Consider the following 72089-nt stretch of genomic DNA (forward strand, 5'->3'; position numbering starts at 1 on the left):
TTTTAAATTATTGTAATTATATTACAGAAAAGCATTATTTATCACCTTATTGACGACCATGTAACAAGGAGAGCTTTTAGAGAGCGAACATCTGCCGAAGCCAAATTCCTTATAAATGTAATTTTACTTGGCCAATAAATCTGAATCTGGAAGGGTAGGAGCGCAACATAGTTTGTTCAATATAAAACATCTTCAAGCTGCCACCAGGGGGCGGAAGAGTGTTAAAAACGTGAAAACGCGATGCTTCTGTTCTCTCCTCTTTGATCTTTAATGATCTCAATGCATACGCAGTAATTTTTCATAAATTTTTTCATACATTTTCATAAATAAAAACGGTTTTAATATTTTTTCCTTGAATTTTTAACAAATAATCAGTTTTCACACACTAACATCCTTTTTTTTTTACTGACGGAAATGAAAAGGCAGAGCCCCTCCCCTTTATGCGCGCGCGCTGCTTTCCTGGCAGCTCAGCCGAGTTCGGTTCTAATGATACCAAAATGATCCATTGATCCGATCACAACCGATCTCAGATCAGCCGGTGCGAGAGTGTGGTGGCTCCTCCATAGATCCTTCCTTCCCTGCCTTTCTACCTCCGACCCGGGGAGGCGACGCCGCTATAAGAACGCCGTTCGCCGCTAAGATGAGACGGATAACGGCGAAAGCGAAAGAAGAAACTTTGATCGAGCTGCAGAGCGCCTCAGATTCTCAGTTTACAGGTGATCCCTCTCATATGAACGCGTTTTCCCTCCCAGCATCCTGGAAGTTTAGGTCTGGAATGATGCAGCGTTGTCTGCATGGCTGCATATGCTACAGACACCCTCCTGACAGCAGCATCAGGATACTAGCCTGTAGTCACACAACTGAATGAAGTCTATAGAAAATAACTATTAAGGGCAACATTGTTTGTTAGAGTTTAGTCTTGATTAGTATTATTTAGGCTTCGCGGAGGTTTGTCAGATTTTTCTTTACACGTTTTAAATTCATTTTCAGTCCAATAATTTACTATTTTTAGATGAATGAGTTTAATTTTTGTTTTATGTGAGAAAACCCTCTAAATTCTGAGCTAAATCCCTAAAGGCTGCTAAACTTATTTTGTCACACAGCAAACAAATAAATAAATAAATAAATAAAACAATTATTGATTTGTTACACTGTAAGAAACAACGTGTTGAATTAATCAGGCTAAGTGGTTGAACTAAAACACCTACATCTACTCTTAACATAACGATGCATGCCTCATACTTTTTACATTTAACCTCCTAGGGCCTTGTGTCCACATATGTGAACATTGGCTCCTTGCACTTAAAAATTATCTTCTACTTAGACCTTTTATTATTATTATTATTTACAGACACTTTATATTGACTTAAATTTTAAAATATTTTTTTCTGTCTTTCTTTTTTTAGGATATTTGACAACATTTGCATTTAATACATTTTTATTTAAAAAATTTTTGTAACTTTGTGTCTGTTAATTACAGTCGACTACTCTGTAACAGCTAGATATGTTTTTTTTTATTTTAAATAAAACCAAATACAAGTTTGGGTCCCCGGAGGTTAAGCGGATTTGGTGGAACCTGTTGACACACCTGTAACTGAATTTGTTCCATGTTTTCAGTTAAATAAAAAAAAGTATAAACACAGTTTGTTCTAAAATAGTAAATTAGCTCCAACGTGGATATTTCCAAAGATTAATACGATGATCAACTGAAGGCAGATTCTTCTTGTTTCTGTTTCAGAAGTACTCGTGTTGAGTTTCCTAGACAGATTTAGTAAACTACCTTGTCCTAATTGAGGATTAAAATGTAAAATAAACATCATCCACAGACCTGCCCTAAATTTAAATATGTAAAGGTGTGGATTACAGAATTTTTTTTTTATGATTATTTATGATTATATTTGATTACTCTGAGTTTTTAATGCAGGCTAAACATGAAAATAGTCTCCTACACCTATCTCCTGCTTTAGCTTCCAATGGAAAATAGACGGTGAAATTCTAGGATTTGAAAACATCTACGTCAAACTTTCACTTAACATGGACTCACCCATCTTGATTCATGACGGGGGAGCTGTTGTTGTTTTAGCATCTAAGAAACTTCAGAGAACGTCTCGGTTGGTAGAAGCTAACCATTAGTGTTAACAATGCCACCAGATGACAGAAGCTCCTCCAGACTTGGGTTATTTGTGAAGATAAAACATTAACGTTGCAAGACATTGGTAGTGTTGTGTTTACGTTATCCAGTCTCAGGCGAGAAGCCCCAAATATCAGGAAATAAGGGTGTTTCTCAATGCCAAGGAACCTTGCCGTGATGTCTTGGTCCCGCCCCGGTTGCCTAGATACGTCTTCAAGAACCGCCAAGGCGTGTTCCAATGTTCATGTTCTATCAAAGCGTCTGTTCTCCGTTTGTTAGCTGTTTAGCTAGCTGAGCAAGGATGCACGGGAGGTGTCTTGTAGTCTAGCCTTGGTCAAAAATTACGCAGAATACACCGCAGTATTTTCAACAGGATGGCTAGGATCAGAAACCAGCAGCTACTTCGGGGGCAAATTTCAAGTTTAAATGTAAGTCAACTGTAGCTATCGGGCTGATATCTAAAATGATTTTTTTATGGTCCGTTAGTTTCTTAGTTGCAGTTTTGGTGGCTAGCAGGTGCTAACTCACTTAAATATTGAATTAAAAAATATATCTACAATTTAAAAAATAAAAGGCTCGTTATACGTATACTATTACGTTATCTACCGTGTCAGGCAGCGTTACGTGATCACCGCAGAAGCCGGTGTTTTTCTTTCTCGGAGGACAACTTACAAGGCTTTCATTCCCACTAGACCACTGCAAATGTATTGAGTGTTCACCACCTTTAAGTCAATGGCCCCTGATAGACACGTTTTACACTGACTATTAAGCACTACACCAGTTACTAAAAGCACTGCGACCCCCACAGCAGCAATAATCTCATAGTATTTATTTATAATAGTATTTTAGTATATAGTATTTTAACCTTTTTCGCTTCAGAAGGACTGAGTATTTAGAGCATTCACTACTTTAGAAATCAAGTGTGCTAAACTTAGTTCATTTAATTAAATGAAATTTTAAATTATTGTCCTCTAATATGTGTCATGTTGATTTACTTTCATTTCCATCAGTAAATCAAATTACTAATGTCCACCAATCTATTTGCTTTAATGTTTTTTCTCCTTTTAAAAGTTCTTCTTGCTGAAACACTAAAAGTTGAGCATTTTTGTCATCTTATCCCCAATTTTTTGTATTCTTACCTATTAAAATAACATTTAAATACAGAATTATTCTTTGAGGTTTTATAAAGTAAATATTATTGGATAAACACCATCAATGTTTCTCACCATTTTTTTAATCGATCAACGTTAGCGTGTGCTTAATCTGGCTGTTTCCTTGGAGTAACTGCTGACCTCTAAACTGATTTCAGGTCAGTTAGTGGTTTCTGGCTGCAGTCTCGTCAGCATTCACTCGATCGAATGCTTTAGGCTGTTTACACTCTGTTTTAAACTAGAATGAAGTATTTTCTCGCTGTAATAATTTATATTTATGATGGTGAAGTTAGGTGATTCTGTGAGAGGTAATTCTATTTAACGATGAGGAATGTGCCGAATTTTTAATGAGATCACACGTCGGCAGTTAAATAGAAATAAACAGATGATGGACAAATGGAAAAAATACATCATTTGGTCAGATCCTTAACAAAAATGTAATTAATAATGTAGGAACTAAAGACCTTTTCATCCTCGTTTCCAGAGTAACTGATTACTTTGAGGAAGTGGGGACTGAATGAGGTAACACTCCAACTGGGCGGTTATTGGTATTCCTGTTGGAAAATGAAACCCTCACTCGTTTCAGATCTTTATTTGTTTATCTGAACCAGATTCCTTCTGTTGCTGTAATTCTGACCTCCATATGTTGTTGCCATCTAACACATACAGAGATCTAACTTCTTTTCTTTTTAGGTCATTTTCAGCAAAAAATAAATTGTGTATTTTAATAGGTTCACTGCGTCCTTCCAGCCATTGGAGTTAATTAAATTATGTAACCATCTGGACATGTTGTTCACACTAAAAGGATCAATCAGGATCCCAGGATGGCTCTTTTGTCTTGAAAAAGCACCTGAGCTATTGAAATAAACAACAACGACAGGACTTTCATTTCTGTGGCTGATACTGATACTGATACCATAATATGACCAGCAGCTCATGATAAACATCAATGATTTCCTATATTATTTTTATATTTTCTTAATTATTTACTTGGACATTGTAAATTACATTGTAAGAAAAAGTTTACTAGAAAAACAAACAAAATTAAAAAACAGATTTAAATGAATCTGAACACTGATTTTATTTCAAACCCGTTAAAACTGATGGAAAGGGTCAGGGCTAGGGTCCATCCCACAGCGCTCCATCCTGAGAGCGGGGGTGGGGGTGGGGGGGTTGCACACATTCCGCTGCTGTTTCTCACCAGTATCTGCTGATGGAGGGCTCTAGTTTCGTTGCGCCGTTCGTGTCAGCAGACACGGTAGGGTCGGGGAGGGGGGCAGGGCAGGGCATGGCGCTTAGCCTGGCGGGTGGCCAAGCAAAGCCTGGAGGGCCGCCAGGGTGTTTCTCAGTGTCAAGGAACTTTGCCTTGATGTCTTGGTCCTGCCGCGGTTGCCTAGGAGATATGTCATGAGGAACTGCCAAGGCATGTTCCATTGTTCATCTGCTACCAAGGCGTCTGTCCTTCATTTGTCCATCCATACATCCATTTTCATCCGCTTATCCGGAGTCGGGTCGCGGGGGCAGTAGCCTAAGGCAAGAGGCCCAGACTTCCCTTTCCCCAGCCACTTGGGCCAGCTCCTCCGGGGGAATCCCAAGGCGTTCTTTGGCCAGGTGAGAGACATAGTCCCTCCACCGTGTCCTGGGTCTACCTTTAGGTCTCCTCCCGGTTGGATGTGCCCGGAAAACCTCACCAGGGAGGCATCCAGGAGGCATTCTGACCAGATGCCCGAGCCACCTCAACTGGCTCCTCTCAATGTGGAGGAGCAGGGGGTCTACTCCGAGCCCCTCCCGTATGACCGAGCTTCTCACCCTATCTCTAAGGGAGAGCCCAGCCACTCTTTGGAGAAAACTCATTTCGGCCGCTTCTATCCGTGATCTCGTTCTTTCGGTCACTACCCAAAGCTCATGAGCATAGGTGAGGGTAGGAACGTAGATCGACAGGTAAATCGAGAGCTTCGCCTTCTGACTCAGCTCTCTCTTCATCACGACAGACCGGTACAACGCCCGCATCACTGCAGATGCAGCACTTATTCGCCTATCGATCTCACGCTCCAGTTTTCCCTCACTTGTGAAAAAGACCCCGAGATATTTAAACTCCTCCACTTGGGGCAGGACCTCATCCCTGACCGGAGAAGGCATTCAACCCTTTTCCGAATCAAGACCATGGTCTCAGATTTAGAGGAGCTGATTCTCATCCCAGCTGCTTCACACTCGGCTGCGAACCGCTCCAGCGAAAGCTGAAGATCACGTTCTGATGAAACCAACAGGACCACATCATCTGCAAAAAGCAGAGACCTGATCCTCAGGCCACCAAAATGGATGCCCTCCACACCTTGGCTGTACCTAGAAATCCTGTCCATAAAGGTTATGAACAGAATTGGTGACAAAGGGCAGCCTTGGGGGAGTCCAACTCTCACTGGGAACGAGCCCGAATTACTGCCGGCAATGCGGACCAAGCTCTGACACCAGTCATACAGGGACCTAACAGCCCGTATCAACACAGCCCCGCAACATCCAGAGCCTTAAGAAACTCCGGGTGGATCTCATCCACCCCTGGAGCCTTGCCACAGAGGAGCTTTTTAACCACCTCAGTGTCCTCAGCACCATAGATTTGAGAGGCCAACCCAAAGTCCCCAGACTCTGCTTCCTCACTGGAAGACGTGTCTGTGGGTTTGAGGAGGTCTTCGAAGTATTCTACCCACCGATCCACAACATCCTGAGTAGAGGTCAGCAGCACACCGTCCCCAATATAGATAGTTTTGGTAGCACACTGCTTTCTCTACCTGAAGCACCAGATGGTGGACCAGAATCTCCTCGAAGCTGTATGGTCCATGTCCATGGTCTCACCGAACTCCTCCCATGCCCGGGTTTTTGCCTTGGCGACCACCTGAGCAGCGTTACGCTTGGACTGCCGGTACCCGTCAGCTGCCTCTGGAGTCCCACAGATCAAAAAGACCTGATAGGACTCTTTCTTCAGCTTGACAGCATCCCTAACCACCGGTGTCCACCAGCGGGTTCGGGGGTTGCCACTACGACAGGCTCTGACAATCCTGCGACCACAGCTCCGGTCGGCCGCCTCAACAATGCAGGCACGGAACAGGGTCCATTCAGACTCAATGTCCCCCGCCTCCCCTGGAACATTTTGGAAGTTCTGTCAGAGGTGGGAATTGAAGCTCCTTCTGACAGGAGACTCTGCCAGACGTTCCCAGCAGACCTTCGCAATACGTGGGTGTGTTTGGAGGACTTGGTCAGAAGCCGAGCACAGTTATTCTGAACCACCTGTAGACGGTTAAGGGAGGTACTGCTCAGACACGTGAAATGAGAGTTACAGTAGTCTAAGCGTGAGGAGATGAAGGTGTGGAGAACTGTCTCAAGTTCAGAGCGAGACAGAATGGGACTCAGCTTAGTAATGATCCTGAGATGGAAGAAGGAAGAGTGAACAAGAGAACTGACATGAGAATCCAGGGTGAGAGCTGGGTCAAATGTCACGCCAAGATTCCTGACAGAGAGTTTGGTGTGAGAAGCAAGCTGACCAAGAGAGCCTCTGACTTTGGGAACCAGCTTGTCTGGGGCACAGATGAGGATCTCAGTCTTATCTTCATTCAGCTGAAGAAAGCTCCCAGCCATCCAGGTTTTGATAGAGTCTAAGCAGGTGTGTAACAGCTGCAGCTTAGACATCTCATGGGGCTTAAAGGAGATGTACAGTTGTATGTCATCTGCATAAAGATGGTAGGAGATTCGCTTGAAGGAGCTCAGGATGTGCTGCAGAGGAAGCAGATAGAGGAGGAAGAGCAGAGGGCCCAGCACAAAACCTTGTGGGACACCATGGGTAAGAGAGGTGGTGGAGGACCTGAACTTGGAGACGGCCACAGAAAAGGAGCACTCAGAGAGTTAAGAGGAGAACCACTCCAGAGCAGATCCTGATAGGCCTACCCAGTCTCAGCCTCTCCAGTAGCAGGTGATGGTCAACAGTGTCAAAGGCTGCAGTCAGATCCAACAGGACCAGAACGAACAGTCCCCTGCATCACTGTGAGTCAGAAGGTCATTAGAGACCCTAAGAAGAGCTGTTTCAGTAGAATGAGCTCTACGAAAACCTGACTGGAAGCTATCATAGATGTTATGTTCATCAAGAGCAGCTGTGAGTTGTTTAGCCACAACCTTTTCCAAGATCTTGGAGATGGACGGAAGTTTAGAGATGGGGTTAAAGCTGCTATGGAGAGAGGGGTCGAGACTCGGTTTTTAAGAAGCGGGTGGATTACAGCGTTCTTAAAGTAAGCAGGGACCTGACCAGAAACCATCGAAGCTTTAATTACACGCTGGGACCGATGGACTGAAAAGCACTTTCAAACAAAGATGAGGGTAAGATGTCGAGGGGGCATGCAGAGGTCTTCATAGAGTTAACTAGTTTGGTTAACTCAGTCAAAGAAACAGGAGCAAAGCTATCTAGGGCGAAGTGCCTGGTTGGAGTCGGGAGAGGCAGCAATAAGGCTGAAGGAGAGCTGCTAGATCTAACCTTATTGACTTTGTCCACAAAGAAAGACAGAAAGTTCTCACAGTCTGTAACAGAGTGGACGGAGGCTGTTGGAGTGGCAGGAGAGACGATGCTGCTGATGGTGTTAAACATCACCTTGGGGTTCCCGTTGCTCTGGGACACCAGGTTGGAGAAATAGGAAACCCTTGCATCTCTGACTGCAGAGTTAAAGGATGTCAGAAGATCCTTTAGGTGCAACAGATGGACGTGGAGATGGGTTTTCTTCCACAAACGCTCAATTTTTCTGCATTGGCTCTTCAGGCTGTGAAGGCTGTCATTAAACCAGGGAGTAGGGTTCACTGCAGGAACTGATCTGGTTCTGACAGGACAGATGTTGTCCAGAATGGAGAGGCAGTGCTCGTTAAACTGAGAAGTTAAGGAATCTGGGTCGTTATCAGAAGAACAGGGTGGATCAAATGCAGCAGAAACATTGCTAGCTGTGCTCTCATTAAGAAAACCGTTTGGTGTATAAGCACAGATCACAGTCATAACCCGTCCCCCCACACGTAGGCGGAGGGAGGCTACCCTCTTATTCACCCGTGTAAACCCAAATGCACAGGCACCAAGATGGGGGGCAACTAGTATGCCCACCCCTGCTCGGCGCCTCTCAGTGGGAGCAACTCCAGAGTGGTAGAAGGTCCAACCCCTCTCAAGGAAACTGGTTCCAGAGCCAGAGCTATGCGTTGAGGTGAGTCCGACTATATCTAGTCGGAACCTCTCAACGTCACACACAAACTCAGGCTCCTTCCCCACCAGAGAGGTGACATTCCATGTGCCAAGAGCCAGCTTCTGTAGCCGAGGATCAGACCGCCAAGGTCCCCGCCCTCGACTGCCACTCATCACACACTGCACCCGACCCCTTTGGCCCCTCCCACGAGTGGTGAGCCCATGTGAAGGGGGACCCACGTTTCCTCTTCGGGCTGTGCCCGGCCGGGCTCCATGGTTGAAAGCCCGACCACCAGGCGCTCACCAACGTGCCCGACCTCCAGGCCTGGCTCCTGAGGGGGGCCCTGGTGACCCACGTCCGGGCAAGGGAACACGGTTTCCATTAATATAATTCATCATAAGAGGTCTTCGGGCTGCTCTTTGTCTGATCCCTCACCTAGGACCTGTTTGCCATGTTATTTGTTAGCCATTTATCTAACTAAACAAGAATGCATGCGAGGTGCCATGTTTCCCAGAATACAATGCGATATTTTCAAAAGGATGGTGGGTCAGGAGCCAGCAGCTACTTCAAGGGCAAATTTAATCCATCTAGTTGTAATTATTGGGCTGCTATCTAAAATGTTTTTTTTTAGATCCAAAGCAGTTTTCCATGCTTGGTTAGTTGCTTATTAGTTGCATCTTTGGTGGCTAGCAGGTACTAACTTGCTTACATATTTAATTTAACCATTACATACACCATTAAAAAAGTTAAAACCTCATTATACATTTATAATGAAACTTATACGTATGAAATATAACTTTAAGCCAGGCAAGGCGAGGTTCGTTGACATTGAGAAACACCCTAAGTCTTTGGCCCAATCTCAATACTCGCACTGCACCCTGTTGTCTTCAGCAAAGTGCACTTGGAAAAAGTGCGCAGTAGGGTTCGAGTGTGAAGTACACAAGTGTGCAAATAATTGCCGAATTGAGACAGGGAGCATTGCATCATCAATCGCAACGCATGCCGTGATGCTGGTCGCTGTCACACTTTTTTTCAAAAACCTTTATTAACAACTTTCAAACAAACACTAAAGCAATTATTTGAAATAAATTTACATTTATTGCTGCTTTGTCTAAAACATTCAGAGCATCGAATAATCATCCTAAAATGAACAAATTTCATTAGAAAATACATATTTTCAGAAAAGGAACTTGAGCCTTTTCTCCTGAAGCAATGGCTTGTGGGTAATACCCTTGCCCAAGGTCCACATTGTTGCGGACTTGGGTGACGTACAGATTAAGGGTGCAATGGGGGAGTGGTCAACTTGCACACTTGAGAATCGGGACACCCTACGCACTCGCACCCCTGGCCGGTAACACACAAATGAAGGGCAAAAAGGTGCCAATGCGAGTATTGAGATTGGGCCTTTGAGCAAAGCCATGTTAGATGCCATGTTTCCTTCTACGGGAGCCCATGAGGACAAATTGCATTTACTGATTTGCAACAAACAGTAACAAAACTTTCCCCATTCATAGACATTGTTGTTTTACACATTAATGTTTTCACTCATTGCCAGTGATGAAAGGAATTGTGACGCACTTGCTGTTTTCTTGGAACTTGACCGATCCGACAAAGTACTTGTTTGAAAATTGTGCTCTAAGGGATTTTTGACCCTAATGTCCATCCTTTGTAAGGTTTTTCTCTAATACAAAAATACTGCTGGCTTGCTAATGAATCTAGGTATGTACTGCCTCTTATCGCCAGGGAAAATACACACCGTCACTTTAATGCATGATATACCAATGTAATAACCCGAGAAGAGAAAAAAATAACATAAACTATGCTAAAAGTTCAAAGTAATTGAAAACCTACAATGTTGTCCCACATGTAAACAATGACTGTCTCAGTCCTGGGAAAACTATTCTCTGCCCCCAGGATGAATCACTGTGGGTTGTCATCATGACTAAATCCTGATTCATCCTTTGATGTTTATATTTCCTTGTTGTTTATCGTGTAATTAGTGAGCTTCAAAAGAAGGTGTGATCCTCTCCATCATGGCCGACCCGTATAGTGATGAACTGGATTATCTGGGGCTTTGCTCTCATCAGAACTAACCTGAAAGAGGAAACAGGCGAGGAAACGGTCCGTCTTCACCTTTATATTTAAGCATCCCCTGGTTCACAGCTGTCCAAACACTGACTGAGTCACCTTCTACAGCAAGATGAACACGAACATTAATCTGGTGCAGTCGGGTCATCCTCGTGTTCATTTTCCTTGACTGAAAACAAATTTCTTGACTAAACGAGGCGCCGTTTGAAACTAAATCTCTTTAAATGGCTTTTTGTTAACATTTCCCTAATTGATAAGTTGTTATTGTAGAGGCTGGTGTTCTTCTGAGGTGATTTCACAGTCAGTGATGTCATCTTACTGTCAGAAAGGAATCAGAGCGAACTGGTCGCCATGGCAACATGCGTTGTAATTTTATTACCCTATTTGATATAGAGGCACAGCATAACCCAATAAGATGCAGAAACCTACGGTGATTTCCCTTCAATGAGCTAGGAGATAGAACTGTCTGGTTTAGTTGTAGATTTTGTGTTTTTATTTACTTGTTTTTTATAAAAAGATCATTTATTCCTGTTTAGATTTTAGTCAGTGCTGCTCTCCTCTGACAGTTTTAGGAGGAGTTGTCTGTTTTATTAGTTCACAGCTGAGCCTGATGGACAAATATTTGCTGCTGTTAATAAACGTTATTGGTCATCTTTGAGCTCTGGGAATGGGCGATAATGTTTTTGCCTGTGTGTGTGTGTTGTGGTGTTAACACAAAGCTGCATCAACCACTTCACTGATTTTTAATAAAACTCTCAGGCATTAATCATTGGACATAGCCTGGCAAGCTATAAATAAATATATCATTATAAATATATGAAATATGTTATTTAGTTGGTGAACACTCCATTGATGACTCTCGGTCGTGGGGCGGGTTCTACCGTTGTCTTTGAAATGATCTACGCATGGACAACAATCAACGTGACGTACTCACCGCAACGGATATCGATCAATGAGGCAGTCCGCTGTTGAAGAAGGCGAAACTACATCCTTTTTCTAAACAAAGAACTTAAATACATCTATCTGCTCCTGATTCTAATAAAGCCCAAGTCCAAATAGTCCACAACTGATGCAAAAGCTGTTTCAAACCAGCTGTCGCTACCTTGTTCCACTCCAGCGCATCATCCCACCCACCAAACCAATAGAGCACCTTGATTGGCCCACAAAGCTGACAGTGCTCAATTGGTTTGAAACCCAGATAGAGAGCTGTGATTGGCCCGCCAGAATGGTGCTAGGGGCCGCGGAGGGTCCAAATGGAGCGTTCCTAGACCAAAGATTGCAAAGCAAGAATTGGGTCTAGTTCACTAGGCTACATTGCGTGCAACAGATTTTCCTTTGGAGTCAACCAAATTCAAGATGGCCACCACAGCTGGTCAACACCAGTAAAGACAAAAATGGAAATAACTTTCTAATTATAGATAGTGAGCAAAATGTCTTTGGTGGTAGCTTTGAGTCATCCTCATCAGACGGTCCCAAGTGATTACAGATTGCACAAGACCGTGTCCACATATGTAAGACTGTTTTAATGTTTTAATCAAGATTAGACAAAACTGGCTCGTCATTGTTCAGTTGGATGAAAGGTGGCAGGCACAATGCATTCGTACAAGGAGGTCATGTATTCTGGTCTTCATCAGGAACAGCTGAGCTTGAAGGAAACTTCTGGTACTCAGCAGTAACTGAACAGATCACGCCACAGCTTTTTAGCGACATACTCTTAAATTCATCCAGCACACTTTTGAATACAAGGTACATTTTTTCGAGAGGAGCCAGTTGAGGTGGCTCGGGCATCTGATTAGAATGCCTTCTGGACACCTCCATGGTGAGGTCCTCCCGGCACGTCCAACCAGGAGGAGACCCAAGGGAAGACCCAGGACACACTGGAGGGACTATGTCTCACAGCTGGCCAGGGAACGACCGATTGGCTGGCGAGAGGGAAGTCTGGGCCTCCCTGCTTAAGCCGCTGCCCCCACGACCTGAACCCGCATAAGTGGCTGAAAAAAGATGGATGGGTTCATTTTGTTCTTGAAGATGCAACTTCATCCCATAAGTTCAAACATCTGACCTCTGCTGTTTCGGAAGAGTTCTGGGCGTTTTCTCTGTGGATCACAAACATCTTTTACAAGTCTGGTGCTAACATATAAACACAACTATTCATGAGTGAAATCTAACAGCTTTATGGGTAGAACTGATCATTTGACTCTATCATTGTTTGAAAGTGTTATTTTATGTGGCAGCTGGAACAGGAAATGTGGGGTGTGTGATAGGGGTTGTGTCGGCCTGAGCTCAGGATGTTGTGGCTCCACTGTAGCACGATGCACAACGTGATTGCTGCACTATCAGAACACTGGCTGTTTGGACGCACGTTTCAGCTCAGGGTGTCGCCCTTTTGGGCTAACCGATGAATCCATCTTTGAGCTCCTTTAACCCCGTCTGTTTCAGTGTTTAGGTCCTGATAAGCTCCTGTTTACAGGGTATCTGCAGGTTTAAGGGAGCCAAATTTAAGACTTTTTAAGACCTTTTTAAGGCCACTTTGACCAAATTTAAGCTATTTTTTTAAATTAAATTTAAACTATAATTTCCAGCTATTGCCTGGAACCGGTGCAAACCACGTTGCGAACGTGGGATTAGCCATCCAGTTACCATAAAAGTTGCACGTCCCCATGGTGCAATCTCCCACCAGCTTAAACAGCTAATGTGCTCATCTAAAAAAGCCCCCTTTCATAACCAACTGAATGTGTATGGTTCCGCTTACGCCAACATTGTACACAAAAAATGCTGAACACTAACTAGAAATTCATGATTAATTGAAATAAAATAATCTTGTTTATTGGGTCTTTGATAATTTAAGACCTTTGGAAACTGTATTTAAGGATTATTAGTAATTTTTAAGGATTTTTAAGGCCTTAAATTTGGAAAAGCAAATTTAAGACTTTTTAAGACTTTTTAAGGATCCGCGGATACCCTGTGTTTATGTTTATTCAGTCAGTATTCAGTCTTGTTTGCTGCTGGTCTGCTGTCATTCCAGCACATCCAAACGATTCTTCAGTTACAAGAATAGAATAGTTCGTTAGGCTGAGGTAAGGGGGGAAGTGTAACTGGTTACAATCATGTGAAAAGCTGCTAAAACCAGACACCCACCTGTTTAAGTCATAGTGAAAGTGGTTGATTATGAAGCAAACCTACACCTGATAAAAGCTTTTAATCTGATGCTCTCATGAGATGTTTTTATTTTATTTCCCCATTTCAATAAGTTCTCTAGATGTGAACCTAGTACTTAAGTTAAATCTGTACTTTATTATTGAAACATTTGTATTCCTACACTATAAACCAAGCTCCTAACCATTTTGTGTGTGTCTGTCATTTAAAGAAGGTCCTGCTGTGTTGACTGCATTCAGGATTAACATAAACTCAGGTACGGATTAACTAAATTAGAAGCTCCTTGTCTTAACTGTTTGTTGCCGTCCTGCATTGCAATGTAAATGCTACGCTTTTTGTCCGGTCGGTCAGAAAAATACATCTGTGTGTGTGTGTGTGTGTGTGTGTGTGTGTGTGTGTGTGCGCGCTCCACATCAGCACCATATCTTTTCTGATTCTAGCTGCTCATCTGTCCTCGTTCTTTGTGTTGATTTGAGTGTAAAATGGCTGCAAACACCAACACCAGTCTGCTGCAGCGAGGTGTTCACGCACCTCCAGAGGGTTTATTAACTATTTATAGCACGAGCAATTATAGATTTGCTGACCATAAACAGAGAGGGTTGTTCCCTTAATAATCAAGGTTGAGTTGCACATTTCCAAGAGTGTACAATCTGTGTATGGCGTTTGCAGTAGTGTTATGATCTCTGACTAACACATTTCACAGCTAATTTTAAACAAAAGGCAATTTAGTGCATCTTCTACTAAATGGCCTCATAAATCTAAAATGTGTCATTGTGACTCATGAAATGAAGGAACTATAAAAATTGTGACTAATTAATAAATATCCCAATTGACAGTTATAAATCATTTGCTGTCGTCTGAACAAATTACCAGCGAGCATAAATATTTTTGTATTTTCATCATTCTATCACAGAGTTTAACCACTTCGTGGCCCTTTTACACTATGGTCAGCTCAGCCTGGCCCAGGTGGGCACAGCCCGCCCCCACAGGAACTGGTTGTGTTTACATTGCCCTCTCAGGAGCACAGATGTGGGCTTAGCAAAGTGGCACCACAGTTAAAAACAATGGAGGACATGGAGGTGCTTTCAAACTCGAAATGTGGCTCTTTTTTCCAGGAAGAACCTCGGTTCCCAACATGCAAAGAAAAACAGTAAAAACGTGCCACGGTGGCCGGTTATTTATTTGGGTTTGGTCAGGTGCTTATCTGTTACCTCGCTACTCATGTACACCGCCAGGCCATTCAGAGGCATCAGAGTGTGGCATCACTTCACCTGGTCAATCAGTCCATAGTTGAGTATACGGTCCGTTCAGCACGAAACAAACAGCAGAGAAGTAGGGCTGAAGAAAAGTGGTCGGCTCCGCATGAACAATACCAACTGGGTCAAATTCCATGCTGTCGTTCTTTTTAAAACACAGAAACAGTTTTGTTACCTGTTTTGTCGCTACGTTTCTTCTGCGGCTGCAGACTTCCTCAGGCTGACGCTGATGGTGGTGTCACTTCCTTCTCCGTTTATCTCGGAGAGTCACTAGTCAGCTAGTGGCCAGCCTAAGCACGCTAATGGCTAGCCTCTCCGATGCTAATGCCAGCCTATCTATGCTAATGGTCCTTCAAGGGGCTAGGAAATCCAGCTAGTGGCCAGCCTAGGCACGCTAATGGCTAGCCTCTCCGATGCTAATGCCAGCCTATCTATGCTAATGGCCCTTCAAGGGGCTAGGAAATCCAGCTAGTGGCCAGCCTAGGCACGCTAATGGCTAGCATCTCCAATGCTAACACCAGCCCGTCCAGGCTAACGCTAGCCTATCCATGCTAATAGACAGCAGGGGGAGTGTATGAACCAGTCAATGACCAGCCGAGGGCTGCTAGTCCCTAGCATATCTATTAGTAACGCTGGTAAAGGTGCTATTTCTCAGTAAGCAGCGCCAGCCTCTCAGTTACCGGCGCCAGCTTATCATTAATCAGGTCGGTAGTTTGCTTCAGAATGTATTTAGCCTCCTGCTGCTGGGCAGTAGTCTTAATTTTGGCCCCCATACTGCGCCATACCTATGTACCCACACGCACGTTGAGGTCGGCTGACCTCCTGCTACTGCGCATGCCCCGGATGCAATACAAATCGCGGGGTGAACTCGTTGCCCATTGGAGTTTGGCAGGTTCCATCATTGGCGGTTTTTAAATCTCGTTTAAAGACCCACTTTTACGATGTGGCTTTTAGACAGTGACTCGTTTCAGTGTTTTATTGTGTTATTGTTTTAATGTGTTCTTAGTATTCCGCATGCTTTATCTGCCAATTGATCTGTTGTTTTTGATTAAGTCAACTTTTGGGACACACACACAAAAAAGAAAGAAACGCGTGTCTTTGTCGCGATTAGAGCATCTGCAGCAACTGTAGACAGCATAGAATTTGGGCTTTTTGATACCGAGTCAACAGACAACTCACAACGTTTGGTGACATGGACGCTACGTCATGGGAAACCTAGAAATTGAGCTGCAGTTATAAAAACAGTTTAAAGTTAAGTTTTGTGCTAATTTTGGTCAAATCCACTGCAGAGGGATCAAAGGCTTCTAATCTCTGCTTTTTAAACAAGTAATAACTTAATCTAGATTAAACAGCAGTTGCTTTATGTACCTATAACTCACACAACCGCAGCTGCAGTGAACATTTGAGGCAGTGTACACATTTACACCTCAAATGAAAAATATAAACAAACAAACAAACAACTTTTCCAACTCCATCTTTGTTCTTTATTTCCACATCATCAGGAGATGTCTTACAGCAAAACAGATGATGAGTACTTTGATGATTTTCCAGGTCGGTTATATTCGATGTGCTTGTTGGTGAGTGACTTGTTGACACATGGCAAAAAAATGGACCACATTAAGAAATGCTGCAGTCTTTCCTAACATTAGTTCAAGTGACTCAGTCGGGGCCACGCAGACCGGATCTGATTAATCTGCTGAGCTTTGAGTATCTCCTGAAGGTGGATTTCACTCTGCTGCAGTGATTCATAAATTGTTGAGAATAATCGCTGCAGTGTATTTTATCATCTCTCAAGGATCAGCAGCTCCTTCTTGTGATTTACGTTTTGGCACAAGTAGGATGGTCCAAGCCCTGCAGGTTTCTCCCTTTGATCGTTTTAATTATTCATAAAGGGGGAGACTGCCTGACCCTGGTACTCCTCTCTTAGTCTTCAGTGCTCCTCTTAGAGGAGGTGAAGAAGCAACACCAAACACAAATATGATCCACAGGACTCTGTGTTTTATTGCTTTAACTCTGGCAAAATTCCCAGTTTTCTTTTAAAAGGAAGAGAAAATTAAAGTAGAGCTTGGATGAAGCACTTGGTGGGATGTAATGTGTGTGCAGCGTGCCCAGAATCCTTTTGGGCAGTTGGTGTTTATGTTTATGTTTATTTATTTGGCAGACACTTTTATCCAAAGCGACTTACAATTTATAACCTATAGGGCATGTTGTGATCTGTGGTGGAAACTGGAGAACCCGGAGGAAACCCACGCATGCATGGGGAGAACACGCAACTCCACGCAGAAAGGCTGCAGCCGAGTTTCAAACCTGCAACCTTCGTGCTGCGAGGCAACAGTGCTAACAACTGCGCCACATGCAGCGTGTTTAAAGTATTAGGGGTTAAAGGGGAATGTTTAAAGAGCAAGTCACCCCAAATCATCATTTTTTTCTGATAAACAATATAAATGTGTGTCTAATCGCGCTGCAGACACGTGTAGTCAATAGTTTTGCACTTAAGTGCATTTTAGTTAAAATTTAAATTTTCTGCCTAAAACTGTCAGTGTTGTGCCGTTGTCAGGTAAAAACTCTGCACTGCATTTGAATTTAAACCTGCCATCGCTATTGGCTAAGACGTACCCATGAACGTTAGCTGGTACCATATGATGTCACAATGCCGTTGTGAGCCTGTGTGTGTGTGTGTGTGTGTGTGTGTGTGTGTGTGTGTGTGTGTGTGTGTGTGTGTGTGTGTGTGTGTGTGTGTGTGTCTGTTTGTTTGTTAGTGGCTCCGCCCTCTTGGTCTGCTAGGCAACAGCATTTGTTGCGTTTTTCAAACAGGAAGTGGGAGTTGAGGAAGAATCTGGTAGGGGGTGACTTGTTCTTTAAGGAAGGTTGGCGATATTCGGAGGGTTTATTCATTTCAATTCAATTTCAAGTTTATTTATATAGCACCCAAGGCACTTCACATAATAAACATTCCAGTACAGGTCAATTCATTAAGCCAATCAGAAAAAAAGTTTCCTATATTAGGAACCCAGCAAATTGCATCGAGTCGCTGACTTTACAGTAATCCTCATACTAAGCAAGCATGCAGCGACAGTGGAGAGAAAAACACCCTTTTAACAGGAAGAAACCTCCAGAGGATCCTGGCTCAGTATCAGCAGCAATCCTCCACGACTCACTGGAGATCAAGAAGACAGAGCAGACACACACACACACACACACACACACACACACACACACACACACACACACCAAGTAGTGTTTCTATGGTTACATTGTGATTTCTTAGTAAATATTCTATTTGGTGAGAGATAAACTTTATTGTATTTATCCTAGTGAATCTATAATTAAACGGGTAAACTAGTAGTAGCACATTCAATGTCAAGGAAAGTAACGTGTTGTTATCAGGAGAGGGAGAATGTTTAAGTGGTTAGCAACAGTGTTCAAGATGATGGCCCCCTCCACGAGGCCACCACAGCTCAGCAGAACATCATTGTAGCTTCTTCTGGGGAGAAAAACTAAAGTTAACAGCTGAAATTGCCTGAAATAATACAGTTAAAGAGCAGATTGTAGAAAAAAATAGTTGAGTGTGGAAAGTGGTCAGTGTGTCCTCCAGCAGTCTAAGCCAATAGCAGCATAACTTATTGGACTTATCAGCTGCATTTGACACTGTCAACCATGGCTTCCTTTTGTCCACACTCTCTAGCATGGACATCACAGAGAAAGCACAAGCCTGGTTTGAATTGTACCTCACAGGACGATCATTCAGTGTATCTTGGCTTGGACAATCCTCTACTGTGCACCATCTTGCCACAGGAGTCCCCCAGGGCTCTGTACTAGGACCTCTTCTCTTTGCCATATACACCACCTCACTGGGTGAAATCATTCGATCACATGGCTTCTCCTACCACTGCTATGCAGACGACACCCAGCTCTATCTGTCATTTCCACTGGACGACCACACTGTCTCTGCACGAATATCAAACTGTCTCTCTGACATGTCAAAATGGATGAAATCCCACCATCTCCAACTCAACCTCTCTAAAACTGAACTACTTGTCATCCCAGCAAAACCATCCATACAGCACAATATCTCAATCCAAAATGATTTCCTATCTCTGGCTCCTTCAAAGGCAGTTCGAAATCTGGGTGTTGTGATTGATGAACACCTGACCTTTAAAGATCATGTTGCCTCTGTTGCTCATTCATGCCGCTTTGCGCTGTATAACATACGAAAGATCAGACCATACCTAACACAACATGCCACCCAGCTCCTGGTGCAATCTACTGTCATCTCCCGCCTTGTTTACTGCAATGCCCTTCTAACTGGTCTTCCAGGCTGTACTGTGAGAGCTCTTCAAATGGTCCAGAACGCAGCAGCGCATCTGGACTTCAATCAGCCAAAAAGAGCACACGTCACCCCTCTGTTCATTGAGCTCCACTGGCTATCGCTAGCAGCAAGCATCAAATTCAAATTGCTAACACTAGCATACAAAGTCCGAGATGGTACGGCTCCCATCTACCTGAATCCTCTTGCAAAGGCTTTCGTCTCGGCTCGGCCACTCCGGTCATCACAGGATTGTCGGCTAGCAGTGCCTACACCACGCTCAGGACAATCCAGACTCTTCTCATGCATCGTCCCACAAATGTGGAATGACCCTCCAAGCACTACCAGAACTGCGGCTTCCTTTTCAATTTTCAAGAAACTCCTGAAGACCCTGCTCTTCAGAGAGCATCTTCTTAACTAGCACCTTCCCTGCACCCGTCCCCCCCTCTACTGTCCACTCCTTGTTCCCTCCTCTCCATGATTGATGTCAAGTTGTTGTTATGTTGTTGTTAGCCTCAAGGGCAATGTGCCGATTATCACTTGTAAGTCGCTTTGGACAAAAGTGTCTGCTAAATACATAAACATAAACATAAACATAACTACAGAGATTACGCTGTAATTATGCTAAACTCTTCGGTTTTCTTTTATTATGACCAAAGTAACACCATGATTGTTCCTTAGACTGCATCCACCTATACAACCAAACTTTAATCATAAAGGAAAAGAAAGATAACGGCAGTAAAAGCAAACCAAGATAATCTCAACCACAGAAAAACGTAAAACTACAGCAAAACATTTGTTTGAAAATAATAAAAAAAAAATTCTGTGATGGTCTCAGTTTTATAACTGGAGCTGTTTCATCTGGTCTCTCCAGCTCTGCAGTGAAATGCTAAAATGAGGGAAATGTTTAAAATACAAACAAACCACCAGCAACTGATGAAGCAGAACGCACGTGTTGCCATGGTAACTCATAGTCAATAAACCTGAGTATTTGTGGGTGGACTGCTGTGGTTGGTGCAGTTGTTTACATTGTAATTTACATTTAATGAAGCTTTATCTTAATTTTATAACAAAATCTGACTTAATTTGCTTTGTTTAGAAGAGAAAGGCAGTATTTATAATATCACCTCCTTACAAATTGAAATGTTTAAATTTAAATATTTACCAGAAAGATATTCTGATGCAGTCTTGCTCAGTGAAAGAAGAGACGTTCATGTTTTTACAGCCTTCTGTCTCTGGGGGCAAAATTTGGTCTAAATCCTTAACAAATGATCAATAATCAGCAGGAGTTCTGACTGCGGTCTGGAGTTTTATCAAAAGCTTCGTCACCGTTTCAAATCCCCTTTCCGTTTTTCTTTTATTTCAGGAATAAAATGTTGACTAATGTTGAGAACATCTGAATATTCCTTAGTGAAACTGGAAAAAAAAAACTAAAGATAAATAAGTGTTTTACGAATGGCATTAAAGTTGTAGAGCTGATTTAGATTTTGAGTCTGATTAAATGTGCCTCTGCTCTTGTTGGAAGGGTTTTGAAAGATCTGTTGGTCTGATGGAGGGCGGTCTCACCAGAGAACGGCTCGGTGTCTGTAAAAAGAAACTTAACCAGGCAACTGGGTTGGAAAAGTTTAAGTCAACAATTTACAGTACTTAGTTACTCAGCTGCATCTCGTATTAACCGTGTCCAGATAAGAATGCAGCTACTTAGTGGGATTTTAGTTTCTCTGTAGTTCTGGCGTAATCTGCTGGCCCTTTGCTCCTATTTGCTCAAACCTCTGATAGCCCGCTGTGTGACGTTGGAGGAAAGCCAAAGAGAGACCTAAAAAGGAAAGCGGAGGAACTGAAAGAAAGATCATTTCAACCATGTTGCCAGCTGTCGTTTGTCATCTTTATGCATTGTTCCTCCCCCTGTAGCTGATTCAGTAATAGTTCTGTACTTCGTCCTCAGTCTGAAGACCTCAAAGAGAACTTCCAGGACTGTCTGGCTCTGATTGGCTCAGACTGCTGTCAGTCAGGCGGTTTCTGATGAAAGCTGCAGCCGCCTGAAGGCCGTTCTGTTCCTTTCTTTTGGTTTTCTTCAGTAGGATGTTGTGGGTACAGAAAGCCGGAGCAGCCCCCATCTTGTAGCTCCGCCCACTTTTTTTGCATGACCTCACGCAGCCCCCTCCCTCCTCCTTCCAAAGGAAGTGCTGCTCTCCCACTGTTCAGGATTCCTGGGAAAGCGGGCAGTGAGCAGAGCATGAGCTCATTGCCTTTGCCACAGTCGGCAGTCTGCTGGAATGTTGTGTCATCCTGTTAAATGTGTGTTTCTCCTCTCTCAGCTGCCCCATAATCGGAGGATTTTTAAAAGTTGCACTCTCTGAGGCTGTCTGAGACACCTGCAGTCACATTGATTTTTACTCAGTTAGTTAATCTGCACGAGACAAAGAGGTTTTAAGTGCTTTTTTCCCTCCAGTACACCACACATCTAACATGAGAGAGTTTACACCGGCTCAGCTAAATGACCGCGTCTGTCTCTGGGATCACTGGAGAAGATTGTTGGGTTTTTACCTCTCAGTGGAGGCGAAACAGGAAAAAAGGTTCTGCGTCTTTCTCCTTAGAGTTTGTTCCCTACTAGGTTTTTCAAACAAATGGACACACTCAGTTCATGCAGCTTCCTCAATGACGGCAAGACACAAAACCAGATAAGCAGAAGGCATCCAGCTGCATCGGTCAGCTCCCAAATTAGCTACAAACTTCCTGATCCACTCCTCAGTGAGACGCAAACATCACTCAAGAGGATGTTGATTAACATGGTTTGGTTTTAAAAAAAGGACCCCACACTCTTCTTTCAAGACTTTTAGTTTGATAACTTTGAGAAGAGAAAATTCTGACAGTAGACACTGTTTTACCCCAAATTACAATAACATGAAAAGCTTTTTCAGTAGAACCGCTGCTCCTCCGGATCGAAAGGAGTCAGTTGAGGTGGTTTGGGCATCTGGTCAGGATGCCTCCTGGACGCCTCCCTGGGGAGGTGTTTCGGGCATGTCCTCTCCGAGTTGGAGATGTTACATCTCCAATCTGGTCCGGGAACGCCTTGGGGTCCTGCCGGAGGAGCTGGGGGAGGTAGCCGGGAAGAGGACGGTCTGGAGATCCCTACTTGGGATGCTGCCCCCGCGACCCGGACCCGAATAACCGGAGGAAGACTACGATGGCGGCTTTTTCAGAAAATAAAGTTCCATAAGTCATGAAATCAAGAAAACTGGAGCATAAATACAGTTTGATAATAGTTCTGAATAAAGATGTTATTGCTGTATACTCTAAAAGAAATGGATTTGACATTGATTATTTGGGGTTTCCTATAAAATGAAAACTATGTTAATTAAAGAGCAAGTCACCCCCAAATCAACTTTTTTTCCTGACAAACTATATAAATGTGCGTCTAATCGTACTGCAGACTCGTGTAGTCAATAGTTTTCACACTTACGTGCATTTTAGTTAAAATTTAAATTTTCTGCCTAAAACTGTCAGTGTTATACCGTTGTCAGGTAAAAACTCTGCACTGCATTTGAATTTAAATCTGCCATCGCTATTGGCTAAGAGGCACCCTAGAAAGTTAGCTGGTACCATATGATGTCACAATGTCGTTGTGAGCCTGTGTGTGTGTATTTGTCAGCTGCTCCGCCCTCTCGGTCTGCTAGGCAACAGCACTGGTTGCATTTTTCAAACAGAAAGTGGGAGTGGAGTAATACTTTGGTAGGGGTTGACTTGCTCTTTAGCAAATCTTTCAAAAAGAAGCAAAGCCTCTTCATATTTAAATTAAGAAACATTTTAGATTTATTACAGCATCAGATATGTCTAAAGTTTACATAATCAAATTATTTCCTTCAGTTTACAAAAAGTTTGATACAAAAACATAAATAAAATCCTGGGTTTTAAACATAAGCATACATTTTAAGTTCTACAAATATGAGTTACTATTCTGTCACGCTGAGAGCAGGAGGTTTGGACCCAAGGTGCAGGAAATCCAGAACACACAGGCAGGAGCGGTTAAAAAGTAAAAATCCAAGGGGCAAAGGCAAAAACCCAATAACTAAACTAAGACCAAAATCCAAAAGCTCGCCTTCTGAGCAGAGACCTAAAGACTGAAACTAGAGACTAAAGACTGGAGACTGGTGACAAAACAACGCTGACCAAGACAATGAACCAACAACCACAGAGTGACAAGACAAGGCTTATAAACACAGAGGGAGGTAATTAAGGAAAATGGCAGCAGGTGTGTGGAGTGAGGGCTGGAGGGAAGACAGGTGAATATAATTATCTAAATGGGAAAACAGAAACAGAGGAGGGCAAATAAACCTAAACCTAAAGACAGAGGGAAGGGCTCACACACACACAGACACACACATAAACTCACACACACATACATACACTAATACACTCATATACTGAGCTGGGGAACAAGAGGCTGGAGCTACAACTGGAGGGGCTGAGGATGACTAAATGAACACCGGACCTGAGGGAATGATATGAAGGCCTACAAACAGAAGGCACATAAATGAGATGCAGACAAAGGACACATGAGGGCGCTATGAGACAGAAGGGAATCTTGAGAGGGATGGAGAAACATCAGGAGACACATGAAGGAAGACGCAGATGCAGATCATGAGGGAGAGAGAGGAGGGAACAAACAAAACACAACCCAAAGAGAACGATAATGTGCACATGTGCACGAGGACTGACCAATCATAAACCGTTTTCGGCCGGGCTGATTCGCCGAGGATAAAGGTACAGTTGCAGAGCTGGAGACCGCCGATTTACGTCTGCTGCTGCTCCAGGCTCACGCTTCTACTAGAGACGGCGCAGGCGTCAACCTGCGATCTCTGGTTCTGCAGCCGTCAGACACTTTGGCTTTTCCTGCATTTGGCAAATGAAGTCAACGGGAGTTTCAACTACCGTCCCGTTTACACACGCAGCTCTGTGCCTCATCTGAATTTCCTTCAGTGACACAGGGATGGTTATACCTTGAGACACCTGCTCCCTTTTGCTCGGTGCACCGTTATTATCACAATGGAGAGAAAACACAAACTAGGAGGTGTAAAAAAACTGCTTTTTAGGAAAATGTCTGTGAGAATGAAGAGAGCAGGAGGTCTGAGTTAAATCCTACAACAGCACTGATTGGATCACCACACCAGACACTTTTGGAATTAATTGTACATATCAAAGCAATTTGGGCCATTTTAATCATACTAATTAATAACTTTAACACATAATATAGTTTTTATTTCCCTCCCTTTTAGTCCTATACATATATATCTTTTAGATGCTATCGGGAAAATGAACGCCAATGTGGCGTGATGATGTCAGCAAAATGTAAATTAGCACGTGGCGTCATCTGGCGACATCTAGCGACTTTTGGGGGAAACTTCAGCTACTTTCAGTAAAAAACAGTTGGCAACACTGAAAGCAGGTAAAGAGCGCCCCCTAGGACACCTACTCGCTCCACAAAACTATCTAGTGTCATTTTGGGTCAGCAGAGGGCTGCAGAGTAGTGTCAAATATGAAACTGGTCAAGCTTCTGACTCAACATTCACTGAGATCAGTGTTACAGCTCTAGCTTAATTTTAAAACCATATCTGTTGTTACTTTAAACTGTTTTATGTGTATTTATTTTTTAGATGAAAGCAGAAGAAATGGAGTCGGTTCATTGTTATCAGAGACGGCTTCGCTGGCTGAACAAACCGAAGTAAGTCAAGTACCCATAATCCTAATTTCATTCACTAGAGGGGAGGGTTAAATATAGAATGGTGACAGAGGTGAAAGAATGTGATGTTTTTCTACGATGTAGAGTAAATATGAGGTTGTGTTTTCATTCAGGAGCTGAAGGACGGCTTTCTTATATCTAGAGGAAAACTGCTTGTTTGGGCTGAATAAAAAATTATTCTTGTTGTTGTTTTAATGTAATAAACAACAGTTTGTTTTGTCAGGATGTTGAAACTTCCTGTATCCCTGCTGGTTGCTTAGCAACACCACAGTCACAACAACATTGCTGCCCTCATTTCTTTCTGAATCGGCTTCACCAGCAGAGAGGGTGGAGCAGGTTGAAGACACCTGATCTTTGTAGTTTTTTTTTCTAACTCATCTTGATCTTTTATTATTCTAAATTCTAAAAGTGACGCTGAAGTTTCTAGGTTCTAATTTATTACGCTTTGTTAGCCATCGTCTTGTTTCTTCATACGTCTTTAGCAGTTTAAACAGCCTGAGCCTGTTTTTTAATTCTTTACTCTAATTGCTGAGTCACAAGACTCATGGTTCTCAAAGAGCTCCTCTCATGTCTTCAGCAGTGAGACTAAATAAATAAAGAAATAAAACCCAGCAGACTGTGTTCTGTCTGCCTGGTTTTCCTCTGCTGTGTGCAGGAATGCAGAAGAAGGTTTTTAACACTAATGATAAAAATCTAAATTATAGTGTATATACTTTAATTATTAGTACGTTAAAAATCCATTCATTGTGGAACTAGAAAGCAAAAAAAAAAAAAAGGTTTTGTGTCTAATGTGATGTTGGAATTAGCTTTTTTTGATTGCTGCGTTTCTGCCACTTGTTCTGCCCTAAAGTGAGAACAGAGACTATTTAGCAGCTTACTGACCTCTAGCCATCAGCCACGGGCATGTGCTGACAGACGTTTCCTAACTGGAGAGTGAGCACAGCTCATCCTAGACTGTCATGTGGTGGAAAATGAAAACAAATTCTGACAGATTACAACGCAAAATCTGTGACAAGAAGCATAGTTTAAAAGGAGACTTTGAAGTTTTGGCTTGCTTCTAGCACCCTCTAGTGTCCAGTTAGTAAACCCAAAAGTGAAACCTTCCCCACTAGCATCGGCTCCGCATGGTCTGGATAGCAGAGAGAGAGTCCACGTTAGCATAGCCTGTCTTTTCTCAGGGTGCAACAGGACTGCTTTTCAGCCCTCTTCCTGAAGTGGTTTGCTTCCGGCTGACGAGGGCCGACACACCCGCTGCTGACTGACAGGCTGGCTAAAATTGACGCCTCTCATTAGGGGGAGCCTCCAATTTGTGGGTAGAATCAGCACAGTGGACTTACAGCATGTGCAATTCATTATCACACTCAATTCCTAGGAGGAGAGAAGGTCTCTGGCCCAATCTCAATACTTGCACTGCGCTCTGCGGTCTACAGCAAAGTGCACTTTGAGAAAGTGTGCAGTAAGGCTTCGAGTTCGCCATACAAGTGTGCAAATAAAAGCCGAATTTAGACAGGGAGCATAGCGTCATCGACCGCAGTGCATACCGGGATGCTGGTTGCTGTGATAAATGTTTTAAAAACATTTATTAACAACTTTCAAACAAACAACCAAGAAATTATTTGAAATTCATTTATATTCATTACTGTTTGGTCTAAAAGTTTCAGCGCATCAACTAATCATCCTAAAAGGAACTCCTTTCATTAGAAAATACACATTTTCAGAAAAGGAACTTGAGCCTTTTCTCCCACAGCAATGGATTGTGGGTAATACATTGCACTCAAGTCTGCATCGATGCAGACTTGAGTGCAAAAGGGGTGTGATTAACTTCTGCACTTGAGAATCAGGACACCCTACGCACTCGCACCCCTGGTCGGGATCGCGCAATTGAAGGACGCAAGGGTGGAATCAACTGGGGCTGGCTGGGGTTATCCGGGCAGTTTGGGGCTGATGTTAGTGGGGAAGGCCCATTGTTTCTTTGCTGTGCGTTAGTCTCTTAACACCTTAATATAATTACTGAAATGTCTTTATTGGTCTTTGTCAGGACAAAAAAAAATGTTTGGTGGTCTTCTTACTTCCTAGTATAATCAATTTCAGCCGCCTCAGTTAAGCTGGCAGGAAGTCACATGACTGGCCATGTGACTTCAGAGAATGAAAATACCAATAGTAGCAATAAAGTATAAAACTAAGTAATCAACAACAAAGCAAGAGAATAAAAGACTGTTGCAAGATAACCGAGCTGAAATAATGAGAAAACAAGGCAGTTACAAAAAGGGAGTCACTCTGTTTTCTGACATTTTCTTTTCTTTTGTCTTCCTGCAGACAGACAAGCTGCAGCCAAACAGAGACACGGTGTTCTTCAGGGACGGAGTACGCAGAATAGACTTTGTCTTGTCTTACATAGACGACAAAGATGAGAGAAAACAGGTAACAAAAAAGTCACACGAGGATTTTCAAACAAGTATTTTTTTACCACTCTGCACTTTTAGATGCAGCTGACGGTATTACACAATCTGTACCCAGAAAAGGAACAAAGAAAATCTGTGATGTGTTTCAGTTTCTGAAGTCATGTGAGGTCTGTGATAAAATACAAATGTTAAAATTTCAACAGAACAACCCTGACTTTACTTTGTGAAGAGTCTTCGCAGGCTTGGCCACGATTGGTGCCGACCAATCGCAGCGTTTATTGAGATAAGGGATCTATAGTTTAACGTTTTTTAGGTTTTCTTCTGCGACGTAATGACGGACTGCCCAGTTGACTGACATCCAAAGCGGTATATCAGCCAGGTGGGCGGGATGTTACTGAAAGCCAAGATGGCCAAAATTCTGTAGCAATCCAATCATAGCTCTATTGGTTTGGTGGGCCAATCACAGCACTTGGTAGACGGCAGGTCAGTGAATGCTCGTTTGAAACGGCTTTGGCTTCAACTCAGGATTTTTTTGATTCGGGCTTTTCTTTGAGTGAAGCGCAGATAGAGACACTTAAGTTTATTTAGAAAAAGGATCTATTTGCACTTTTTTGATGGAGTATGGTGGAACTGCCTCGTTGACTGACATCTGTAGCGGTGAGTATGTCACGTTGTTTGTTATCCAATAGCATGTGGGGACAGTTTGAAAGAAAACGGTAGATCCCGGCCCATAATTAAGAGCTGTTAATGGACTGACTACAGTAAATCAAACTTATATAGGTTGGCTTGCCAGGCTAGGATAAAACACTATAAGCTGTAGAAATCACCTCATTAATACTTGGATGTGTGAAAGACCAGAAAACAAAGATGTTTTAAATTATGCACTCATTGCTTTTTCTTTCCTTTTTAAAGCTACCATGAAAATTTATAAAACAGTTTTTTCTTGTCTCTTAACAACATTCCAATATGCGTTATTATTATTATTATTATTATTATTGATAAATGACCCTCGCTTGTGTAGCGCCTTTCAGAGTCAGAGGACTCCAAAGCGCTTTACGCTACAGTTTATCATTCACACACTGGTGGTGATGAGCTACGGTGTAGCCACAGCTGTCCTGGGGTGCACTGACAGAGGCGAGGCTGCTGAACACAGCCACCACCGGTCCCTCCACCACCACCAGCAGGCAAGGTGGGTTGGAGTGCCTTGCCCAAGGACACAACAGCAGATTCTCTGTCTGGAGCCGATCCTGCAACCTTCCAATTACTGGACAACCTACCTCTTGAGCTACTGCTGCCCCCTATCATCATCATCATCATCATTTTTATTATTATTAGAGTATGCTACACAGGAAGAGCTGGTTGATGGTGAATGTTAATGGAAGAAAACTAGAAATGTGCTTTAGAATCAAATCAAATCAAATAAAAACTCCAAAAATTATGAAATACTATTAAATTTAACATAATTAATAAGGTAGGTGCTTATAGTGCAATACAAATAACTATAATTTATCATGAAGAGGCTAGTTTTAAATCAACTTAGAATCGACTTTTAATACTTTCCTTCAAGCAGCCTGTTTTAAAGACACGTTTTGAATTTCTCTTTAGTATACAGACAAAAAAAGCAGAAACTAGTAGGAAAAACAGCTTGAGGGAACATTTCTATTTTATTCAACACATCTATAATCACACAAAACACAATAATATGGGTTTTAAACTGGCAGAAGGACAACTGTAACTCTAAAATTTGTTTTATTTGTTTGATGTGTGTTACTTAAATCCTGGCGTTGGTATGTTGTGTGTTTTGATGCTGTGGTTCGCCCATCAGCTCTAGCTGTTGAGCTTTCTCTTTACATGAATGAAGCTTAGAGTGTGTGTGCGGCTCAAATGCTTGTGGTTTTATGTTTGTCCTCAGGAGAGGAGGAGGGAGTTTGAGGCCAACCTTGAGAAAGAAGGTCTGGAGCTGGAGACAGAGGACAAATCTGTAAGAAACGCAATGCTGCCACCTAGTGAGCGGCATGTAGAGGTACATCTGATTTATTTCATGGCACAAACACACCACAGTTTGGATTCTCTCCTGTATTTTACAATCAGGACTCCAAAGACCATAAGACTTATTTCCTGAAGATCCACGCTCCGTGGAATGTCCTCGCCAAATACGCCGATATCTTGAAGATTAAAGTTCCTTTCAAAGAGAGCGACTTTCCTCACGGTAGGGAGGTGCCGCTCGAGTTCCTCTCGTGCCCGTTCCGTCTGCCAGACAGCATAATTCACCCACAGCCGGATTATTTCACCTCACCCTTCGACAAGAACAAGGTCGAATTCTTCCTCATCAGCGACAAAAGCACTTTCTTCCCACCGTCCACGAGGAACAGAATCGTAAGTGTCTAAGGAATCGCCTCAAGTACGTGAAGTTTTGGTGTTTTCTGGATGATGATGCTTCAGATGGAAACGTTCCCATCATGGAATATTTCTGTGGTTGCTTTGTATTTTGACAACGAGACAATAACGTGAATGACTGTCTTTCTTTTTCTGAGGTGTACTACATCCTGGCTCATTGTCCGTACTACAGCGAAGGTCGGAAAGACAGGGAGAAGACGGGAATTAAACGATTACTCAGCAACGGCACCTACACAGCGGCCTTCCCTCTCCATGATGTGAGTTATGTGGCTCACGCGTCAAATGTTACCTTTGATCTACTCAGTGCTCCTAACGTTTTGAAATAATTATGTTATCAGTAAAACTTTGAATAAAAAAACTATTTAGTAGTTTAAACTGTAGTGGATGTTTCAGTGTTGGTTTTGTTCATTTTCAGGGTCGATACTGGAAAAAAGCCAGAAACTCGGAGCCTGAGAGCGAGCGCTACAACCTGTACAAGCACTGGGCGAGGTTCCTCTGCTTCTACAAGGAGCAACCTCTGAACCTCATCAGGTGAGCCCACTTCATCTAAACACAGCCGCTGCCTTCTGCAATTCAATTCAATTCAAGTTTATTTATATAGCGCCAAATCACGACAAGAGTCGTCTCAAGGCACTTCACATAATAAACATTCCAATTCAGGTCAGTTCATTAAGCCAATCAGAAATAATGTTTCCTATATAAGGAACCCAGCAAATTGCATCAAGTCACTGACTAGTGTCAGTGACTATACAGCAATCCTCTTACTAAGCAAGCATAAAGCGACAGTGGAGAGAAAAACACCCTTTTAACAGGAAGAAACCTCCAGAGGATCCTGGCTCAGTATAAGCAGCCATCCTCCACGACTCACTGGGGATCGAGAAGACAGAGCAGACACACACACACACACACACACACACACACACACACACACACACACACACACACACACACACACACACACACACACACACACACACACACACACACACACACACACACGCACACGCACGCACACACAAAGACAAGTAATGTGTCTATAGTTATATTGTGATGTCTTAGTAAATATTCTATTTGGTGAGAGATAAACTTTATTGTATTTATCCTAGTGGATCTATAATTAAACAGATAAACTAGCAGTAGCACATCCAACGTCAAGGAAAGCAAAAAGTTATTATCAGGAGACGGAGAATGTTTTAGTGGTTAGCAGCAGTGTGCTAGTCGATGGCCCCCTCCATGAGGCCACCACAGCTGAGCAGAACATCATTGTAGCTTCCTCTGGGGATAAAAACACTTAGAGAGAAAATAAAGTTAACAGCTGAAGTTGCAGAAAGTAATACAGTTAAAGAGCAGATTGTAGAAGAAAGTAGTAAAGTGTGAAAAGTGGTCAGTGTGTCCTCCAGCAGTCTAAGCCTATAGCAGCATAACTACAGAGAAGCATCTCACACAAGCATCTCTTCATGGCGTCACGCGCTTTCTGCAGGAAGTACTACGGAGAAAAGATCGGCATCTACTTTGCCTGGCTGGGTTTCTACACCGAGATGCTTTTCTTCGCAGCCATCATAGGTCTCATATGCTTCACTTACGGAGTTCTCAGCTATGACGACAACGTGTCCAGGTCGGTAACCCCAGGGAAATGAAAACCTCACAGTAAAACTTCATTTTGCATCATCAGAAATACAAATCACTGTCTTTAACAGGTGTTCAGGATGTTTTTGGACTTTTAAATCGGCTCAAGTCAACTTCTAATTTTTATAAGGATTTAAAAACGTTGCACTGTTCAGCTAGATAGCAGTTGATTGGTGATATGCAGTGTTGGGAACGTTACTTTAGAAAAGTAATTAGTTATAGTTACTGATTACTTTGTCAAAAAAGTAACTCAGTTACTAACTGAGTTACAAGATTATAAAAGTAACTAATTACCAAGAAGAATAACTACTTAGTTACTTTTTTCATTAAAGAATGCAAGAATTACTACAATAGTGAAATATAAATGACTAATGACTGCAACATAATGAAATGTGTGTCCAAATGTTTTTTATAAACCTGAATAATTTAAATAAATAAGCACTTAACAGGAGGAACTACTAACAGGAGCATTACACTAATCTAGACTATTAAAAGGTGTGATATTCAACAAGACCCCAATCAGCTAAAATTTAAAATTGCAAATAGAAACACCTGTAAAGGTTCCCGAGCCTTTAAATGGTCTCTCGGTCTAGTTAAATTGCAGAAATGAATGTAATTTTGCACAGCATTTTAATTTTTCCAGCTTCACATAATTGTGTGTTTTTAGCAGCATTTCTGTTGCTACTAATCTAGTAACGGTTAAATAAATAAATAAAATCCTTTAAAATGACACTAGAAGAGGCACAAGCCTGATGGAGGACTCACATTTACTAACTTGGGTCAGACCCAACCACAGAAGAGCTGAAGCTGGGTGGTGAACACACACAGGTAGTTCTAATAACACCTGAGCTCCATGACATCTGAGACTGATGCATCAGAGTTACAGCGGGACTAAAGACATGATCAGGAACAGGTTACAGCTGGATGATCTAGGAAGGTAGAAGATCAGGACATCTGAGCGGTGAACAGGTGAGCGGACCTTCGGGACATCCCGCTGTCACGCTAAGAAGGGCACGGCTGCAGACCCGCAGATTCGCTGCTGCAGCCGTGCAACCTCTGAACCTCATCAGGTGAGCCCACTTCACCATCTAAAGGCTCGGGAACCTTTACAGGTGTTTCTATTTGCAATTTTAAATTTTAGCTGATTGGGGTCTTGTTAAATATCACACAGTGACCTTTTAACGTGCTGTGCCGTGATGCTCTTGGATGAAAACATCTACCTCTTTAGCTCCTGATCAGCCGATGACAGCTTCAACACACCGCGCTGCTTAACGCACGCATTTCCTTATCACTAACTGAAACGACGTTTTGATAAAAGAAGACGGTAATTAATTAGTTTGCTCGTTACAGGAGAAAATATTTTTTTTATTAACGTGGTTATTTTAAACGGCGTTATTCCCATCACTGCACTGTTGGGTCTACAGCAGGCAGTGACAGTGAGAACACTGAGGGTCTCCGGCCACCCGGCCAATCATCATCGTGTTTGCAAGTGCGTTACCGACACCTCTCCCTCCCTGGCTGCAGCTGAAGTGTGGCGGTCAGAAAGCCTCACACTGTTGCTCAACATTCGACAAGCACATAGTAACGCACAACCTTCCGTCCCCAGTAACCGTAACGGCGTTGCAACAGTGGGAAAAGTCATTAATTAGATTATTCCGTTACCTAAAAAAGAACGCCGTTAGTAACGCCGTTATCCTTAAACGGCGTTACTCCCAACACTGGTGATATGACACAGGACTCTGAGTAGCCCATCAGTGTTCCACAGTTCATGAACAAGAACCCTAACCCTCTGACGCTGTCACACAGGCTGTCTGTTTTCGACTCTCATGCTAACATTTCATGATGGTTCATTATGAATATGTTAGCCTTACACCGTTTTTAACACCGTTCTGGAGTTATTTGCTGCATCTGTCTCTGGTGCAGCTTGGGATATTTCCAGCAAGATTATTTCTGCAGGATTAACTGTGTTAAACTAAAGAATGATGGTGTAAATATTTAAAAAATAACATTTGCAGAACAAACGCTGTTATGTTTGAGATAGAGGCTGCAATAATGCACGTTAGGACCCAGATCTGGCTAGCTGTTGGCTCGACAGCTACGTTTTTAGTCGTTTTTCTCAAACGTTGAGCTAAATCATGGTTTGTTGGTTTAACTGAACTCCCTTTTCTGTATTAAAACACAGAGTTCCTTTTACTAGAATTTGTTTTAATATTATTGGATTCACATTTAAGGTTTAACGTTTCCAACAGTCTCCACTTCCACTTGGCTTCTAGATTAAAATGTGTTCAGTAGCTCCATTGCTTAATGCCGAAATCTAAAATGTTTCAGGGAAAGAAGCTCGAAAATGTGAATATTTCAGAAACAAATGTGTTTCACTCCTGGGGACGCTCCAGGAGTATGGGGTGGGTGGCTTTCTGTTAAGGGCCATTCAGTCCCTTTACCAGAGGAGCGTGAGTTTGGTCCACATAGCCGGCAGTAAGTCGGACCTGTTCCCAGTGAGGGTTGGACTCCGCCAGGGCCGCCCTTTGTCACCGGTTCTGTTCATGACCTTTATGGACAGAATTCCTAGGCGCAGCCGTGGTGTGGAGTGTGTCGAGTTTGGTGGCAGGAGAATCTCGTCTCTGCTTTTTGCGGATGATGTGGTCCTCCTAGCTTCATCCAGCTCTGACCTTCAGCTCTTGCTGGGTAGGTTCACGGCCGAGTGTGAAGCTGCTGGAAAAGGGTGGCTTGCCAACTCCGGGCCGGGGGAGAGGTCCTACCTCAAGTGGAGGAGTTTAAGTATCTCGGGGTCTTGTTCACGAGTGAGGGTAGGAGGGATCGGGAGATCGGCAGGCGGATTGGTTCGACATCTGCAGTGATGCGGACGCTGAGCCGATCTGTCGTGGTGAAGAGGGAGCTGAGCCAGAAAGCCAGGCTCTCGATTTACCGGTCGATCTACGTCTCAATCCTCACCTATGGTCATGAGCTTTGGGTAATGACCGAAAGAACGAGATCGCGGATGCTAGCGGCCGAAATGAGTTTCCTCCGTAGAGTGGCCGGGCTCAGCCTCAGAGATAGGGTGAGGAGCTCGGACATCCGGGAAGGACTCGGAGTAGAACCGCTGCTCCTCCGGATCGAAAGGAGCCAGTTGAGGTGGTTTGGGCATCTGGTCAGGACGCCTCCTGGACGCCTCCCCGGGGAGGTGTTTCAGGCATGTCCTGCTGGCAGGAGGCCCCCGGGTCGACCCAGGACACGTTGGAGAGGTTACGTCTCCAATCTGGTCCGGGAACGCCTTGGGGTCCTGCTGGTGGAGGTGGCCAGGGAGAGGACGGTCTGGAGCTCCCTAATTGGGATGCTGCCCCCGCGACCCGGACCCGGATGAGCGGAGGAAGACGACGACAAATGTGTTTCAAGTTGAAAACTTTAATGCATGCTCTGCAAGGATGTTTTTTTTTTATTGTGCTCTTCTAGCAACTCAGATATTCTGCAGCTGTGACTTCCTAAAGTCACCTGATCATTTGTCATCAGTTCTGAGTGAAATAACACAAAATTATGAAAAAGGTCAAACCTGGAAACCCCGCAGCTGTGGCCACATGGTTAGCTGCAAGCTTCTGTGAAAATGCATCCGTTTTAAAGGTTAACACAGCATTATTGTTGATTTATTGATGTGTGGAAAACATTTAGAATTGTTTAAACTTAAGTTTGTTTCTATATCAGTAAAGAAATATGTGACGCTGAGGTTGGAGGCAGCATATTGATGTGCCCTCTTTGTGACAAGAAGTGTCCTTTCTGGAAGCTCAACTCCACGTGCCTCTCATCATGGGTAATTCTTCCATTATAATGTTAAATCTAAGTGAATTTTATTTGTTATGTAATGCACATGCAGTATACCACCAGTAGGAATCAGCTTTCATGCAATTAGTAAAGAATGCAGAATTAGTTAAAGTCAAAAGTAAAAGTTGCACTGGTCATCACACTCTGGTGAAATTCATCTCCGCATTTGACCCATCCCCGTGGGGAGCTAGCTGGTGGTTTATTTATTTATATCTTTTATTTTCATTGACTCCAAAAGTACATATAATCACCTTTCTCTTACACTGATGCAGCTTCCAGATGTTTTATGCAGACATCTCTAATTATCAGGCTTCCTTCTCTGTCTTTTTCTCTCCCAGCAATCCCATCTGTTTGATAATGAGGGAACGGTGTTCTTCGCCATATTTATGGGGATTTGGGGTAAGTGCCAGTCTCTTTTTCAGGAAACTCGTCAAATCCTCCAGGAACAAATTATCCCAATTAAACCTTTTTACGCTGAAACATTTCTCTTTTTGCTGCTGCTTCCATCCAATTGACCCTTTCAGAGCATTGATGTGGTTCTGAAGCCAAAAGAGTCATGCTATCTGAACTCGGAACCATTTTTTACCTATTATTTCTGATTATAATGGGTCACTCTGTTTAACATGCAGGTTGAACATGAAAATAGTCTCCTACAGCTATCTCCTGCATTAGACTCTGATAGAAAATAGAAGGTGCCACTCTAGGATTAGAAAATCCTGACAGATCTCCTTCACACTGTCACTTAACGTTCATGGATTCACCCGTTTTGACTCGCGACCGGGAAGGCTGTTGTTGGTTTAGTGTCCAGGAAACAGCAGAGAATGTCTCGGCGAGTAGAGCTAACCGTTAGCATTAGCAAGTCCACCACACAGCGGAACTCCTCCAGGCTTGTGTTATTTGTGGAGATAAAACATCAACGATGCTGTTGGCCAGAGGCGAGATGTCCAAATACCAAAAAGCTTCTTGGATATGAAGCAAAACGTCTTGAAGAAGCCAAAGAAGTCCAGTTACCTTCATTCGAAGGCTTTTGAATTACCATGACCTGGATGATCAAGAACCTTCACCAGCAAAAGTGATCTGATCAAAGCAAAATTCAGTAAATGACAAAATGTTTCCATAAAGAATCTGTTTTTGCAGTGACTTTGTTTCTGGAGTTCTGGAAGCGGCGTCAGGCCCGACTGGAGTACGAATGGGATTTGGTGGACTTTGAGGAGGAGCAGCAACAGCTTCAGATCCGCCCAGAGTTTGAGATCAAGTGCACCAACAGAAGGTTAAACAAGATCACTCAGGTGCCCTTTAAGCTGCATTCACACATTATAAACGCTGTTTTCCAATTAAACAAGTGACTGAATGAATCTCCCAGGAAATGGAGCCGTATCTAACCATCCACAGCAGATGTGCTCGCTACTCCCTCTCTGCAGCCACCGTTCTGTTCTGGGTAACTAAAAGCCTACTTCTTTAAGGGTCTTCATCGTGTCACGTCGTCAGGTCGTTCGTGTCATGTTGTTTTTTTGCTTTACACAGATTTCCCTGATCGTGGCGTGTATCATCGGAGTCATAGCGTACAGGTTGGCCGTGTATGCAGCCTTTGCCAGTATCATCAAAGACCCGATGCGAAGGATCCAGCTGGTGGGCCGGTTCATCACCCCGCAGCTTGCGACCTCTGTCACGGCGTCCTGTATCAACTTTGTCATCATCATGATCCTCAACTTCTTCTATGAGAGGGTGGCTATCTGGATCACTGATTTGGGTGAGAAGGTTTCATCAAGAGCTGCTGTCCAAATGTGAAGAAATACAGACTCTGTAAAAGTCCAGCAACATACCAGCCTGGCTAGCCTGCCTATATATGTGATTATAAAGTCTGTCCACGACACAGAAACAGAGCTCAGTCGTAGGGCGGGATCTACGGTTGTCATTTAAAGTGTCTCTGCATGCTGCTGGACAACAAACAATGTGCTGACCACTGCGGATAGCAAGCCTAGTTTATGCTTCAGCGTCAGCTCTGTGAGAAGGAGATGCACTCGTTTGCTGGAGAGCATTGCAATGCAATTCCCCGCCAGGACAACAGAGGGCGTAAGCGCTTTTCTGGGGTTTCCTGCCACCATCATGTGAATCTGGTCCAAGATAGTATTTACTATTGTGCTTTGTTTCATGCGAACCCCACCTCTAAACCCACGTTTCCTGTCATTTCCGTCCACGAGTAAAACACTTGCTGCGTATCTTTTACTCTTTCAGTCACGTATAGGTAAACGTTCATATTTTCTGAGTTTTTCTGCTTCTTCAAGCTGCTCCGTGTCTGCCACTAGATGTCTTCAGCTCTGTTTATTGTTTATTGAGGGGGCAATGGTGGTACTGTTGGCGAATTTAAAGGAAGAAGCATCCTGACCAATCACAAGCTTCCACTCTTTGTCTAATTTGACAGAAGTTTAGAAAAGGGGGCTCGGCTCCGTCCGTCCTTGTGGGCTTGATGTAGAGTCCTCAACGGCCCCAGACGGAGAAGCGTAAATTAGGGCTAAGTCAACGGGGAAGTCCGCAATACACCATCAAACAAGAAGCAAAAACATCCTTTTTCTAAATGAAGGACTTAAGTACCTCTATTTGCTCTTGACTCAAAGAAAATTCCAAATCTAAACAGTCCATCAGTAGTTGTTCCGCTTCATCAGCATTGCTTCATCTCACCCACCAAACCGATAGAGTGCTGTGATTGGCCCACCAAACCAATAGAGTGCTGTGATTGGCCCACCAAACCTACAGAGTGCTGTGATTGGCCCACCAAACCAATAGAGTGCTGTGATTGGCCCAACAAAACGATAGAGTGCTGTGATTGGCCCACCAAACCAATAGAGTGCTGTGATTGGCTCACCAAACCAATAGAGTGCTGTGATTGGCCCACCAAACCTACAGAGTGCTGTGATTGGCCCACCAAACCAATAGAGTGCTGTGATTGGCCCAACAAAACGATAGAGTGCTGTGATTGGCCCACCAAACCGATAGAGTGCTGTGATTGGCTCACCAAACCGATAGAGTGCTGTGATTGGCCCAACAAAACGATAGAGTGCTGTGATTGGCTCACCAAACCAATAGAGTGCTGTGATTGGCCCACCAAACCTATAGAGTGCTGTGTTTGGCCCACCAAACCGATAGAGTGCTGTGATTGGCTCACCAAACCGATAGAGTGCTGTGATTGGCCCACCAAACCAATAGAGTGCTGTGATTGGCCCAACAAAATGATAGAGTGCTGTGATTGGCCCACCAAACCGATAGAGTGCTGTGATTGGCTCACCAAACCAATAGAGTGCTGTGATTGGCCCAACAAAACGATAGAGTGCTGTGATTGGCCCACCAAACCGATAGAGTGCTGTGATTGGCTCACCAAACCGATAGAGTGCTGTGATTGGCTCATCAAACCAATAGAGTGCTGTGATTGGCCCACCAAACCGATAGAGTGCTGTGATTGGCTCACCAAACCAATAGAGTGCTGTGATTGGCCCACCAAACCGATAGAGTGCTGTGATTGGCTCACCAAACCAATAGAGTGCTGTGATTGGCCCAACAAAACGATAGAGTGCTGTGATTGGCTCACCAAACCAATAGAGTGCTGTGATTGGCCCAACAAAACGATAGAGTGCTGTGATTGGCTCACCAAACCAATAGAGTGCTGTGATTGGCCCAACAAAACGATAGAGTGCTGTGATTGGCCCAACAAAACGATAGAGTGCTGTGATTGGCCCAACAAAACGATAGAGTGCTGTGATTGGCCCAACAAAACGATAGAGTGCTGTGATTGGCTCACCAAACCAATAGAGTGATGTGATTGGCCCACCAAACCTATAGAGTGCTGTGATTGGCTCACCAAACCGATAGAGTGCTGTGATTGGCCCAACAAAACGATAGAGTGCTGTGATTGGCCCACCAAACCGATAGAGTGCTGTGATTGGCTCACCAAACCGATAGAGTGCTGTGATTGGCCCAACAAAACGATAGAGTGCTGTGATTGGCTCACCAAACCAATAGAGTGATGTGATTGGCCCACCAAACCTATAGAGTGCTGTGTTTGGCCCACCAAACCGATAGAGTGCTGTGATTGGCTCACCAAACCGATAGAGTGCTGTGATTGGCCCACCAAACCAATAGAGTGCTGTGATTGGCCCAACAAAACGATAGAGTGCTGTGATTGGCCCACCAAACCGATAGAGTGCTGTGATTGGCCCAACAAAACGATAGAGTGCTGTGATTGGCCCACCAAACCGATAGAGTGCTGTGATTGGCCCACCAAACCGATAGAGTGCTGTGATTGGCTCACCAAACCAATAGAGTGCTGTGATTGGCCCAACAAAACGATAGAGTGCTGTGATTGGCCCACCAAACGGATAGAGTGCTGTGATTGGCTCACCAAACGGATAGAGTGCTGTGATTGGCCCACCAAACCGATAACTACCCAGGCCAATGGTAGGCCTGCTGAGGCTCCAGTGGAGCGTGGCTAGATCAACCTGCAGAGCGAAAATCTTTTGCTTCTGCTACGGTCTGTTTAGATTTCTAGGTTAGCTACATACAACATCCATGTAACACTCATGATGAATCCCTGTTATGTGTGTGTAAAGGGTGGGAATGATGCAAAGTTCTGCTTGATTCTTGAGTTGATAGGGTAGTTTTGTTTTAACCTTTGACCTTCCCTTAACCATATCTGTGGCATTAAGGGTCTTCAGCAGTAAAGCCCTCTCTCACCATCCAGCCACAGTGTCTATTATCTTCTGAGTGTCCATCCTCTTCCAGCTAGAGATGCACAGATTCTAGTTTTGCAGGCACCAGTTTCAAGTTCTCAGACACTCTGACCTGCATGACCAATTCTGATTCATCCGAATTATTTTTCTTTTTTATGATTTTGGAAAGGACACGAGGAAAAAATGTTATTATTGTTAGTGTGGATGAGATAGAGATGGCGAGTTGTACAGTGTTCATTTTGGGACATCCTTAGGTCTCAGGAAAACATTGTCAGACATCACATCAAATGGCCTCAGAACTTAGACGTCAGACATCAGAACATAAAGACAAAAGCATCGGGTAAGGACTCTGTCAGGAAAAAGTCCCCCATACAAAACGTTTTCAGATAGAAGTGACTCAGAGAAGCATCTTTTTTTTTATCTGATGTCCGACACTGTTTCCTTGAGGCCATAGACCAGGGGTATTCGATTCAGGGCCTGGAAGGCCGGAATGCAGCACATTTCAGCATTTTCTCTGCTCCAACACTCTTTATTCAGTGGTTGAAACACCTGTGCAGCAGCTCATCAGGCTCTGCAGGAGCCGGTTAATCACCTGCTGACTGAAATCGGGTGTGCTGAAGCAGGGTTAAAGCTAAAACGTGCAGGATACTGGACCTCCAGTCCTGGAATTGAATAGCCCTTTAATAGAGTTTCCAGACCTCCATAAAGGGAAGGTGTTTATATTGCTTCCTGCTTGCAGCCATGTTTTTATGTCGCATGATTTACAGACATGGAAACTACATCCGCGAAGACCCGGATTAGCTGTAGATCCTGTTATTTATGATTCAGCAGTATCTCTGAATGAAGCTGTTTGAACTTGGCTTGCACTGCCGGTTTAATCAATCAATGTTTTGTTTATTTTTGGTTTTTGGAGCAATTATTGTGAAAATAAATGAGCTTTTTTTTCTGTTTTGTAAAATTTCTGGAGATTATGTCAAAATCCCTAATTTAGTCATGTGACCTTCAGCGGGTCTGGACCTTAACTTTGGGACGTCCCAGAGGATCAGATTTGATGCCATCGTGATTTTACAACCACGTTTCTCAAAGCAGCTCAAAAACACAAACTACGCTAGAAACATGGCCGTCTGTTCGTAAACATCTGTGCTGTTTGTTTCCTGCAGAAATCCCTAAAACCCACCTGGAGTATGAGAACAGGTTGACCATGAAGATGTTTCTGTTCCAGTTCGTCAACTACTACTCCTCCTGCTTCTACGTGGCCTTCTTCAAAGGCAAGTTTGTGGGATACCCAGGGGACTACTCGTACATGTTCGGCAAGTGGAGCAAACTCAGAAACGAAGAGGTGACTTTTTGTTTTGCTTTAGAGAATTGTTATTTTTAATCCAGAGCGTCAGATGAAAACTCTGCCTCCCTCTCCAGTGTGACCCTGGCGGTTGTCTGATAGAGCTGACCACACAGCTGGTGATCGTCATGGCTGGGAAACAGCTCTGGGGAAACATCCAGGAGGCTTTGCTGCCGTGAGTCCAACAAGCCCCGCATTTTTTTTCACGGCTTTGTCCGTTTCTCACATCAGAGATCGTTTTGTATAAATATGAAAAGAAAAAATTAGATTGAATCAGCATCTGTGACTCTTAACAGGGGTGTTTTTGGCAATTTTAAGCTAGCTTACCATTTGAAGATAGCTTTCTGAATGTCTTCAGGTTGGAGAAATAGGACTGAAGAGGTGACAGCTAGTCTTACCCATACTGCACACTGGAAGCATCAGCGGCGCGGAACATCACTGCTTCAAACAGAACCCATGAGGTCATTCAAAGCAGCCGCGACATGCATGTGTCCCAGAAGTAGAGGCCGACCATTATGGTTTTTTTAAGGCCGATACCGATTTTTAAAGAATGTTGTTGCTGATGGCCAATATCTAAAGCCGATTATTAAGGCTGAAATATATATATATATATATATATATATATATATATATATATATATATATATATATATATATTTAAATACATTTTAGCAGCACATTTGTTGTGAAAGACAACTGAACACTCACTGTGTGCAATATTAATTAAAGAAATCAATTAATCTCAACTCATTCATTGCCATTGACGACTAAAGTCGTCATTTTAAATCACACCGTGAGAACAAACATCTCAGCTCTAAAGCCGATCTTCCGCATACGTCACACGTCACGTGATCAGGAAGCAGATAATCCACACGTTAGGAGATCGTTTTGGGCCGCTGCTGTAAAAAAGAAGGGAGGCGCGAACTGAAAAATCGTCTGCCGATCACAATTCAACAACGGATTATGAAAGAACGGATAACGCTCGAAACGCGCGGATTCTTCCTGATGTCAGAGGTGAGTCTCCTCTTTGTTTTGCTTGTTTGGCGTTGACATCATCCTAGTGCGCAACGTTCTGCGACTCTTAAAAATACAGTACAAACGGTGAGAAACACTGGCAGCGAAGGGCTTTACTGATCAGGAAAGGGCTGGCAGCGAATGAGTTAATATTAATTCAATTTCAAATCTAAGACATTAAAAAAATGGTGTGTTTGCGTCCTTCAGGTTCTTTATTCAGTTTAATAGTGGCGGCAGCCGGACACACAGGTGCCTGATATTTATTTCTTTTTCAATCTGCTCTTAAAAATAATTTCGACCGATGGCGGATACAGAAAAAAATCTAACATATCGGTTGGCCTCTACCCAGAAGTGTCATTCCCGTCTTTTTGGTTTAAAGGCGGATGGAGTCTTTTGATTCGGAAAAGGGTAGAATGCCTTCTCCGGGTCAGAGATGTGGTCCTGTTTAAGCATCTTGAGGTCTTGTTCACGAGTGAGGGAAAACTGGAGCGTGAGATCGACAGGTGGATTGGTGCTGCATCTGCAGTGATTCGGGTGTTGTACCGGTCTGTCGTGATGAAGAGAGAGCTGAGTCAGAAGGCGAAGCTCTCGATTTACCGGTCGATCTACGTTCCTACCCTCACCTATGGTCATGAGCTTTGGGTAATGACCGGAAGAACAAGATCGTGGATGCAAGCGGCTGAAATGAGTTTTCTCCGAAGAGTGGCTGGGCTCTCCCTTAGAGATAGGGTGAGAAGCTCGGTCATCCGGGAGGGGCTCAGAGTAGACCCGCTGCTCCTCCACATCGAGAGGAGCCAGTTGAGTTGGCTCGGGCATCTGGTCAGGATGCCTCCTGGAAGCCTCCCTGGTGAGGTTTTCCAAGCACGTCCAACCGGGAGGAGATCTAAAGGTAGACCCAGGACACGGTGGAGGGACTATGTCTCTCACCTGGCCAGGGAACGCCTTGGGATTCCCCCGGAGGAGCTGGCCCAAGTGGCTGGGGAGAGGGAAGTCTGGGCCTCTCGACTTAGGCTACTGCCCCCGCTGCCCGACTCCGGATAAGCGGATGAAAATGGATGGATGGGCGGATGGCGTAAGCGCTTGTGATCCAGCAAAGAGCACGACACAGAAGCGTGGCTGAGTTTCTCCCGGTGTGTACTGGCACGCAGCGAAAGCTGCGAGGAAATCATTCCACTCCGCTGACGTTTCAGCAGGTGTGAGTGCAAGACCAGCATGGATCGCTGCAGTTTGGGAGAAAACTTTCATTCATGTTTATTCAGAATTATTTTAGAATCTTTTACACCTCCTTCAGTTTTCATGACTCATTTGTTTACATGGAATTCTGTGGTTGTTTACAAACGTAAACATCATCAATGACAACTAAATGTAGCACTTCTAGTCACACTGACAGGTATTTCGTAGCATTTATGCCCAGATAAGTGAATCTGACAGCAGTGTAAAAGGTTATAGCCGTTAGCCCACGAGTCCTACAGGACATAAAACACTATTTCTCCCAGCTGAGGCTGCTCAAGGAGTAAATTGTGAGTTATTTATAAGAATTTATACAGAAACAGACTTGAGAAACTTTTACTTTTGTTCTGGTCAACACAGCAAAAATAATATTTTTACTTGATACTTATTCTTGCACCATCTGGTAAATGAAGCAAAACTTCTAATTTTGCTTGATTCAATGTCACCATATTTGCGACTTGATCTTCATCCTGAGATTTTTATGTTTGAGATATTTTGTTTATTTTTCTTTTAATGAACGGCTGCAGTTTTGACCCGATGGGTTTTGTTTCAGGTTGCTGCGTACCTGGTGGAACAGCAGGAGGGGACGTCACAACCCTGAGAACCAGTACAGCCGCTGGGAGCAGGATTACATTCTGCTGAACTTCACCCAGCTGGGTCTGTTCTACGAGTACCTGGAGATGGGTGAGACGCTGTTTTCATTCAGTTTGAAGTAGAAAACGATGCAGCTTCATGACTCGGACAGAACGTCCTTCTTTCAGTGATCCAGTTTGGCTTCATCACTCTGTTCGTGGCCTCCTTTCCCCTGGCCCCCCTCCTGGCTCTTTGCAACAACATCCTGGAGATCCGGGTGGATGCTTGGAAGTTCACCACCCAGTTCAGACGACCGGTGGCATCCAAGGCCAGAAACATCGGAGCGTGGAAAGAGATCCTCAACGCCGTGGCCATTTTGTCTGTTGTCACCAATGTGAGTTATAAGTAGATCTAAAATCAAAGTCTTTACACATCAGTCGATTTAAGACTGAAACAGCTCTTTTCCCTTTGGTTTCAGGCTTTTATCATGGCGTTTACCTCGGACATGATCCCCCGCATGGTTTACCTTTATGCCATCAGTCGAGACAAAAGCATGAAGGGCTACATCAGCAACAGTCTGTCAGTGTACAATATCTCACAGATCCCTAAAACAAACATGCCCGAGGAAAACTGGTACGATAACTCCACCGTTACGTGCAGGTACGAGTTTCCAGTCCGTGTGGTTTGAGCCAGGGTTGTTTTCACCTGTAGCTTTAAATCAAAATCTGAAAAACGTTAGTTTGTCTAACAGACAGATGGACACGAGAAGGAAAAACAAAAGAGCTTTAAAAATATTTATATTTATTTAACCCTCTTATTACCAACTTGTCGCCGCTGACAGGATTGGACATGCTTCTCGTTACCATAATTCCTGAACCATTCAAGATATCTGTAAAATTCCAAAAGTGCTGAAAAGATTAAAAATGGGGATTTTCGTGCGTGTACAATACATTATGGTAGCCACCGGGATTCCCTGTCTTTAGCTCAACGAATCACAACACAGATTCAGAGACGTGCTGAGTTTGTCATCCAAAATGCTCCATTTTACAACTTTTGAATGGCTGATCAGATTCAAAAACTTCTAACGATTCCTAAAAGTACATAAAAGCAGCTTTCCAACGATCTATAGCATGAAGCAATCAGAGTTATGGAAAATATCGCTACAGGGGGAATCCTGCTGTACAGCCGGATTGAAACGGAGTGCAGCGCCGCGGTGAAAGTGGATAACGGAACGGGGAAGCTAATTAGCATAAAAAGCCAGCATGAAATTATGGAAATGCCTCAAAGAAATTCAACACGATCTATTAGGTGCCCCAGAAGGCTTGTACCTGAAGACAGTGACCACGAAGAAGGACAGGTCTCCAGTGAACCAGGGTATGAATGTTTGTTCCGTCTTTATTTATTTTTATTTGAGCAACCCTCAACTATTTGCTAATTGTAAGATTCAGCTTCATTCCAGCATAATTTGTCTTTTTACAATAAATAATTATTTTTGCTAAAAAAAACGTTTTTTGTATAGCAGTAAATTATATTTATTATTTGCAGGGACTCTGGCTGCAGCTGGAGAGAAACTGCTTCAAGGTCTACCACATCAAATAAAAACGTCTGAAAGTTTACAGAAAATAAATGGTCTTAAAAACTGCTAAAAAGATACCAAGGTTCAAACTTTTTAAAGAATAGATGCATTACAGTGTAAAGTTTAAATTGTTCATTCCAAATTGTTTTCCCAAGTCATTTTGAAGTTCCTGTTCAGTAATAAATGTAAAAAATTTGAATCGGTTTTTTGCTTTTTTCACTTTTAAGCTAATTTTTTAAAGGCTTTAATAGAAATAACTTCTAAATTCTAAATACAAACCAAAGCTGAGGTTGTTCTGAAAAAAGGAGAAGAGTTACACACACTTTGCACTTTTTATTACAATTTTACAGCCATAAGATAAAAAATATACCAGGCGGCCCTGTTATAATTATGGTCATAAGAGGGTTAAGTAGATTGAAAATAAAAATAAAAAGGTAAAATGAAAAAAAAAAGAACAAAAACAAGGTTAAAGCTGCTTTAGCAAATCTACAGAACAAGCTAAGTTTTGAATGCAAACACAGTCACAGAACGCTCACCTCTCCCCTCGGGTATATTCCCTGGTTCTGCGTTCACTGGAACCAGAAACCCACAACACTGGAAGAAACAAGATAGCGCTTAACACCGGTCATAATTTTCTATGTCTAAGCGTCTTTTGTTGTCCGTGACTTAAAATGGTGTATTTCTTTTTGGGACTCTGGTAGTTTGTCCTAAAGTTGAAGAGGTAGCAGCCGGCAGTTTCTCCTTCTTTGATATTATTAACCTCTCACAAGAGAGGTGACCCAGGGAAGTGCAGCAGTTCGCCAAGACGGACAACAAGATGGACCAATGGCTGCTTTTGGTCTAAAACATGTTATTTGATTTTAGACAAATGTGAAAGAACCACTTCATTAATTTATTTCAGTTTTTTGTCTCCTTAATATATTTACAGCTATATTATGTTATAGGGTTTTCACATCTGGGTCGACCCGGTCTAGCACTAGTAGGTCAATTGTATGAGTAAGCTGTGCATTTTCCGTGCTCATGCAGTCAGCTTCGTGCAGAGTTGATCTTACACACCCACTCCCGACTGATTGGCTGGCTGAGATTCACACCTACCTACTAGTGGGAGCCTCTGATTGGAGGGTGGAATCAGTCTGCGACTGCTTCCTTAATGAGCGATCCATTATCAGTCTGGATGCAGAAGAGTAAACATCTTCTCTGCAGCTGAGACTAGCCACAGGAATGCGAGGACAAACTGTCTGCCCTGAGAGGAGCCCACTCAGTGACAGAGTAGCACGCTGTGTGCTTCATATGAGTCTCCATAAGCAGCACTACTCACGGCTGCTTTGTTTTACAACTTAAGGACACTACGAACTCCATTATGCATTTTTCCCCACCCACATCCGCGTTCCTGAGAAGGCTGTTTGAACCACAAACATGATCATGGTGTGAACATGACCTGACCATGCGGGGGCTGGCCGACCCAACCAAGATCGGGCCGGGCCAGCCGTGAAAATGCCAGTAAAAGATAGTTACAAGGTATAAAAAAAACATGTTTTAAGCCCATTTGTTTTCCAAATTTGCTATGTTGGCTTTAAATCAAAAAATGGCCTGTAAATGGCCTGCATTTGATAAAGCGCCTTCTAGAGTCATGGAACCCCCCAAGGCGCTTTACAACACAATCAGTCATTCACCCATTCACACACACATTCACACACTGGTGGGGATGAGCTACAATGTAGCCACAGCTGCCCTGGGGCACACTGACAGAGGCGAGGCTGCCGAGCACTGGCACCACCGGTCCCTGCGACCACCACCAGCAGGCAACGTGGGTTAAGTGTCTTGCCCAAGGACACAACGACAGCGACAGACTGAGCGGGGCTCGAACCTGCAACCTTCCGATTACGGGGCAAGCACTTAACTCCTGTGCCACCGTCAACTGAAAAAAAATGAGGAAGTCATTCTCACCGTCAAAAGCTGAACAGGATGATTCAAGTTTGTAAAATATTTAATTAACGGAATCTTGTTTGTTATCCATCCATCCATTTTCTTCCGCTTATCTGGGGTCGGGTCGCTGGGGCAGTAGCCTAAGTCGAGAGGCCCAGACTTCCCTCTCCACAGCCACTTGGGCCAGTTCTTCCGGGGGAATCCCAAGGCGTTCCCTGGCCAGGTGAGAGACATAGTCCCTCCACCATGCCCTGGGTCTTCCTTTAGACCTCCTCCCGGTTGAACGTCCCCAGAGAACCTCACCAGGGAGGCATCCAGGAGGCATCTTAATCAGATGCTTGAGCCACCTCAACTGGACATGGAGGAGCAGCGGGTCTACTCCAAGCCCCTCCCAGATAACCGAGCTTCTCACCCTGTCTCTAAGGGAGAGCCCAGCCACCCTGAGGAGAAAACTCATTTCAGCCGCCTGAATCCGCGATCTCGTTCTTTCTGTCACTACCCAAAGCTCGTGACCATCGGTGAGGGTAGGAACATAGATCCATCGTTAAATCAAGAGCTTCACTTTCTGGCTCAGCTCTCATTTCACCACGACGGACCGGTACAATGCCCACATCACTGCAGATGCAGCACCAATCCACCTATTGATCTCACGCTCCAGCTTTCCCTCACTCGTGAACAAGACCCCGAGATACTTACCACCTCCACCTGGGGCAGGCTCTTGTTTGTTATATCAAAGTAAATAACTGTGTTTACATTTAAACAACTTATTTACTAATTTGTATACCTACATTCAAAATCACATATATGAAGTGCTTTTGAAAAAAATAATTCTGTATTTTTTGGGTATTCCTGTTTTCATTCAGTTTAGTGATTTAAACTGTAGATTTTCTCTCTGCCTGTTGCGTTGTGTTATTTTGTATTATGTCATGTTGTGTTGTGTTATACTGTGTTGTGTTGTGTCGTGTTGCGTTGTGTTATACTGTGTTGTGTTGTGTTATTTTGTATTATGTCATGTTGTGTTATGTTGTGTTATACTGTGTTGTGTTATTTTGTATTATGTCATGTTGTGTTGTGTCGTGTTGTGTTGTGCTATTTTGTATTGTGTCATGTTGTGTTGGGTTGGGTTATACTGTGTTATTTTGTTGTGTTATTTTGTATTGTGTTGTGTCGTGTTGTGTTGTCGTGTCATGTTTTGTTATACTGTGTTGTGTCGTGTCATGTTTTGTAATACTGTGTTGTTTCGTGTTGTTTTGTGTCGTGTGGTGTTGTGTTGTGTTATACTGTGTTGTGTTGTGTTATTTTGTATTACGTCATGTTGTGTTGTGTCGTGTTGTGCTGTGTTATACTGTGTTGTGTTGTGTCGCGTCATGTTTTGTTATACTGTGTTGTGTTGTGTCGTGTTTCGTTATACTGTGTTGTGTCGTGTCGTGTCATGTTTTGTAATACTGTGTTGTTTCATGTTGTGTTGTCTCATGTGGTGTTGTGTTGTGTTTTACTGTGTTGTGTTGTGTTATTTTGCATTGTGTCCTGTTGTGTTGTGTTATACTGTGTTGTGTTGTGTTATTTTGTATTGTGTCGTGTCATGTTGTGTTGTGTTATACTGTGTGGTGTTGTGTCATGTCGTGTTGTGTTATACTGTGTTGTGTTGTGTCATGTCGTGTCGTGTTGTGTTATACTGTGTTGTGTTGTGTTAAACTGTGTTGCATTGTGTTATACTGTGTTGTATTGTGTTGTGTTTTGTATTGTGTCCTGTGGTGTGGTGTTGTGTTATAATGTGTTGTGTTGTGTCGTGTCGTGTTATGTTATGTTATACTGTGTCATGTCGTGTCATTTTGTGTTGTGTTATACTGTGTTATTTTGTATTGTGTCATGTTGTGTTATTCTGTATTGTATCGTGTTGTGTTGTGTTATACTGTGTTGTGTTGTGTCATGTCATGTTGTGTTGTGCTGTTTTGTGTTGTGTTGTGTTGTTTTATACGGTGTTGTGTCGTGTTGTGTCGTGTTGTTTTATACGGTGTTGTGTCGAGTTGTGTTTTTTGTACTGTGTCGTGTCGTGTCGTGTTATACTGTGCTGTGTTGTTTTGTGTTGTGTTGTGTTATACTGTCTTGTTTTGTTTTGTGTTGTGTTGTGTTATACTGTCTTGTGTTGTGTTGTTTTGTGTTGTGTTGTGTTATACTGTGTTGTGTTGTGTTGTGTTGTTTTGTGTTGTGTTGTGTTATACTGTGTTGTTTTGTGTTGTGTTGTGTTATACTGTGTTGTTTTGTGTTGTGTTGTGTTGTTTTGTGTTGTGTTGTGTTGTGTTGTTTTGTGTTGTGTTGTACTGTGTTGTTTTGTGTTGTGTTGTGTTGTGTTATACTGTGTTGTTTTATGTTGTGTTGTGTTGTTTTGCGTTGTGTTGTGTTGTGTTGTTTTGTGTTGTGTTATACTGTGTTGCGTTGTGTTATGTTATGTTATACTGTGTTGTGTTGTGTTGTGTTATACTGTGTTGCGCTGTGTTATGTTATGTTATACTGTGTTGTGTTGTGTTGTTTTGTGTTGTGTTATACTGTGTTGCGTTGTGTTATGTTATGTTATACTGTGTTGTGTTGTGTTGTGTTGTGAAGATACCGGGACTACCGTTACCCACCAGGACACATGAGAGAGTACGATCACACCATGCAGTTCTGGCACATCCTTGCAGCCAAAATGGCCTTTATTATAATCATGGAGGTAAGGCAACCAACTCAGTCCTTCACCCTCGATAAATGAATGAATTCTCATGTAGTAATATGAATACTTGTCCTTCTGCAGCACGTGGTCTTTGTGGTGAAGTTCTTTGTTGCGTGGTTGATCCCAGATGTCCCGTCAGACGTGAAGGCACGGATTAAACGGGAACGTTTCCTGATCCAGGAGTACCTGCACAACTACGAGGTGGAGAGGCTCAAACTCCAGCTCAGTGCCAGTTTCATCACCGAGCCACACTCAGAGACGACCTTGACCCCAGATATGACCTTGACCTCGGACAAACTCGAAGTTCTGTCCGAGTGTTAGCTGCCACTCTCCTGATGCTCGACTCTGAGAGAAGAACTCTCTGGAAGTCCTTTTTGTTTTCCTGCAAAGGCTTCTGGGTCCAAAGTAATGTTAGCATTCCCTTTAATGCAAGCAGAAGCAGTTGGAATGTAAATTAACATGTAATAAGATCAACTCTAATCCTAATTTCTCCACAGAGACATAAAGGACAAGGTTTACACCCGCCAAACGTATCCTGACTATGAAACTGTGATGAGAAACTTTAGAAAAGATAAAACACTTAAACTGAGAGCTGAAACACAACGGTCAGGTTTATGTCCTCAGACGGCTTCACTACGTTTCTATTTCATGGGTTGTTGTGTGTGTGGTTCTGTTCCCTGGAGTGTTTTTTTCTCAGAAAAACGTGCTGAAAACAGTGCATCTGATAACCGAGTACCTCCTTTGCTCTGCGGCGATACCGAAACAACCGGACGTGTTTTTGTTGCAGTCAGCAGCTTCGTCATGCTTTAGCAGCCTGGTGTGGGAGCAGTTTTTTAAGATTTCGATTAAAAACAGAAGAATATCTGAGACAAACGTCGGCAGATCTGCGCAAACCCTTTAAACAGCTGCTTTACTGCTGTTGTATTCTGCATACAATAATCTCAGATTATCTGTGTTTCTGTATTCTGTTGAGATTGTGACTTTCCAGATGAGAACCTTGTGCGCTCTCATTGAGATACACACAACATTTAGAGGTCAAGTACATGCAGCTCATTCCCAAGTCTTTCTGTATAGAAATACCTTTGTTTCTGATTTTGAGCCTAAATCATGATGTAAACACTTTTCAAACAGCATATGAGATGATTGAAGCTGCTACACGTCCACTTTCTAACATTTCCAGGATCATTTCTTTGTCAGAGAAGGTTTACGCTGACCTCCGTGTGAGCGTAGTTCTCAGAAGGACATCTTTTACCGTTCAGGTCGTGTTCGAACGTGTTCCGAGGATTCAGATGTGACCCAGCATGCAGCACGAAGGTCTCCTGACCAATCCAACTGCCTTAAACGTCTGTTAACTGGTTTCAGAGTGAGGCGTTTCCTGTCGGACTTTAAATCGTGTTTGATTATTCGTCGCTGATGTTTATTTGTAATGTGCCCTTTATTTTTCTGTGCATGAGTTGATATCATGTAAATATTTAGTTATGTTCTGGATTCATTAAATCGTAGCTTAGAGTTGTTATATGTTCAAAATGAACGAATAAAAATATTTATTTGAATGTTTGTTTTGTGTTTTTGTGCTTTCTGCAGAAAAGTTGGGTTTGTGGGTTTCTACACACGCTCTCACTCAGCTGATCTCACACTCCTACAGGGTTTCAACAAATATGCTCTCTTTGTTGTTTTGCTAATTTTTAAGAACTTTATCCTTGTTTTCGTGATAAATTGATACTACTTTCTAAAGCTGCAGGACTTTTCTGGCATGCTATTCTATCTGTTGAGTTCAAACTTCTCATTTTTTAACAAGTCCTATTTTCTGCAGTCAAACGTATTAGATGTCAGATTAGAGAAATGCAAACCTAGCTAATTTCTACTGCAGGAAGGAGCAGTAGTGTTGATTTGGATATGAGTGAAAAACACAGTAAATGACTTTGTTTAAAGTCATCATACCTCTCTGATGTGCAGCACTTAAAGTTTCCCACTGACAGAAGGAAGGTTTTGTTGTTGTTTGTTGTTTATGTGCTTAGCAGACGCTTTTACCCAAAGCGACTTACAATTTTTATTTTTTTTTATTATTTTTTTTAACCTATAGGGAGGGCATGTTGTGATTTTTATTATTTTTTTTTTTTATTATTATTTTTTTAACCTATAGGGAGGGCATGTTGTGATTTTTATTTTTATTTTATTATTATTTTTTTAACCTATAGGGCATGTTGTGATCTGTGGGGGAAACCGGAGTACCCGGAGAAAACCCACACATGCATGGGGAGAACACGCAACTCCACGCAGAAAGGCGAGTTTTGAACCTTCGACCTGCGAGGCAACAGTGCTAACCACTGCGCCACCATGCAGCCCATGGTGCACCGTGCTCACCACTCATTTCATTGTCAACACATGAAACTGGGGGCTGCCAGAAACCACCAAACCCCCTGAAGATAATTAGAAAGTAAAACAAATTGCTCTAGAAAAAACCTTTTCCCTTTTCAAGTAAAACATGTTGCAGATCTAACTCTGTTTTTACTGGCGATAACATTCTGCCATGATGTGTGAGCCAACTGAACAGATTTTAGAAAGATCTGTAAACATGCCTGGGGAACGCAAATACCCACAATTCGTCTGGTTCCTGATATTTTTATTTTTCAGTCAAGGCTGCAAATTTGAACCTATTTTGCTTTCCAACTAGAGGCTAATTTCACTCAACTTCAGATTTCAGATCAGCACGAACATATCCAACAGCCAGAAAAGAGAAATGAGATATTCAGCAATGCAAATAAAAATAAACAACCTTCTTAACGTCAAATTTAAACACATTTTATGCAAAATGACATAAAAAGTCAATAAAACACCACATTAATGAAAATAACAAAGACTAAACATTAAAATGATGGAACACTTTCATTATTAGCCGCCAGATGGCAGTATACAACCACAAATGAAAAGAAAAGAGCAGTTCCACGTGATCCTATTTTTTAGACTTCATTATCATGAAAGCTGCATTTTTAGCACATAACAACAACAACAACAATAATAATAATAATAATAATAATAATAATAATAATAATAATAATAATAATAATAATAATAATGATGATGATAATAACAATAATAATAATAATATTAATACTATTAATATTATTATTTTATTTATTTTTTAATAAACATTGTATGCAGCTTCAATACTAAATGTCAGGAGGTGAGTTCTACGCACCATTCTATAAATAATGATGATAACGATGCTTCTAAATGAAGCTGATGCTTCCCATGCTAGATTTGGTTGTCAGGGTGATGAGAGAAAAGCAGAGAGATTTCAATTATTGATGGATTCCTACGTTCTGGAGAAGAGGAGCTTGTTGGAAGGAGGTAGAAAAGGAGGAGGAGGAGGTGGGGGATCACTTCTGTTCATTTGGTTTCCATAGCACCGCCCTCAAGAGAGCTGATGCTTTCATGTTTTAGGGTTAGTGTCCTTGATGTATTATTATTATTTTTGTCTCTTAAATGAATTTAAACTGATAATTCTACGAGGTTTGGTGCAGCGTTCCTATTCATACAGACAAAAGAATTATAAATTGTTTGCTGCAAGAAGTGTTTATATATATATATATATATATATATATATATATATATATATATATATATATATATATATATATATATATATATATATATATACACACACACACACACACACACACACACACACACACACACACACACACACACACACACACGCAATTAACTATGTTTCCTTTGTCTGTAATAAGAACGCTGCACCAAACCTCGTAGAATTATCAGATAGAGGCAGAATTGACCCATGCTGTTGTAAGAGATGAGTCCAGATGTTGGACGCGGAGCTGCAGCTGCTGTCGCTGACCTCGGTGCTGAACACGACGTCAGATGAACCTGCGCTCTCCACAGGAGACGCCAGACAGCCTCCTTTATTTATTGCATCTACTCCCCCGAACCCGTCTTTCCTCTCTCTCTCCCTCTCTCCCTCTCTATATTGTTATTTTTATTTTCTATGCATTACATTTCTTTATTTCCCTTTTTTAACGGCTACAGCAAAGTCAGCCTCACGCCGGCTTTTAGTTTTTCACCGTGATGGCACTTTGCGCGGCTGCTGTGGCAGGAGAAGAGCTGCTGCTTCTGCTGCTGCTGGAGGAAGGCGCACGGCTCCTCTGAGTTTCTGTCTCTGTGACAAGCTGCTTTCGTTTGCATTTATATATTTTTTAATTCTCGTCGCGTTTAAAACTAGAGCCGTCGCTTCTCTGGGCTCACATTCTGCACACCTTGTTTGCTGCTTTCCCGTTAGCCGCTGCAGTCGGCCATCCTGCGCTGTGGCACGATGCTGAGGCAGTAAAACACCTCCAGAGAAAACAAGCCGACGTTCAGAAACTGGATATGGAGTCCATCAAGATGAGAGCCACGGCGGGGGTGAAGGAGATCGCGGGGAAAACCCTGGGTCAGATTCACAGGTACCTGCGGGTTCTTTTGTTTTTTATTTTAATCAGAGGGGATAATGTTAAATGCATGCATGCATTTTCCCCAACAACACACGAATGCGTGTTCACCTGTCGCTTATTAGAGTTTTAAAGGCTAATAAGAATCAGTGGTCACGCCTCTGGATGTAGGAACGAAATTATGTAATCTACAGTGCGCGCGTGCATGCGTGTGTGTGGTGTGTGCGGGGTTAGGACGCTGCTGCAGGGGCCTAAGCAGAAGCTGGAGGCCCAGGTTTAAAGTCTCACCTGCACCATGTGACATTTATCACGTTTAAACTGTTTGCCGGATTTGGACAAACACGTTTATTTATTTCCAATTTCCAGGATTTTTTTACTGCGCAAGTGGGGAAAAAAAGACTCATTTTCATGTTACCAAACAGCGTTTAAAACGTGATTTATTCATCAGTGTTTGTCTCGAGCTCATGCAACATAAAATAATCTGACATTTCTTAGTTTTATGAATCTTTTAACATTGAAACAAAGGCCTTCCGTTTATTCGCAAGGGTGTTTTCATCATTTTCGATTTAATTTCGATCATCCTGAATCTGTCGCCCAGCTTCCCACTGAACGTGCGCTCCACACGCACCGTTTGGATGAGTTTGCATCCAGAGATTTGCATTTGAAATGCTGGTAGATCTGATTTTCCTGGAGGAAAAATCGGGTTTGAGGGAAGCCCATGCAGCGTCTGCAGGCTGGAGCTGCACGTTCTGTTCCTGAATGCTAATGAGTCTGGAAGTAAGCAGCTGCTGCAATGCGGAACACTCAGGTTTTCTCCTTTTTGGCAGCAAACAAGCCGAAAAAACTCCTTTGTTTTATTCTAACATGTCTCTTGGAGGTATTCGTTTTATTTGGAGTTTTGCATCGGATTTCCTTTCTTGCTGCTTGACTCATACCTGAACATGTGTCCTCAACAAGATATTTGATTGTAATAAAGCAGAAGCATCACTATAGGGTGCTGTGACGGTGCTGGAACAAAAAAGAAACAGATATTGGGAGGTTAAAACCTTCAATGAGACAATTTAAACTAAATTATTAACGTTTTATGAAAATTAAATCTGCAGAATGAGATTATTTTTAGCAGCCCCATGTGGTGTCCGTCTCTGGTGGGGACGTGGTGGACAGGGGTTCCCTGACTTGCATGCTTGTTGCAGGGTGATGGAGAGAAGACAGAAGACCGGAGAGGTGATCGAGCTGACGGAGGATGGGCGGCCCCGAGAGGCCGCGGAGAAGAAACCCCCGCTGTGCGACTGCACGTGCTTCGGGCTGCCCCGCCGCTACATCATCGCCATCATGAGCGGTCTGGGCTTCTGCATCTCCTTCGGCATCCGGTGTAACCTGGGCGTGGCCATAGTGAGCATGGTCAACAACAGCACAGTCCACCAGAACGGCAAGATCATCATCAAGGAGGTGGGACCCCCGGCAGACGCGGCTGTTACGCAACAGTGTGCATAAATCCTGCAGGAATTAGCATTCCGATTTTAGCTCAAGAAACATCTTTTTCTTCTCTCTGGTTATTTAAGGCCTGCTGCTGCATAAAAAAAATCCTACATGAATCATAAGATTGACTGTTTGTGTTCTGCCCTTTAAATAATGTTCAAATGATCACAATTCTTAAAATCATAAAGCAATTTCTTTATTATTTAGATGAAAAATATTCACATCTTATGCATTTTTTAAGGAAATAGACCATACTATAAAAAAACCCACGTCTCCAAAAAGTGTCTCTAAATTATGTGCTGACTGAAAATCGCGAATTTGACTTTAAATTGTGCCTGTTGAAGGTGTTTTGTGCTTTTTCGTTCACCAGAAAATAAACAGAGAGCATCACCATCGTGTTAAAGTCCGTCTCTGTATTTAAATCCTTTATGATTGTATCTTATTATGTTTCATTTATCAGATTATGCGCTTTTATCAAATGTAGAGAAAACCTTCAGCTCTCAGAACAATCCCTTCACTTTTAATGTTTCATGAATATATAAAATGCACTGTGACTTTTCAATGCATTCTAATGTAATTAATTAATTATATTATTATTATTATTATTATTATTATTATTATTAATTTTTTTTTTTTTTTTATGTTCTCCACCAGAAAGCCAAGTTCAACTGGGACCCGGAGACGGTGGGAATGATCCATGGATCTTTTTTCTGGGGCTACATCGTGACACAAATCCCGGGAGGATACATCTCCTCAAGGCTGGCAGCTAACAGGTCTGTGCCCCCCCCCCCCCCCCCCACCCCCAGTCCCACAAATAAACTCTGATCTGTGCGTTTGGTTGAGATGAAGCAAAATGCTCTGATGACCACAGCTGCTCGTTTCTGGATTTCCTTCCTTTTCAATGTGGAAGGAACTAAAATTCGTGCGTGAGGAGAAAGCTGGGAATAAAACTGAAGAAACAGGACGGCGACAGACAGGCAGACAGACAGACAGACAGACAGGCAGTGGGGGGGGGGGGGGGGGGGGGGGTTGCAGCTCCATGGTGTCAGGGTTTTCTGCCACCTGTTAATGAGATCCCTGGGGGGAGTGAAAGGGGTGAGGAGGGGGTGGGGGGACTGAGTCTAATCTGATCGTCTCTCTGGACATGGACATCAGACCCGCTCTGCTCGCCAAAAACGCACGTGCCCTGCCATTGCGTCACTCATTTTAATGACGTTACTTCCGCCTCATGAGTTTTTATTTTAGGATTTGGTTTGTTTTGGATCAGTTAGGGAAAAAAACATGCGTCCTAAAGGCCTAAAGCAGCACGTTGCCTCGTGCGCTTTAACCATGAATCAGTAATCAATAAAAGAAACAATTATTATGATTTCCTTTGATTTGAAATGTTTGTGATAAACGGCTCGAACTGCAGCCACGAACAAACCCGATTTCTTTATTCAGTGGATTATTATTTGACATCAGTGGGTTTGTAAAATGCGCATTTTTTTGATTGGCACGAGAGTGATCGAATCATTTGATCTTGTGCCCAACAATATAATCTCCCACGGATTAGGGCTCGAGCAGATGAGAGGGGCAGGAGAGCATCTTGGCCTTGATGACTTCCTTCTGCCTCGTGACAAAAAAAAAACCAAACAATAATAATAAAACACATCTTCCAAACAGATTTTTTTACTGTTATTATTTATTTAATAATAAAAAGCTTATATAACGTCTAAAGTTGTCAAAATACACAAGTTATTCCCAAAAATCACAAGCAGTCTTTTTTCTTCCTCCTCGGCCCTGATCAAATTTGAAATGAACAGATTTTTTAAATGAAAAACGACCCCCCCCCCCCCCAGCAGAGGTGAGAACCGTTGCCAAGCGACAGTGAGACTGTCAAAGAGGCGTTGCTGCTTCAAATATTTATTTCTGTGACGACAAAGGCTGAAGGCCAATCAGAACCTATGCCTGACTTTACTGACCCTGTAGTGTCACTGAAAGAAATCAAAGGGCAAATCTAAATTAAACTAATTAAAACACAATACAACTATATCTAATTGTTTTTTTTTCTTATTGTTTCACGTTTTCAGGGTATTTGGGGCAGCCATTGTCCTCACCTCCACCCTCAACATGTTCATCCCCTCTGCTGCTCGAGTCCACTACGGCTGTGTCATATTTGTCAGGATATTACAAGGCCTGGTGGAGGTAAGGGCATCCAAACATTTGCTTTATTTTATTTTATTTTTTTTTGCAAACAAGGGAAAGTCAGCGCTACATTTTTTCTCACGGCTATCACGAACAGAATGGTTGGATGTGTCAGAGCTTTACAGCAGCCCGAGGAAATGTGAGATGAGCTTTATTGATCCGGTCCACTACAGTTTGTAGGACACTCCTGTTCGATACACAACAGCAGATTTTAGACACAGCTCTGGTTTGACAGTGAAACACATGAAACAGCCTGGAATATGTGGCTTAAAGCCACCGTTCTGCTTGTGTTGGCTGACCTGGAGCTGTTTGTTCCTGGGAACAGTTGGGCTGAAAGTGGTCATTCCTGTTAAAATTCCTATGGATTATCATGAATTTATGAAACATGCTGTGATGTAAATTAAATTGTTAGTGGGTTAAATGATGCAAACGTTTCCCCTCAAACAAGAAAATAGTAAAAATGATCAGACCACGAGCACACATCCATGGGGGACTCCTGTTTGGTGTGTTTAGGGAGTGACCTACCCAGCCTGCCATGGTATCTGGAGCAAATGGGCGCCGCCTCTGGAGAGGAGTCGTCTGGCAACCCTCTCTTTTTGTGGTAAACATGATTACCTGAATTAATAAAAGAAATAAAGAAAAATCAAAGCTCTAGAACCGAGCGTGTGCTGAGATATGCTCCATGTTCTGTCAGGTTCTTATGCTGGTGCTGTGATAGCGATGCCTCTGGCTGGGATCCTGGTCCAGTACACAGGATGGTCTTCCGTGTTCTATGTCTACGGTAAGGCTGCGATTCAGGGTGTACATAAATGCTTTAGGTAAACGTCGTCAGAGTCTAGTGAAAGTCAAATGGATTTATCCAGTCAGACTCGGTATTGATTTCCTCTCCTGTTGTTTTGCTCCGTCAATAAATAACCCCCCCCCCCCCCCCCCATCCTTCCCCTGTAGACTGGATCCAGTCAGCGGTCCTGTCTGGCTGCCGTTCTCTGAGCCATTTATGGCCAACACCTTCTCCACATGAGGTCAAAACGATGTCCAGCCATGATTATCTAAAGCTCAGACGGGTGCTCTGTTCCTACAGGGTGCTTTGGCATTTTCTGGTACATGTTCTGGATCCTGGTGTCTTACGAGAGCCCGGCTGAACATCCCTCCATCACTGACGAGGAGCGCTGCTACATTGAGGAGAGTATTGGAGAAAGTGCCAAGCTGATGGGTCCTTCAGAGGTGAGAGGGAAACAAGCATCAGCAACTCTGTTGCATAAATCCTCCCACTGACCACATTTGTCGTGATCTGTTGTAGAAGTTTAAGACGCCCTGGAGGAAGTTCTTCACCTCGATGCCTGTCTATGCAATCATTGTGGCAAACTTCTGCAGGAGCTGGACGTTCTACCTGCTGCTCATCAGCCAGCCTGCATACTTTGAGGAAGTGTTTGGTTTTGAGATAAGTAAGGTGAGCTGTGAAGCGATCCTCAGAGGTGTCGGTGCTTGTCTTCGTGTATTTCCTTATACTCCTGCTTTTGTTTTCCTGTTTCTGCAGGTCGGTATCCTCTCTGCCCTCCCACACTTAGTGATGACTATCATCGTGCCCATCGGCGGTCAGCTGGCTGACCACCTGCGCAGCAAGAACATCCTGACGACGACCACTGTCAGGAAAATCATGAACTGTGGAGGTGAGATGACCAAACTGCGGATGAGTTAAAGATTTCCTCACCTTTTCTTCTGCACAGCTACAGGGTGTGACTTTCATGTGTCAGATCCATGCTGATCATCTTCCTGGTGTCTCTTTGTCACCAGAAGAGATGCTTTTGCTCCTAAAAACATCTCTTTGGGCTCCATATCTCAGTGCACTTATTGGTTGTGAAAGGACATTGATCCCATATCTGTCAGAGGCGTAATTGAGTGCGGAGAATGCATCGCGCCTAATTCAATTGGCACCGCGTTGACCAGCAGCCTGTGGGTGTTGTGTGCTCGTGTGTGACCCGTTCTGTCTGTCACTGCTAGGATTTGGCATGGAGGCCACGCTGCTGCTGGTGGTCGGGTATTCCCACAGCAAAGGAGTGGCTATTTCCTTCCTTGTGCTTGCAGTGGGCTTCAGTGGATTTGCTATATCAGGTGAGGAACAATCCACAGTACAGTGACATTTCAGATCATGACAAGACTGGAAACATGAAGGTATTGTTTAATGCATTTTTATTTGATAGTCTGAGCAGCATTTTTTCCCCTTTAGACACCCGATTATGAATTTTGTATTTTGTCATGCCGTTCACCGAGGATGTAGGAGTCTGTGTGCAGAATCAGTTTCTTGCCTCTTATTCTAAAGCTTCCTCCTAGCTGGAGCTTTTAATAATTCAGTGCTAGCGGTCTCGGGGGGAAACGCGGGCAGGCAGCGAGTGTGCAGCAGCAGCAGCAGCTCACGAGGGCTCTTACTCATTCAGGCAGCCAGAGTGGGGGGAGGAAGAGAAACAAGAGGAGGAGGATGTGTGGATGCTTATTTTTGCAACAAGATGTTTGTGCTGCTGTTATTTTCAGCTGCATCCAATTTGGATTTTTATTTTCTGCATTTTGTCACATTGTCTCCCTAAACTTAGCAGCTGGTGAGCCGGTCTTGTTTGTCAGCAGGTTTTCTGATTTTTACAGCTACATTTGCTCCGCTGCACAGGTTTTAACGTGAACCACCTGGATATTGCTCCTCGCTATGCTAGCATCCTGATGGGCATCTCTAATGGAGTTGGGACTCTGTCTGGGATGGTGTGCCCGCTGATCGTTGGTGCTATGACAAAGAATAAGGTGAAGGCTTCTCGAAAAATCATGAAAATAAGTATAAAATCGAAATCCTGTCCATAAAAAAGTCCAAAAAGACAAAGATAACAATTAAGAAAAAGTGACTTTACCCGTAGACCCTCTTAAAACTGTAGGCAGATAAAGAGCAAACAAAATAAAATGTGTTAATGAGGTGCATGAACGGAATTATGATGGCTGGCTTTGTGGCACGTTAGGAATAACTAATTAAATGACTGTATGCTGGTGATGGACCTGGGGGTTTAATGGTATGGAGATTAAACGTGACTCGTAATCACCGTCTTGGAGATTGAAGAAATAGTATTAGACTAAAAATAGATTTGGTAAAAACAACAAACGTGGACAGAAATGCTTACAAGAACCCAACAGATACCAAAGGAAACTCCAAACAGCAGCTGAGTGGAAATGAGCAACCACAGAGAACACTAAAAGAGGATTAGAACAAAGCAGGTAACAAACATTTGTTACGGCCCAAATCCATCACCTGGAGCAGAGGTGGGAAGTTCTGGCCCTTCAGGATCTCTTTCTGCATGTTTTAGATTTAGTCTGGCTTCAGCACATCTGACTCAACCCCGCCTGCATGTAAACATCAGCTGAAGCATCTGTTCATTTGACTCAGCTTGAAGACAAAACCTGCAGGACGGTGTAAAGTGTAAATGAACTAAGAAAAGAGGAAACACACAAAACCCTGGTTTATTTAGCTTGTTTTATTCTAAAAACGACTTCACTGAAGGAAGTTTTCCTATCATTTAATACAAAATCATTTAATGCAGTCCAGTAACCATTCCAACACACCTGATGCAGGACAGTGACTATAGAATCACTAGTCTATTCTTCAACTGGGTTATTCTCAATAACATGTTGAATCGCTGACAACAACAACATGATGATGAGTTGATGCCAGATCCAGCACTGAAGGGATACTTTGCAACTTTTTCATATTTTTAAATCCTTTTCTTGAGCCAGTATGTGCTAAAATGACCTTTTACAGGGTTAAGAAATGACCACCCCTATCGCCGTGTGTGGCAAGATTGTTTCATTTGCAATGTTAGAATTGCTGGTCCATTCTGTTGGACTTAAAAAAAATTTGAGCTAATACACCTGGCGCTGCAGTCTGGTTCTAGCATGTTTTAGATCATGAACACAGCTTATTTGTTTCATTTGGTGATGAATCACTGCTGTAGACATCAGTGAAGATGTTCAGCTGTTAGATTAAAGCGTTAAAAAGATAAACGCACAGCGATGAGATAGATTTTGGTTTCGGTTCCATAAACGGACACTAGGAGGTGCTCAAAGCAAGCCCAAACTGCACAGTTCCCCTTCTAAACTGAAACTTATTTGTAGCACACACGCGGGACTTAGGACTATGTTTTCATTGAAATATCTCAATTATTTGAGGTGTTGAACCTTAATATGACACACTCTACATGATCTCATGAACCAGTAACTCCGTCAATGATTTCATATTTTTCAAATATCAAAAAATCAAAACAACTAAACTCAAAGGCCACCTATACACAAATGATTTTCCTTAGGTAAACTGCTTGTTTAGGTAAGAATCTGCACAGCTGATAACACCATTTCTAAACAATAACAAACAATTGAACTTTTTTCCTTTTAGACTCGAGAGGAGTGGCAGTATGTGTTCCTGATAGCCTCCTTGGTTCACTACGGAGGGGTGGTGTTCTACGGGATCTTTGCATCTGGAGAGAAACAGCCTTGGGCCGACCCAGAGCTGACCAGCGAGGAGAAATGCGGCTTTATCGACGAAGACGAGTTGGCAGAAGAGACGGGCGACATCAACCAGAGTTACGCTGCTTTTGGGGGTCCTGCCAAAACGTACGGTGCCACCACGCAGGTGAACGGAGGCTGGGCCACCGGCTGGGAGAAAACAGAGGAGTACGTACAGGAGGAAGCACAAGAAGGAGGTTACGGATACAGGCAGGACGAGGGGTATTCTTAGACCAAAAAAAAAAAAAAAAAACCACACAAAGTCACCCACGCATAAGCTGACTTGTTTTCCTCTTTGTGCATCAGTTTTAGCCATGAGATTGTCAAAAAATGAGAAAAAGCTACAATCCATTGTTGTATTGTTTGCACAAATTCTACAAATGCTTAAAAAACTAAAAAATTATCAACTCAATGTAAAAATGACCGACATATATGAATATATAAAATAATGATGAATAGAGGTGTAGCACATATCAAATTGGCAGTAGGTAAATGTACTAATATGCATATTGATAATAGATATATTTATTTGGAGTGCAATCGTGTGTAAACGTGATCATTTTCACTCCATCGGCTGATACTTCCCGTTCACTTTGAAGCCTGCAGGATCAGCTAGAAGAAAGCCCATCAGAGTTGATGGTCATAGGTCAGATTACAGCCCAACATGGCTGCCCTGGAAACACCATCTAGAGCGTACTGTAACTACTGTGTCCTTTCAAAATACGCTTTTGTTTGTTTTCTTATCACTGATGTCTGTCTGTAATTGACCTAGATTAAAGAGGTGACGCTCAACACATGATGACGTTAAACACGCATGATGTCACGCGTCATCACTGCAGTACCCGTGCACGTCTGCAGCCCTCAGCAGAGACTTCTACATCATCACGTTTCACCAGTGAAGTGCAATCACGTTTTTTATTTTACATAATACTGCCAAGTGACCAAAAGTCTGGCTGTTTCAATACAAAAAAAAAAGATTTGTTTTAATCAAAAATAAAATATTTATGTTTAAATATATAAATATGAATTTATGATTTAAGGGACCATGATGCTAATAGTGAAATATGGCCTTCAGAAAGGGTTTGTGCAATGCTAAAACGATAGGAATTAACAGACTGGTATCGGGATTTGGTCAGATGCAGAAAAGTGAGATAAATATATTTAAAATGCGTTGAAAGTGACGGTTGAGAGTTTTTACACTGAGATTTGTTAAAAAGTGGTAGATGGTTCTCTGAAGGATCTGAGTTTGGAGAATAAATAATGTTTTGAATCAAACTAACCAGCTGAATAACCACTAGTGACTCAGTACATTTACGTGTGCATCTAGGTCGATTTAAAGTAATCCATTTGGAGCCTTTATCCTAGTTCATATTTACATCAGACACCCAAACTCTCAAATGAAGTCAGTTCCACTCCGGTACAGTAGGTGGCGACATGAACCCGTTGTGTCGACATTCTTCCAGGTTAGTTTATAGCAACACAGATAGTCAACAAATGCCGGCGGGCGTGACACGAAGTTAAAACAGGATATGCCGAAGGAATGGAGGAGAACAACACTACAGCACAGCTCTTTTGGTACATAGTGTACCGTTTCATGGTGTTACACGTGTTACTTTGTGGTGATAATATCATCTAGTGATGTGACGTTCATGAACAAATCAGATCTTTTGAATGGGTTTTCAAAGTGAATGATGAGAGCCGAGTCCCTGTAGAGAGCCGTTCATCTTGTCTTCCGGCAACAAACCTCCCCGGAAGTCTGTAAAGCGCACCCGCTCAAACCCCACCCACCGCTCTCTTGGCTTCACTTCGTTCAAAGGAGCCAGTCTTTTAAATGGAAACATACAACAACTATACAACAACTCTATGACAACTTGATTATTATTATTATTCTGAGCTACTACAGCAATCAATTTCCCTCTGGGATTACTAAAGTATTTTTGAATTTAATGGAATTTGAACTGAATTGAGGTAAACGATCGACTAATGAACGGCTCCCATGTAAGAGCCATAAATCCCATCACTAATGTTATGGGAAGACCACTTCCACGGTCTCTTCACTTCCGGAACCTACTGGTACCAGCTCGACTGAGCCGTTTACATGTAGGTGCAGTCGGTTTCCCACTGCATAGGGAGCCTAAGCCACGCCCGTCTACTTCCGCACCATGGGTCCCGGAAGAACAAAAAAATGAACGCAAGTCAGTGAAGCTAAAAACGTTATTTTCTAATTCCGCGTGTTTATGTGCCATGGATTTCACATATAATGAATGTGAATTGTAAAGACGCATTTTGATACCAAGAAAGCACTTCTTTTCAAACGGGAGACATGTTATTTTAGGTTTTGTGTGAAATAAGAGCAGGACTACAAATGTGCATCACGAAAGTGACGTCATCAAACCAGACACGGGGAAAACTGAAAGAACATGGCTGTAAGTTCAGCAAACTTCAAATGCTTCTTTCAGGAAGAAAGAACCACCATAAATCTCACCGTGTGGTGAGTAGCAGCTACGCTAGGGAAGAGGAGATTATGCGACGTACCTACATCCTATTTGTAGTCATGCTAATTACAAACTTTTACAAACTGATAAATCTCAAAGTATGTGACTAGCGTGGACAAAACACACTTTGTTACTTAATTTTATCAGAAAATAGCTTTTTTAGCCCCGCGGTATTGCATTTATCATTTTTTTCATTCTTCTGGGGACCCGTGAGCTGACCGGAAAGGGAGGAGACTTAAGATTGGTTTATGCTTGACGCATTTACTTTCCGCTTGGTGATGCGGTTCACGGATGGAACGCGCTTCACAACTTGCAGCGTTTATGGTTCATGCGGCTTGTCTCTGCGGTGAGCCAATATTTTCCCAAACTGTAGGGGGCAGCATGGAGCTCTATGGCATGCATCCAACACTACACCATAGTAGAAGTAAAAATTACTGTTTACAACATGGCATTTCAGCATTTTTTAACAGCGTCCTCGTCTTTTCCGACAGTGCGAGCTATTTCTCTCCAAGAATTATTAACAACATGTTGATCACGGTGATCTCTGAGAGCTGAATCATACAAATGTCTGTATTTAAGAACCTCTGCCATAACTAGTTCTTTCCAGTCCGCCATGTTTTTCCGTGTTCGACTGTCCGCAAGGTTAGAAAATTTCCTAGGTGTGCGATGCGGAAAGTTTGGACCGTGCGGAGGCGCGGTGGAGGGATGTGGCTGTTAAAATGATGCAATTTAGCCGCACGGAGCCGTGCGAACCTCGCGGACGCATCAAGCAAAAACCAAACTTTAGGCTCCCTATTATCAGGGTGTTTCAGCATGATTAGAACCAGTTCACCTTCAGACTAATGTGTTTACATGCATTTAAAAAAAAGTCCATCTATTTAGTTCAATAGTTTTGTTTTCAGATGCAAGCACTGAGTGACCAAACTGGATAACTACAGTCTTCAATCCAAACATTCTAAAGTGTAGCTCGCGCATCTTTAGTTCATTTCAGATCTTCCAGCTGTTATCAGCTGCTAGCTTAAAGTAAAACTACATGTTAGCATGAACAGATCTTTTATGTTGCTTTAGGATGGCATAAATCCTCTAGCATTTCACTCAAAGTGGCCTTTAGCTCATTAGCTAACTAACCTCAACTTTCCCAAACTGAAATGATTCAAACAACTTTCTACTACAGGTTAAGGCTTCACTTTTCCACATAAACCCAATCATAAAGCTCTAAACTGTCTTTTTTTAAGCAGGGATATCAGTGGAATGAGCCATTAGATGAGCTGGTGCGCATAAAGCTCACGGAAACAAAAGATTTTATAAACATCCAGCTAATCTGCCCAATCAGTCACATCTCTTGATGTCTACGTTTTGAGTATTAACAACCCAAACTTTATTTTTGTAGATTTCTGATGTATTTGTTTAATTATTTGTGTAACAGAGAAAAGAAAATTGGTTTTGATGTAAAACCTCGTGACAAATGACACTAGGAAAAAAACGGTAATACTTTACAATTATGGTCCATTAATTACTGTTACTTAATGCATTATTAAGCCTTAAATAAAATATCAAATAAAGTATTAACAACTAGTTAATATTAATGTCAATATTAAGTAATGCATTACTAAGCAGACACACACACCCGGCCCTTTATCCTAACCTTAAGGACACTAAATAGTTATCAGGAACGTTAATGAAGGGAACCTTTGATTATTAATGCTTAATAATGCATTAAGAAATGTTAATAATGGGACCCTTATAGTAAAGTGTTACCAAATATTCTAATGGGGTCTGGTTCTGGTTTCTTTGTTCTCCTTGTGTGAATGCTGCCAACAGCAAATAAAATTTTTTGAAAAGAGGCAGAAAAAATTGTTTTTCTGATTAATCTTTCAGATTAAATATTTCTGATTAATCATTTCTGATTAAACAAAATAATCAAAGTTTCAAACATTCCCAAACAAGCGTTTTATATTTGATTACATCTATGTTGCATAAATAAGACATTTTATTCAGTGTGTGCAATGACTTGTTTTTCCATTAATGAATGGAGAATTTTATAAATCACAATAAAAGACTACTTGTGTGGAATGAAGCAACTAAACCCACCAGGATTACACTTTCTGTTTTCACACCGAGGAGATCTGACGGGGGCCTAAACGTTTAATTGACCACGCTTCTGTGGAGAGCTGTAACGACTAGATTTGTGTGGGTGTGTATTTATGCATGGGACAAGTAAAACGTGTTGTTCGTTCATCTGTTTCTTTTTATTTGGCCTTTTGTCGTTGTGTCAGAAACTGTTACCGTTGTTTCAATTTGTTTGCAACCAAAGGTGAAATCAAGCTTTGTTTTAGCTGAAAGTCCAATAATGTTGAGGCAGAACAGGCCACCAGCAGCGTGGTTCTGACCCGCAGAACCTGCAGCGTGCTCATGGTACCGAACATGACTCGGTGTACAAAGCAATAAACCTTCAGTAACAGCTCTGTTCAAACGTCATGGATGGTTTTTGTTTCACAAATTTTTTTTTTCAAAGTTGTGTCTTTTGTGATAACAAATGTAGAAAAAAATAATATAAATATACATATATACATATATATATATGTACAAAGAACTAGTAATAGAGTCCAACACCAACGGCGTAGACGTTCGTGCCAGGGCTGCTCACCAGATGAGAATGATAACAAGAGCTCCATCTGAGAGGTGGACGCTCTTCTTCATGTTCTTGTTTTTGTTCTTTGATGTGCTCCTCACTGTGCTGCTGTCCTAACCCGAACCCTATCTGCATTTAGCTGGACTTGTGTCTTTGATTCTGTGGCTGTCACCCCCCCCCCCCCCACACACACACACACACACACACACGTTTCTCCTCCTGTACAGCATCTCACTGTCACCCTTTTCACCCACATTTTGGATCAAATCTAAACCTGCGGTTTGGACAAACGACCAACCTGAAATAGTGAGACGTTTCCTGTTTTTGTGCCTCTGAAGTTACAGTGTGATTCTATGGCTTCTGTTGCTGTGTACATGGAGAGGTTTGTTGATGTCAAAATGAAATATTCTATTTCTTTTTTGATAAAAAAAATGAACAGATCCGTGTTTGTTCTTAGTATTTGTACGGACAAGTGCAGACATGCAAAGCATCAGATGACATTAAAGGACGTACGATGAGTGGACGTTGTTTCATGCTGTAAATCTTTTCGTGTGTTTGTTTATTTTTGGACTCACATCCTTGTCCAATTTAATCTATTGTTCCCCTCAGGGAGATGTCTGCCTCCTTCAGTGTTCCACTAAATATTTCAAATGCACAGTCAGTAATGAAGGATCGAAAAAAGCTTCATCACAAACAAATGTGGTCGGAATAGAAGCAAAAACTGAGCGTTAGGCTTCAATTATTTGTTTTATTGTGAAAAATATCCCAGAAAGCATGAAGGATGAATTCAGAAATGATGTTTTTACTGCAGGAAAGTGCTGATAAATCACAACAAGGAAATTAAAAACAAGTTGTGGTGATGTCATTAGGTAAATATCCCAGCAGAGCGAGTCTGAGACGCTCCAAAGGCAACAGGAAGTGCTCTGTTAATGGCTGCTCTACTTCCCCATCAGTGAAATCAATGAGGTCAGTCCCCAGAGTTCGGCTGGTCGTATCGACTCTACTGACCTCCTAATGGAGACGGGAGGGAGGAGGAGCACTTATTGAGCTATTTGAAGGTGATTTCTCACCCTTTTTCTTTCTTCCACATATTTTTGATGAACTTTCATCACAGAACCTGAAAATAAACAAAACTGGAAATCAGAGCCTGGAGAAGAAGGCCTCAGAATGAAATCTTGCTCACAATTTGGCAGGACGTGTAAAACCTGTTAGATAAAATATGAAGATGATTATTTTAAATTATAAAAATTGCTTCCTAAAACGTATATCAGGTGATTTCCATCTTCAGTATAACACAAACTGATCATGTCGGTGGCACAGGAGTTAGGTGCTCGCCCCGTAATCGGAAGGTTGCAGGTTCGAGCCCCCGATCAGTCTGTCGCTGTCGTTGTGTCCTTGGGCAAGACATTTAACCCACGTTGCCTGCTGGTGGTGGTCGGAGGGACTGGTGGCGCCAGTGCTTGGCAGCCTCGCCTCTGTCAGTGCGCCCCAGGGCAGCTGTGGCTACATCGTAGCTCATCACCATCAGTGTGTGAATGGGTGAATGACTGATTGTAAAGCGCCTTGAGGGGTTCCAGGACTCTAGAAGGCGCTATATCAATACAGGCCATTTACCATTTACCATTTTTACCAGATTAGTTGATATTCTTTGAATTATGTGATGAATAAACTCACAAAATCTAATTATTTACTATAACAAAATACTCAGAATATTTACTTTTTCACTCAATGAACTGAATATTTATTAGCTGGTAGTTACTTTTAAATGTTTTATTTATTATTAAAGCAGAAAGAGGATGAAGAGTCCAGCGGGTGCGTCTGGTCAGTCAGCTGTTTGATTCTCTGCTCTTAGAAATAGAATAAGCTCTGATAAAAGTTCTTCTGAAGTCTTGAATCTCAGTGCAGTTTTAACAGGTCCTGGTGGAGGGGTCACGTCTCAGCTTGGATCGTTCTGAATGATCCCACACATCAAATCAAGTCAGACCTTCACGTCTGTGTAGGGAGATTTGTCTTCAGGGCTGTAATAGCATCTTTTTTGGTAATGCTACACACATCACAACAGACACGGTCCCTACGCTCCGATCACAAGGGAGGAGACCAACGTGTGTCCCATCGTTTTAGGCACATCATAAAATAGTAATAATAAATACAAGTAAGAAAAAATGAGGATATTTCTGCTGCAGCTGCTTTATTTTTAAAGCATTACAATGCACAATTTCTCCGTGTGCACCGTTTTACTGCAAGCTTGCAGATCTGCACATTTTCTTGTTAGTGCATCATGAAATGTGCAAAAAATAATAAGCAGCACAGTGCAAATGCTATTTTTGTTTTTTGTGATGCTGCTGCTGTCTTTGAACCAGTCCCCTTGGGTCATTCACTATCTACACAGCTAAACTATTAGTCCTAATATTTTAATTAATTACTGTATTTATTGTGTTTTGTGTATATTTGCAAAGTCATTTTATTTGAAATTACAGTTTCAGTGAAATAAACGTCACACTTCATTCTCGGCGCTAACAAGCCGGGCGGATGTCAAGCCGCACTGCAGGGGCTGTGAAAGCCGAAGGTGACTCAGAGATCTGTGTCTGATTGATGCAGAACTCCAAGATCAGGTGATGGTAAAAAAAAAAAATACGTGTGTGTGTGTGTGTGTGTGTGTGTGTGTGTGTGTGTGCTTATTGTGACTCTTCTCCTGTCTCAGTTCACTGCTCTAGTTAATTTGACAAGCCCAATAAATGTGTTACCAGTCAACCCTAAATGGTGTTTTCTCACAGTCAACCAGGCTTAACCATCATGCTGCTCTGGTACAAGAGGGGGAGGTGACCCGTAACCCTTTCTGACCGTCAATCTTTGAAAAAGAAAAAAAAAAAAGAAAACTTGCAGATGCTTTGCTAAAACAAAACGAGAAGAGAAAAACTCAAGTTGATTTCCTGCAGAAACGAGCAACTTTACACATTTACGTTTGCATCATACATACATGCATACATGAATCCAGCATGTGGATGTGCGACAGCATGGATGCTGAACCAGAGAATGAGTACGCATATGTTGAGCATCTTAAGTGACTTTTCAAATCTGGGTGGGGGGCAGGTGTGTGCAGCCTCCAGGGATCTGAGGGAGGGGAAGCTGACACCAGAATCAGTCTTTAATGACTCGGGGAGGGGCTGGGACCATATTGGTGCTCTGGTCTCTGAGGTGGGGCTCATAAATAAGGACCTGATTTGCACATTTTGCCTGCAGCACCTCTGAGCGGGGACGCAAGATGATGAAACATCATATTGATTTAAAAGCACAGCGATCACATATTAATCCAAACGCTTGAACACATTTCAAACACTAGACTACCACCATTAAAGCCGCTCCTGTTTTTCCTTTCGGGATTTAAAACAGTAAGCTCGTGCTTTCTGAAGTCACACACACCCACATGTGAGCTGTCCATGGTGCTCAGTGAAGGATCAAAGCGTGGCACGGTCAGAGCATAGATGTGCGGAATCCAGATGAGACCACTCTTCGTTCAGATTCCATTCTACAAGCCACACATCTGCACAACCTCTGGGTCACGATTCCCTCACAACAGAAACCAGACTAGAGTGGATTGGTTTGGAACACGGTAGAAAGTTCCACCTCCTGCACAAGTCAGGGAAGCATGATTGGCTCTACACACTGGACTTTAACACTATAGCCACCGCTCTCCTCCTCCTCACACCTACCTTCCTTACTCATGTGACTCCCATCACCGTGACAGGAAGTGCGTCATCAGTTCGTCACGAGGGAGAGCCTCTAGGGCGAGGCGAGCTAATATTAGGAAACCATAAAGTCTCCTTCGTCTGACAAAAATTAAACACAAGTTATGATGCAAGACTGTGTGCAGAGAGCTGAGAGATCTGCAATCTACTTAACCTCGACCTGTGGTGGACCAGGCACAATCCAATATTTACAGCTCTTGATATGAATGAGCTGCGCTTGTT

General features: G+C 42.7%; 2 protein-coding genes across 3 annotated transcripts; both read left to right on the forward strand.

Moving 5' to 3' along the window:
* The first annotated feature begins 492 nt into the window (after positions 1-492).
* On the forward strand, positions 493-50989 carry ano5b (anoctamin 5b). Of its 2 annotated transcripts, XM_054732013.2 has the most exons (21): positions 493-716; positions 13936-13980; positions 24941-25008; positions 27343-27447; positions 29341-29409; positions 29520-29804; positions 29963-30082; positions 30241-30356; positions 31306-31440; positions 35148-35253; positions 35603-35663; positions 36402-36553; positions 36628-36702; positions 36789-37014; positions 41146-41324; positions 41402-41499; positions 44122-44252; positions 44330-44535; positions 44620-44801; positions 50248-50353; positions 50435-50989. In XM_054732013.2, the coding sequence occupies exons 1-21, from the start codon at positions 641-643 to the stop codon at positions 50672-50674; spliced, it is 2781 nt and encodes a 926-aa protein (XP_054587988.1). In that variant the 5' UTR covers positions 493-640; the 3' UTR covers positions 50675-50989. The 2 variants fall into 2 exon arrangements, with proteins under 2 accessions (XP_054587988.1, XP_054587989.1); XM_054732014.2 differs by lacking the exon at positions 13936-13980.
* Positions 50990-54588: 3599 nt separating this feature from the next.
* On the forward strand, positions 54589-63256 carry slc17a6b (solute carrier family 17 member 6b). Its single transcript, XM_054732012.2, has 12 exons — positions 54589-54816; positions 55995-56250; positions 56935-57053; positions 58350-58464; positions 58978-59065; positions 59159-59245; positions 59546-59688; positions 59765-59914; positions 60002-60134; positions 60466-60576; positions 61124-61251; positions 62885-63256. Exons 1-12 carry the CDS (start codon positions 54743-54745, stop codon positions 63224-63226), a joined length of 1746 nt encoding a protein of 581 aa, XP_054587987.1. The 5' UTR covers positions 54589-54742; the 3' UTR covers positions 63227-63256.
* The last annotated feature ends 8833 nt before the right edge of the window (positions 63257-72089 follow it).

This window comes from Nothobranchius furzeri, chromosome 9, assembly GCF_043380555.1.
Source record: "Nothobranchius furzeri strain GRZ-AD chromosome 9, NfurGRZ-RIMD1, whole genome shotgun sequence".
Taxonomy (NCBI): Eukaryota; Metazoa; Chordata; class Actinopteri; order Cyprinodontiformes; family Nothobranchiidae; genus Nothobranchius; species Nothobranchius furzeri.

Coding starts and splice junctions, on each gene's coding strand:
- ano5b (XM_054732013.2), top strand. CDS start 641: ATGAGACGGATAACGGCGAAAGCGAAAGAAGAAACTTTGATCGAGCTG. Junction 36,554..36,627: donor GGTTAAACAAGATCACTCAG/GTGCCCTTTAAG, acceptor TGAATCTCCCAG/GAAATGGAGCCGTATCTAAC. Junction 44,802..50,247: donor AACTCCACCGTTACGTGCAG/GTACGAGTTTCC, acceptor TGTGTTGTGAAG/ATACCGGGACTACCGTTACC.
- slc17a6b (XM_054732012.2), top strand. CDS start 54,743: ATGGAGTCCATCAAGATGAGAGCCACGGCGGGGGTGAAGGAGATCGCG. Junction 56,251..56,934: donor GCAAGATCATCATCAAGGAG/GTGGGACCCCCG, acceptor GTTCTCCACCAG/AAAGCCAAGTTCAACTGGGA. Junction 59,689..59,764: donor AGCTGATGGGTCCTTCAGAG/GTGAGAGGGAAA, acceptor GATCTGTTGTAG/AAGTTTAAGACGCCCTGGAG.